General features: G+C 35.6%; 2 protein-coding genes and 1 long non-coding RNA gene across 7 annotated transcripts; 1 reads left to right on the top strand and 2 right to left on the bottom strand.

The window, feature by feature from the left end:
- Positions 1-10,197: 10,197 nt before the first annotated feature.
- On the bottom strand, positions 10,198-10,534 carry LOC120083382 (uncharacterized). The gene is made up of 2 exons (XR_005483413.2): positions 10,505-10,534; positions 10,198-10,404 (listed from the first exon to the last, which is right to left on the bottom strand). It is a non-coding gene; the product is annotated as an uncharacterized LOC120083382 (long non-coding RNA).
- A 31,503-nt stretch (positions 10,535-42,037) lies between these two features.
- DEG5 (DEGP protease 5) lies at positions 42,038-45,685 on the top strand. The gene is made up of 8 exons (XM_039038048.2): positions 42,038-42,424; positions 42,532-42,666; positions 42,780-42,842; positions 42,950-43,039; positions 44,045-44,167; positions 44,503-44,590; positions 45,126-45,200; positions 45,458-45,685. Exons 1-8 carry the CDS (start codon positions 42,206-42,208, stop codon positions 45,562-45,564), a joined length of 900 nt encoding a protein of 299 aa, XP_038893976.2. The 5' UTR covers positions 42,038-42,205; the 3' UTR covers positions 45,565-45,685.
- A 1,679-nt stretch (positions 45,686-47,364) lies between these two features.
- Positions 47,365-49,433, bottom strand: LOC120082644 (Small nuclear ribonucleoprotein family protein). 5 transcript variants are annotated; one of them, XM_039037897.2, is made up of 4 exons: positions 49,295-49,433; positions 49,016-49,125; positions 48,857-48,916; positions 47,365-47,853 (listed from the first exon to the last, which is right to left on the bottom strand). In XM_039037897.2, exon 4 carries the CDS (start codon positions 47,829-47,831, stop codon positions 47,493-47,495), a length of 339 nt encoding a protein of 112 aa, XP_038893825.2. In that variant the 5' UTR covers positions 47,832-47,853; positions 48,857-48,916; positions 49,016-49,125; positions 49,295-49,433; the 3' UTR covers positions 47,365-47,492. The 5 variants fall into 5 exon arrangements, with proteins under 5 accessions (XP_038893825.2, XP_038893826.2, XP_038893824.2 ...); XM_039037898.2 differs by having other exon boundaries at positions 49,054-49,125; XM_039037896.2 differs by lacking the exon at positions 49,016-49,125 and having other exon boundaries at positions 49,295-49,403.
- Positions 49,434-72,089: the final 22,656 nt, after the last annotated feature.

The following is a 72,089-nucleotide window of genomic DNA, read 5'->3' as shown; positions in this document are numbered from 1 at the left end:
AGGAACTTCTATCAAAACAGATCCTCTGGAGCGATACTAGCGAGATCCTCTAGAGCGATGCCAGCAAGATCCTCTAGAGCGAGATCAAGCATTTCCTGTGAAATTCTTAGCGATACTCACCTCAATTCCTAGCGAGATTTCCCCCTAGAGTGAGATCCTCCTTACAAAATCAGCGAGATTTCCTTTATAAGTGAGGTCCTCATGCCCAAATCTTGCTATAATTCTCCACGAGGAACTTCTTGCTTGTTCTTCACAAGCAACTGTCTACTTATGCACCAATTCCCTATTATAACTTCAAAAATTCATAACTCAAAATCCAAAGCTCTTTTCAAGAAACTTCCTTCTACAAACTTGTTTAGATTTGAGTTAATTCCTTACTTTAAATTTCAGCCCCAAATTCCTTATAGTTTGGCTTGAAACTTCCAAACTTCACCTCAGGCCCTGATTAATCCATGGTTCTGCCTCTTTTGCAAATTCTCCACTTTTGTTCTTCTCCTCTTGCAATCTTTCTCCAATAGGGTAACCTTGAAAACTAAATTCTCTCAGCTTTCAAATGGCACCAAATTCACTAAATTTGCTTTTGTCAATTGCCGAAACCATGCTTTTGAAGTTTCACTTCCCTTTTAATCTTTCTGCGCTTCCTGAGTTCAAAGAGTAGATTGCCACGTCGCCCCACACTTAGTGCCTCCAGCCAGACTAATGATTGAGTTTCTTCATTTAATATATTTACTTCTCTTCCTTCATAATCCTTATAAACAATATGAATTTCTACTTAATAAATATGTAATATAACATCCCTTTAGCTAAACATGCTTATCTAGGGAACCTAAGTTCATGGTTTACAATCATCTCCCCCTTGAAAGAAATTTCGTCCTCGAAATTTACCTGATATGTCATTTGAAAAGTTGAGGGTATCTCTTCCTCATTTTCTCTTCGAGTTCCCAGGTTGCTTCCTCGATCCTATGATTACGCCAAAACACCTTCACCAAAGGAATCGTCTTATTTTTTAGTACATGATCTTTCCTGTCCAAAATCTCAATGGCCTCTTCCTCATAAAATAAATCTTCTCTGAGTTGTACCGGTTGTGTTGCTAGTACATGCATAGGATCAGGCATGTATTTCCTTAGCATCGACACATGAAACACGTCGTGTATACGAGCTAGCTCCATCGGCAACTGCAACCTGTAAGCTGCTGGACTAACTCGTTCCACAATTTCATATGGTCTGATGTATCATGGATTTAACTTCCCTTTTCTCCCAAACCAAAGAATTTCTTTCCATGGGGATAGCCGGAGAAATACCCGTTCCCCGACTTCAAATTGTAGTTCTCTTCTTCGTTTATCGGCGTAGCTCTTCTATCTATCGCGAGTCGCCTTAAGATTATCCCTGATAAGTTTCACATTCTCTGTTGTTTGTTGAACTAATTCTTGACCCAGTAATTGTCGTTCTCTGACTTTGTTCCAACATACTGGAGTCCTACAAGGTTGGCCGTAAATGCTTCGTAGGGAGCCATTCCGAAACTATAATGGTAGCTATTGTTGTAGGCAAATTCAATCAACGATAAGTGTGTATCCCAACTTCCTTTGAATTGTAGTACACAAGCTCTTAACATATCTTCTAGTGTTTGTATAGTTTTTTCCGACTGTCCATCTGTTTCAGATGAAAAGTCGTACTGAAATGCAATTTAGTGCCCATAGCTTTCTTTAAACTAGGCCAAAATTTTGAAGTGAACCTCGAGTACCGATTCGACACTATCAACACTGGGGCTCCATATTGACTGATTATCCTATCCACATAAATCTTAGCTAGACGGTCTAGTGTAAAAGTAGCTTTTACTGATATGAACTTGGTCGTCTTAGTTAGTCTATCAACTATTACCCAAATGCCATCAAATCCTGAGGGTGTCTTAGGCAAACCAAATAGAAAGTCCATTGTCACATGCTCCCACTTCCACTCAGGCACTGGAAGTGGATTGAGTAATCCTGCTGGTCTTTGTCTCTCAGGTTTTACTTGTTGACAGACTATACATCAGTCCACATATTCTGCTATGTCTCTCTTCATCCCAGGCCACCAGTAAGATTTCTTCAAAGTCCTATACATCTTGGTGCTACCTAGATGCATGGCATAAGCGAAACTATGTGCTTCCTCTAGAATGGCTTGTTTAAGCTGTAGCTTGTTAGGCACACACATTCTCCCCTCCTTTTCTAGTACACTATCTGTTCCCAGTTGAAAGTCAACCCTGATGCCCTAGCTATCCTTCCTCCTGACGGTTCCAATGATAGGTGGTTCTAGAATTCCTGAACTCCTGCAATAGCATTCCTCTAATTGAACCTATAATGGCCTTGGGTCCTGAGGATTTCCTACTTAGTGCATCTGCCACAACATTAGCCTTACTAAGGTGGTACTCGATGGAATAGTCGTAATCTTTAATCAATTCAATCCATCTTTGTTGTCTTAGATTCAATTCCTTTTGATCAAAGATATATTTTAAGCTTTTGTGATCTGTAAATATCCTGCATCGCTCTCCAAATAGGTAATGTCTCCACAACTTCAGAGCCAAAACAACTGCTGCCAACTCCAGATCATGCGTGGGATAAATGCCCTTGTGTTTCTTAAGTTGACAAGAGGCATATGCAATCACCTTCTCATCCTGCATCAACACACATCCCAATCCTTGTCGGGATGCGTCGCAATAAATCTCAAATTCCTTACCTAGAATAAGTAAGGTAAGCACTGGTGCTAATACTAATTTCCGTTTTAGCTCCTGGAAACTATGTTCACATTCCAACAACTATTCAAACCTCACGCCTTTCTTGGTCAAGTTCGTCAATGGAAGGGCTATCTTAGAGAAACCCTCTACAGACCTCCGATAATAACCTGCCAACCCTAGGAAACTGCGTATTTCTGAAATGGTTGTGGGTCGTTCCCAATTAACTATTGCTTTCGTCTTCTGGGTATCTATACTAATGCCCTCTGCTGAAACAACATGCCCAAGAAATACTACCCGATCTAACCAAAATTCGCATTTATTGAATTTAGCATACAACTGCCTATCTCACAATGTCTGCAATACTATCCTCAAATGGGTAATATGATCCTCCCTATTACTAGAATACACCAGTATATCATCAATGAATACTATCACGAACTAGTCCAAGTAGGGATGAAATATCCTGTTCATGAGATCCATGAATACCGCAGGGGCATTTGTCAATCCGAAAGGCTTCACCAAGAATTCATAATGTCCATATCTCGTTCTAAATACGGTTTTAGGAATATCGGTTTCTCTCACTTTCAGTTGATGATAACCCAATCTCAGGTCTATCTTCGAAAACACTATGGCTCCTCTTAGCTGATCAAACAAATCATCAATGCATGGTAACGGATATTTATTCTTAATCGTTACCTTATTTAGCTGCCTATAGTCGATACACAATCTAAGTGTACCGTCTTTCTTCCTCACAAACAATACCGGAGCTCCCCAAGGCGATACACTAGGTCGAATGTATCCCTTGTCAATTAACTCTTGCAGTTGAACCTTTAATTCTTTCAACTCAGTCGGCGCCATTCTATACAGTGCCTACGATATGGGAGTTGTTCTTGGAACTAAATCAATAGTAAACTCCACCTCCCTGTTGGGTGGTAATCCCGATAGTTCTTCAGGAAATACATCCCGAAATTCATTTACCACTGGGACATCTTCTGGGTTCAGCTCTTTCCCTTGAGCAACCATCACATGAGCCAGATAGGCTTTATATCCCTTGCTCAATAGCTTCCAAGCTTTCACTGTCGATATCAAATTCCCCGCGACTAATCGTTTGCTTCTTGTCAGCATTGCATCTTGGCCATTTGATTTTCTGAGCACTACCTCCTTCTTGTAACAGTCTACTAAAGCATGATACTTACTTAGAAAATCCATCCCCAAGATAGCATCAAACTCCAACAGTTCTAAAGGAAGTAAATCAGCATAGAAGTTCTGACCATTGATCAGTATCTCACATGATTATAGCATCTATCTACTACTATCACATCTCCCAAAAGGGTAGAGATAAATAACTCTTCAGGCATAGGTTCAACCAACCTATCTATACTAGGTGCATACATGCTAGATATAAATGAATGTGTGGCACCAGGATCAAATAAAACATAAGCAGACTGCCCACATAACATTACCGGTCACAACATCTAGAGACTTCGCTGCCTCCTAGTGTGTAACGGCATATACTTGCCCCTGCTATTGGGGTCGACCTACGACATTCTTCTGCTTGGCACCACTTAACCCTTCGCCCTAATTTTCAACACTCTTTGGTTGGTTAACTGTCTGGGAGGTCGGCTGTTGTGTTGTTGGAATGTCCGTGTTCATCTGGGGACAGTCCCTCTTGAAATGCCCTATTTGTCCGCACTGGAAACATGCACCTCTGACACTATAGCATGCCCCAAAATGCCTCTTGCCACAACTAGGCCATTTCAGTCTTCTGTCTGTGCTGGCTACCGACTCACCAGCTCGTGGCATCTCTGATCGGCTAACTGCACCGGCCGAGGGTCTCGTTTTCCTTTTCTTGGATCCCTGCCAACTGGTTCCCCTGAAATAGCTTCCACTAGTCTGGGTTGCCACTGGAGATCGAAATCCTCTGTCTCTAAGCCCTACTATGGCCTCACTGCCTCTTGGCAACTGTTCAACATCTGCCAAACTCCGCTCTACTCGTATTGGTGTTTCTACTAACTGGTTAAAATCTAGCCAATTAGCCGTAGACGTCACCGGAGTTCTGATTTCCTCTCTCAAACCTTGTTCAAATTTCTTACATCCATCTCTTTCCTCAGCAATAATCGATAGGGCATACTGTGATAACTCTGTAAATTTCTGCTCATATTCTGCCACTGACATCGTTCCCTATGTTAATCTGAGGAACTCATCCCTTTTTACATCCTGAAACGAGCTGGGGTAATACTTATCTTCAAAGGCCTTCCTGAACTCAGGCCATAACATCACATCTGTACTGGCTCGTCTGGTGGATATCACTTTCCACCATTTCTCTGCTCTTTTCTGTAGTAGAAAGGTGGCTAATCCCACTTTCCTATCGTCTGAACAACTCATAACATTGAAACATTTTTCAACTACATCTAGCCACAACTCAGCTTCAGTTGGATCTGTTGCACCTTCAAATGTCACAACCCCTAGGGCTTTAAACCTCTCAATACCATATTTCTTTTCTGGGTCGGATCGTGCAGAGCCCACACTGGCTGTTAACCTCTGCACTATCCTGTCAAAAACTGCATCTTCTAGCTGCGAATCTTCCCTTGCTTGGGGAGTACTAGACTCTCCCTCAGACATTGTTTCTTGACCCACTGGATCATTCACCTTTTTTTTGCCACTCGGTGGGTTCTCCCCAACCTCTGAGCCCTATTGGTAGAGCCAATGTTCCTGCCACCTGTCTGCTTACTCGGTTTGCCATGTTGCCTCGACATTTCACCTAATATAATGTACACATGTTAGGGGCTCATACTTAGGGACTTAAACTTATGCATAAACTTCCCTCTCATTCCCAAAACCATATGCTCTGATACCAATTTGTCACACCCCCTCCCAGATTACACTTTTATTCTGGAAGAAGATATGACCGTGATAGTTACTAGCCCTACTGCCAGCACTCACCTCCCAAGCTTTCTGATCTAAATACCACCTATTCATCTCATTAGTAATATATGCAAACAGCTAACCTCCCATAAAGTTCTACAAAGATTACATAAATACATGCATACAGCCAAGACATAACTTTTATAGAAAATATATATATATATATATATATATATATATTCACAAGTGGCCCAAACATTCCTACAGAAGCCCTAGTCCCTCACAAAATATGTGTACATAAATAGATCATCAACCTAAGTCTTTTAATAAGCCGAGTCTTTCGGTGGCAAGCAGCAGCATGATCAACTTTGAGGAAACTGAGCACTACCTGAAAAGGGAAAACACAGAAATTCTGTGAGCTAAAAGCTTAGTGAGTGACTATAGAATCGTAAAGCAGCAAGCGTATCATCACTATAAACATGTAAATATACCAATGAGTAAACTCAAGAAATTGTCTCTATATGGGGCTATAAACCACTCTCAGACATCATTAAACATTATTATTCCCTAGTTGAGAACGAGCCTAAACACTCTAGCTCCCAAACATTTATTACCGACCAAGAGACCCATACTTCGGTCTCTCATTCATAACTGCCTACGTGCACGTGGCCACACTAAGTACCATCATATTTTAGGTACTTCTGCTCAGATACCTTCTCAAATTTGTCCTTCAGTATCGAGCTACTATGATACCTTCTCAAATGTCCTTCGGTATCAAATTGGCCAGGTACCTTCTCAAATGTCCTTCGTTACCTAATTGGTTAGATACCTTCTCAATGTCCTTTGGTATCAAATGTGTATTTTGTAACATCAAATTAAGTTCCATTGCCTAGTATTTACACAAGAGTTGTTCCATTGCCACTCATTTACATAAAAACTCATTCTCTCATAGCCTTCCTCTAGGAAGCATATATCAAAATCAGAAACATAGCTTTTGTAATGCTTACACGACATACCTTGGCCTGTGTTACACACATACAAGTCGAGAAACATGCATTAAGTTATTCTCCAATCATTTGTTACTTGAGAAAGTATAAATACATCATCAATGTCACTGTGCTCTACTTGATCATAAATGCATGAGTATTGGAAACCTTAAGTTTACTTAGTCACTCACCGTTCGTTAGGTTCTTATTAGTTTATACGCTTCTCCTAGCTCTTCTTGGCCTAAAAGGATATAATTTCCGATTAAACTACATAGAATTCCTAGTAAAATACCTCAAATAATTCATTTATTAAAGGAACTTCCATCAATACATACAGCTTTACTAGTGAGATCCCCCTGAGCGAGGTCAGCAAGATCCCCCTGAGCGATGCTAGCGAGATCTTTTAGAGCGATGCTAGCAAGATCCGCTAGAGCGACGCTAGCGAGATCCTCTAGAGCGATACCAACTAGATCCTCTAGAGCGATACCAGTGAGATCCTCTAGAGTGATACCAGCGAGATCCTTTAGAGCGAGATCACACTTTTCATGTGAAATTTTTAACGATACTCACCTCAATTCCTAGCGAGATTTCCCCCTAGAGCGAGATCTTTCTTAAAAAATCAGCGATATTTCCTTTATAAGCGAGATCCTCATGCCCAAATCTCGCTATAATTCTCCACGAGGAATTGTTTGCTTGTTCTTCACAAGCAGCTGTCTGCTTATGCACCAATTCCCTGTTATAACTTCAAAAATTCATAACTCAAAATCCAAAGCTGTTTTCAAGAAACTTCCTTCTACAAACTTGTTTAGATTTGAGTTAACTTCCTTACTTTAAATTTCAGCCCGAATTCCTTATAGTTTTGCTTGAAACTTCCAAACTTCACCTCGGGCCCTGATGAATCCATGGTTCTGCCTCTTCTGCAAATTCTCCACTTTTGTTCTTCTCCTCTTGCAATCTTTCTCAAGTAGGGCAACCTTGAAAACTAGATTCTCCCAGCTTTCAAATGGCACCAAATTCGCTAAATTTTCTCTTGTTAATTGCCGAAACCATGCTTTTGAAGTTTCACTTCTCTTTTAATCTTTCTGCCGCTTCCTGAGTTCAAAGAGTAGATTGCCACGTCACCCCACATTTAGTGCCTCCATCCAGACTAATGATTCAGTTTCTTCATTTAATTTATTTCCTTCCCTTCTTTCATAATCCCTATAAACAACATGAATTTCTACTTAATAAATATGTAATAAATATCCCTTTGGCTAAACATGTTTATCTAGGGAACCTAAGTTCGGGGTTTACAAAAATGGAGAGAAAAAATGTATATACAGTAATAATAATAGGCCTCGTAAGGGGAATTCACTCCCATCCCCCACCCCATCCCTACCATTTGAAGGTGAGGATTCTCTGTCGAGTAAATGGGGTCCCCCCGGCTACCCATTCCCCGTTTCCTCACTGGGATTCCTCTGATAATTTCCCGCGAGGATTCCCCTGTTCATTTCTAATAACTTGTAGAATTACAAATTATTTTACCTCTTTTATCTAAAATAATTAGGAAAAAACATGAAAATTGCGACAGCTTGGAAAGAAATTCATGAAAATAATAATATCATGCGATCACATGCGTACAAAGTCTCACAATCCATGAAATATGTGAAAATCATGCTCTTTGGATGTAGGAAATCTATATATGCGATCACCACAAAGGAAGCTCTAACGCCAACATTGGAATCACATAGTTGAAAATATAGCCTCATGCGATAGATGACATGACACATGAGCAGTGGAGGTCAAATCAGAGATCAAGTTGGTAGCTGACAAGAAAGCTTCTCGGCAAAGCGATTCTAATGGGGTGGGGGAGGGGGGTCCCCCATCCCTGGCCTCGTAGGGGGAATTCATTCTCATCCTTGCCCCCGTCCCTACCATTTGAAGGTGAGGGTTCCCCATGAGTAAATAGGATCCCCGTGACTACCCATTCCCCATTTCCCATGGGGATTCCTCTGATAATTTCCCACAAGGATTCCCTTGTTCATTCCTAATAACTTGTAGAATTACAAATTCTTTTACCTCTTTTATCTAAAACAATTAGGAAAAGCCTTAAAAAATGCGACATCTTGGAAAGAAATATATGAAAATAATAATATCATGCAATCACATGCGTACAAAGTCTCACAATCCATGAAAGATGTGAAAATCGTGCTCTTTCGATGCAAGAATCCATATATGCGATCACCGCAAGTGAAGCCCTAATGCCAACATTCGAATCGCATAGTTGAAAATATAGCCTCATGCGATAGATGACATGATGCATGGACGATGGAGGTCAAATTAGAAATCGAGTTGGTAGCTGACAAGAAAGCTTCACGGCAGAGCCAATGAACTTCTAACACAGAGCAGACGACGTGTTAGGGTATGAAATTTAATGCATCCTATCAGCACAATCATTAGTGCAAGAGGAAAAAGGTCTTGCTTGACGCCTATAAATACTCCATGAAGATTTCCATGTAAGATAGATATATGGCCAAAACATTGAATAAAACTTTGCAAAAATTCTCACTTAAAAAACACTTCCTTTCAAGCCATCGTGAAATCTTGAGTGAAAGCTCAAGATTTCTTCTGGAGAACCAAGGAGAGACTTCACCTTCACCACAATCTTTATGAAGCAATCGTCCACAGCGCCGGAGGAGCAATGAATTGTATACCATGTCTTGACTCTCTATCTCTATCTCTTTTCTTCTACCGTTGTTATTTATATTGTATAAAATGTTGAAAGACTCCTTTTTATCAATATGAATGCATCTACAATTTATCTTTTATCCATCTCTCAATCTTTTACCATGAGCAACTAATTTCTTTATGGGTTGAGAAACATTGCAACTAACATAAATTAAATAAAGCTTATTCGTGCGTTCAACTTGTTTCATGTATGCTTTATAAACTATTTGAATAAGTCGAAAGATTGTTCTAAATATAATGATTCTATGTTTGAAAAAGCAAAGGATTTAGACCGCATAAAACAAGAAAGATTATCTTTAGAAACAAAGAGACATGTTTTGCATCAAATACTCATCGCATGCATCCTAGAAATAGAATATGATAGCTAAATACATTGAGAAGTGTAGGTTACAATTTTCGAGTGATTTGTTTAAATGCATGATTTATGCAGTTACTTAGGAATTGTTAGTGAATACTTTTCTCAACCCTATCTTTAATCATTTGAAATCTATATCTCTTCCCATAGATTGTTTCTCTTATGATTGTGATACCCATCACATCCATCACCATTTATTTTAGTAATAGAATAGAAACAAACTCATTGCATATTTAATAAATAGTTTGTGTCAAGATTGAAACAATTATAGTAAACGCATCAATAGAACGCAATCCCTGAGTTCGACCCTGGTCTCACCAGGATTCTAGTTGAATTTATGCTTGGGTCTAACTATGTAAAACAATGCGTCTATAAGATAGTACAAAGCGCTTAAATCATCGCATAGATAAAATGCATCAAAAAACATCAATTCCTGGCGGGAATTCCCCTATTAACATTTTTTTTTAATTCGAGTCACTTTATTTAAAATTGCACTAATCCAAAAAAATAAATAATAAATAATAGACTAATCTATGAAATAAACACAATTTAGAAGCTCACAAATCCATTAATTAAGTTTACGACTTATATTAAATAAAGTCCGAATAAAAGTTGGAAGTCAATTGAAGTCAAATGTCTTATATAATTACAAATACAACAGCCACAATCATAAATTGCTCGTCTTTCTTTCTTCACTGATGACCTTACATTTAAATTTTTCTCCTTTCTCGACATCATTCCATCATCAGTTGTGAGTATTCCTATATTTAAAATATAATTAACAAATAATGTCACAAAAAATAACTAGACAACAAGCTTTAAAAAGTATAATAAAAAATTAATGTTAATCCTTGAGCATACCTCAAACCCTGCTTGAACGGACATGAACAATATTATTTATTATTAACTAGACCCGACCCTTGCGAGTTTTTCTACCAACTCTATTTATTATTAAAAAGAATAATAAGAATAATACGAATAAATTGAAAATATCTAAGCAAATAGAACCCAAAATCCTTTAATGGAAAGCCTAAATTACAACCTAGAGCCAATTGAAGATTACTTAAAATCATCTCAGATTTAGAAAAAATATAAGAATAAAACTAAATAAATAAGAGAAACTTGGAATCTTCGAAAAAATTGAAATAAATAAATAATACTAAATTAGAGTTTGAAAAAGGAGTAATATTTTTAAAAAGAAGGAATAAGATCCACCATTTATTTAAAAAATAATATAGAAAAGAAGTGGGGCCCACATTCTTTAAGAACAACTTTCCCTTCTTCTCCACATTTTTCCTTTCTTTTTCCTCTTCTTCTTCAGTCTCATCCTCTTCTTTATTCTTATTTGCAGGTGAATTTCAGTCGTTCGCCTAAAGTTGTTACCAGACTACACACTTTGCGATTATCGCAGATCTGCTCAGAGGGAGTTGCGTCGGAAGTTCGGAGTTGTGAGTCTGTGGGTATCGTGCCAGCCACCGGAGGGTGGGGAGCTCGTCAGAACACTTCTTTTATTTTTCTCTGATCTTCTATACTTTTCACTCTACTCTCACTCAGTCTCTCAATTTGTTTCTTTCCTTCTCTTTGTGTCTTCAATCTTTTTTTTTTCGTCCCTTTTACCACTCTATAAGTTCACAATTTATAGCAGAAGCCATACTTGAAGTTGAGATTTTTAAGCAGATTCAAAGGAAGATAGTGAACAGAGGAAGAAGGTTGAAGAAAAGGAGAGGGTTGAGGAGGGGGAAGAATAACGTTGGAGAGAAAAAGAAAAAGAAAAAAGAAAAATAATAAAAATAAAAATAAAAATAAGTAAATAAATAAAATAACAAAATAACAAAAATAGAAACAGAAAATAGAGAGAAAAATAAGAAAAATAAACTAATAATAATAAGAAGATAAACAAAACAAATAAAATAACGAAAAAAAGATAAATAAAAAACTAATAATAATAAGATAAATAAAGCGAGTAAAATAACAAAAACAAGATAAAACGAAATTAATAAAAAAATAAAAAATAGAAAATAAAATAAAAATAAACTAATAAGAATAAAAATAAAAATGATAAATAAAGATTGTTTACACAAAAATGGTGGGCGTTAGTTGCTAACGGTCTTAGCACATAAAGATTGTTTGTAAAGTCAACCGGAGACCTCTCACTGCTACAACCGAGACGATGTGCCCAGTTCCAACCCGCATTGTCATCTCACCAGTATCTAGTTGCTATCAGGAACTAATTCTCTAAAATAAAGAACAAACATGGTTAGTGGCCCTAGAGTCTATAATTCAGGTAGAATCATCATTCTCCACTAAGTAGTTTCCAATACCAGTAAATCATATTTACCTTACTTGGCCTTCTTTCCTGCCATGTATTTGGGGGCAGTTCTTCTTCCAATGCCTATCTTGGTTGCAATAGAAACAAATTTCCTTTGCAGTCTTGATCGATTTTCTGCCCCTTTGAGCGGTAACTATAGGGTTAGCTTTCCCCTTTCTATCCTTCTTCTTCTTTCACTTTTTGGTGTTGGAGGAAGAAGGTACAGACTTAGTCTCAGAGGTCGAACCTCTATGGAACTTCTTAGAAGATGAAGCAACATTTGCTTCACCCTTCTATTCCTTACTTTTCATCAAGGATTGGAAGGTTTGTAGCTCATTGAGCAGAGTGGTCAGGTTATAGTCAATAATGTTCAAAACAATATTGCTACGGAAGTGTAGGAAACTTTCAAGTAAAGATTCCAAAATGAAGCTAACCTGACTGGCTTCATCGATGTTTGACCAATTCATCTCCACCACGTTGAAGTGGACCATCATATTGAGAACATGTTCTCGAACAGATGCCCCTTCTTGCATATGGGCATTTAAGATGTGTTTTAGAGCATCATGCCTGAGCTGTGCAGATGGTTGTCCGAACATTCCCCTCAGGGACTCCATGATCTCATGAGCTGTGAGTATGGGCTCATGCTTCTTAGCCAAGACTTCGTTAAGACTTGCTAAGATATACGCTTGGGCCTTATCGTTTTCCTGTGTCCAATGCTCATAAGCTTCCCAAACGTTTCGAGGAGCATTGAGAGTAGGAATGGGAGGACAATCCTCCATTAGGACAAAATGAAGATCATCGATGATCAATATTATGTTGATTGTGTTTTTCCAACTAGTATAATTCTCTCCCGTTAATTTATCCGCGGTGAACAAGTTTAAAGTAGCGGTAGCCATATTAAAGTAATTGCTGAAAAAGAACAAACTATTTACATTTAGTCTACTTGCATTAAACCACTTAAAAAAACCAATCAGATTTTTAGCAAAATAGTCTAGTGTACCCTAAGTTACATCTATTTTGCAATGATGTTTCAGTGAGGCAGAACAAAAGTCATCGTAGGGTGATCAAGTGCCCCTTCACTGAAATGAGACATTCTCAACCATTAGATAGAAACAACACCTTGTCACTGTAACTAATAGTCACCACTGTTTAGTCTAGAATTTGTTAACACGCTTAACAATTCTTGTAAGTGTAACCCCACATTTTAAGTTTTAGAGTTTCGCCCCAATGAGCCAACCGTAGGGAATAATCGAATTGGGACATGAAACTAAAGCAACCCTATCTATTTTTGGAGATTGAATAAAGCATCATGCAATACTGTCATCCTTTAAGGGGACATCCACAATGCCACAAAGCAATTCATGAAACTTTATTTAACCTAATGAAAGAAACCGATGGATGTGCTGTCACATGTTCCGCTCCCACTTACTATAAACACTCTCTCCATTCACCTTGTTATTGACCTACCCAAATGCCACCCGTAGAGGGACACCCATCAAGGTCGAGAGTAGATCTCACGGTGTGAATTTATAGGGAGAAACGTGTAGAGGATAAATGAAATATCATATACCCCATTTTCCTCCCACTGAGTGTTCTACCTAAGGTTAATTAACTTAGAAAAAAATCTAGGTACTGATTGTATCTAAGTGAACGTTTAATTTTCTCAAAGACAACACTTGTCTTTGATGATTAAACAATTTTGATTGAAGTCTCATTAAACTCTTTAATAGACGTTAATCAAAACTTGCATGCATGTAACAAATCTATCTAATTCACCTTTTCAGATAGGTTCCCAAGTAGGGGTGTGGCGTTTCTATCAACTTAAGTACCCCAACCTAGACATAACCCGCCTTTGACAAAAGGTCCCTTATAGATATATTTGTTACATATTTAATCTTTTATTAAGAATCAATAAAAGATTAAACTAAGATTTCTAATCTCATTAGAAATATGATCTTAGGTCTATCTCAATCATGTTTTAAAACAATTTTAAAAACGATTATAACTTAAGGCTTGCATGCAACTCTTAATTATTGATTTTAATTCTAATTTCATTTAGTTATAAATATTATAAGTACATGAAATAATTAAAACATTCATTGCATGCTTGATATACTTTAGTTAATCATAACATTTATAATTTAACCTAAGGTAATGTCATGCTTCATACAATCTCCATTCATTACTAACATATATAACAATTATATAACTAGGTAATGAATCATACTATAGCATACTTTCCATACATTCATTCAACCATATATTATAACAATTATAATATAAATAATGCATGGATATGCTATAAATGCATGCATACATATACTATAACATTTATATTATATGATACATGAGCATGCTATATAATTTAAATCATACATATACATATGTTATTTCCTTATATTATAAAATGATGCATGAATATAAATGCATAACCTATGGTGAGTTTTACAATTATATGACATACAATATGACATATAATTAAAAACATACATCATATGTATATTTAATACTAACAGTTAATGGACCAAGATAGGATGCCTAAAAGAAACTTAAAGACTAATTATTGCAAGAGTCAATTGAAGGAACTCTAATCAAAGAGTACCTCTGAGCGGAAGCAAGATCGTTCCAAACTCATTGTGACAGAATTACCGCATTCACAATCAAACAAACTAGTTAAGCATTAACAACAAATTACATGCATGCTTTGAAACTTAAACAACAAAGAGAACAAAATACATACCAGTTGAAGAACCCTTCTTCACGAAAATCTTACTCTCATCCAACGGACTGCACCTCACGCTCTCGTTGAGATTGTCGACAAATCACGGTCGTCTACCCACGAACGGCCTACTCATGAACATGGCAGTAGGGAAGACACCACCACTTGGAACCCTCAGTATATTCTTGAAGTGAGAATCTAGGAGGTGTGGGCTCTGTTGGATTTGGTAGAGGGAAGGAGGAGAGATGATCGTTTACCACGACCAAGCAAGTGGGAGAAATCGGGTGTCTATCGTATAGACGATGCTTGATCGTATAGGTAGAGGTACACAATTGTGTAGTAAAAGGGGCGAGATAATCGTTTAGTGAACACTCAGGCGTGCGATCGTTTAGAAAATTCTAGACGATCATTTAGTAAATCCTATGCGATCGTTTAATAAATCGTGTGTGTGTATATGATTTTTTAAAAACTTTGAGCTGTCGTGTATGCTCTAGGTTTGCTATGCGATAAGCAATATACATAATTCTGTGAGCGAATGTCTTATCCTTTGCAAAATGAAAACAATTTTCATTTTATCATTCAGTTATACGATCGTGTAGCAAAAAGCTACACGATCTTGTAGAACTACTTTTTTACTAAACGAAGCAGAGCTCTGAATTTTTTCTGAGAAGCTCCCTAGGAACAACACGAGCAACTTAAAACAATGAATATAGGCTCTATAGCATAATTATGCCCAAAACAGGGGCCTTTACAAACCAAATTTGTAAATGAATAAAGCCTTAAAACTAAGTATCCTATCCCGAAAACATCCATCAACAAAACCACGTTCATCACTCGCATGAGTTATGAACAGAATGCAGAAGAAGTAAAAACCCACCATTACTGTAAAAATTGATTCAATAAGAAATGGAATTTGGGATAAGTAAACCAGCAAACCTAGCTCTGATACCAATTGAAGGGAACCTTGAGCGTAAGTGGATTATTCGAAACACCATTCTTTAAAGAAATTAATTTTTACAGAAAAGAAATGACAAGATATGCATTTACATAAATTACATGATGCTAAGTTAAAAGAAAACTTAGTGTTTCATAAACCCTTACCTTTGAAGACTTTCTTCAAGTATCCCTCGATCAAGATCCGAACACTACCATGATGGCTTCTTCAGTATTCTCAGGCAGAGAACCCAAGAGTGGAGGGTTCTGGCTATTTTGGAATGAGGGAATTTTTTAGTAGAGAGGAGGAAGAGTTGAGATTGTTCACAAAAAACTTACAGAACAACTTCTGTCTTTCTCACAGTGTGTCTAACCAAGGAGACTCTTTCCTCTCTTTTCAAAAGCCAAAATACAGCAACCATTTAAATTAAAATAATAAATAATATATATATAGAAAAGAGAGGGAGGTAGTTGTAACTCCCTCCCTCATTTAAATTAAAATAATAAATAATATATATATGATTACTAACTTATCATATAATATATATATTAAAATCATATGTTAAATCAAATATAACATACAATCTATAATTTTAATATTACTCCCTTCCTCATTTAAATTCAAATAACAAATAATATATATATATATATATATATATATATATATATATATATATATATGATAACTAATTTATCATATAATACATATATTAAATTATATGTTATATCAAATATAACATATAATCTATGGTTTTAATATTGTATCATATACAATATATCCTATAGACTCTTTTCTTTTTCATGTGGTATTTAATATAAATCACATTTATATTAAATTTAACAATTATGAATCCAATTCATATAATTAATATTTGAATCATATTTAAATATTTATTTTCTCTCACTAAAGCAATAAATGTATCAAATACATAATAATAATTATATCACATATAATTAAAATAACTTAATTATATCATATATAATTAAATCCCCAAATTAATTTGAACAAATCAAATTAATCCAAAAACTAATTTTCATTTAATCCTATTGAGCTACCAAGGGGACCCTATGGACCTGTAACTTGAAGCTCCAACAGTACATGAATAATTAATCAAACTCTTTAATTAAAATATTCAACATCTGTTAATTGTCGGGCACTTCACTAAAGACCGACAGCTGCGCTCTTCGCACTACAGATTTATCTCTGTGTCCATTGGAAATAACCAATCAACAGTACGATGACCCTTCACAAATTGCTCGTAAGTACAGCTGGGCCAAAATTACCATTTTGCATCTGTAGTTACATCTAACTCCTTAAGTACCACTGATCCCTTTAATGAACAATAGATCATAGTCCAACTATGACTAAACCCATCTCGGACCAGGAGAGGGTGTAGTGCCATATTGTTCAAGTCCAAGAATCAGCCCTTAAAGGGAAAATTTATCTATTTACCTCGACCTCGGGGAAGGAGTAAATTTCTTCTTGTGTAGTTGTGTTCCCAGCTCCTCAATCAGACGAATCCCCAAAATGGTAAACGATATGGCCACTCTCACCCATACAAATCAAAGGACCGTCCTCATAGATAGGAGTTTACAACTCGTTCAGGATTCAGGTCATATTACCTATGGTCATCCTAGTGAAATGTAAGCCTCTATTATGAATGCCGTTATATAATGAGACTAAACATTTTGTGGTCCTGTTTATTACACGAGTATATCAGCATGCAGCGGAAGTAATAAGGATCAATAAACATTCGAATTTTTTAATTTTGGTTGTAACTAAAGCATGCTCATACAATAATAAGAGGGTTTCAAGCAATACCTTTGTAGAACCTTTAGAATCTCGATTCTCATCTGCAAAACTTCTCCAAATCTTGTTGTGAACCACCTCAAGATCTTCCCCACTATTCTCTTGGAGATTTAGATTGAGTTATGGGACTCAAGATTAGCTTGAATGAAGAGAACTTGGAGAAGAACTCACTGCAACAACCCACTTGAAAAAGACACTTCTTCAACTCGATTTTTTCAGCAAAAACTCAATTGATGTATGCCTCAATTTCACTCCTATCTTCTCTATTTATTGAAGGACTCTCATGCAAAGAAGATGGTTGCATGAGATACAGCTCATGCTTAGAATATTGAAGTTTGAGTCAAGTGGGCTTTGAGAGAGCAAATTGAAGGTGATAATGGAAAAACCCATAATTCCATTTTGTGTTTTTCAATTTCAATTTTGATTTCAAAATTGAAAATATTATTAATTTTACAAAATTAATTTTCTAATAAAATTAATAATAAATAATTAATTAAATAATTTAATTAATTCTAATTAATTTAATATCAAATATTAAATTAATTTTACACAAATTCCATCTTCATGGATTAATTAATTCTCCGATTTCATTTAATTCTAATTTGAACATTTCAAATTAACTTATCACGCTACTCTAAAGCTAAAACATTTACAGGCTAGTAGGGAACCTCGCGGACCTTCAAATCATGGGCTCCAATGACCCAAGAATAATTGACTAAACCCATTACACTGAATTAAACCCCATTCGTTAACTAATGGGTCATTCCACTAAAGCCCATAGTTGTACTCCCCTTATTGTAGATATATTATGTCCACTCGATATAACCATGATTAGTAAGTTAACCCTTCACAAGTTGTTAGTAATAACGGTTGGGTGTCTGTTTTACCCCCGAGATTACCTCTTGTTCCTTAAGTCCCACTGATCCTCTAACGAATAATTGATTTGTGATCCGATCAACAAATTGAGTCCCTCTCGGGCCAGTGAGAAGGTGAGGCCCCTTATTCAAGACCTGAGTCAGCACTTAAGAGAACAACCTCTCTACTATCTCTAGAAGTGGGTAGGAGTGAATTTCATCTTGCACCCTATGTCCCCAGCTATCTACTCGGTCTTACCCCTGAAATGGAGGTTTATTGAGTCGGATTTGTTGAGCCAACCTTCACCTATGCAAATCTAAGGATAATCCCGAATAAACAGGAGTTCATAGTTAGTTCAGGATTAAAGTCAAGTTATCTAGGTTATCGCTTTGAAATAGTCAGTCTTATACAGTAAACAACGTTATAAAGTAAGAGTGACTGATTTCGTGGTCCAACCTTGTACAAATCCATTGCATAGGACGCCCTCACTTTTCATGTCATAACATGTACAAATTAGGATCACATCGTTTGTAGCACTTTACAACTCTTTGTAACAACTACAAAATGGGTTGCATCCAATAGTGTTACCAGAATAAGGCACCCAATCTCATTCATATACTATAGATCATTTTGACTATTTACTCGAACTTGATCAACTTTTATGTCTCCACATAAAGTTTAAGTACTCATGTAATAGTCATGGGTCTTTTAGTTTATTCGATTTCTAAAACAAAATAAGCAATATATATATTCAATAACAACTTATTGAATTTTTAGAATAAGTTAATTGTTTACAAACCACGAGTTTTAGGATATAAAACCTAACAAACTCCCACTTGGACTATAACTCCAGTGGTAACTTATATATCAAAATATATATAACTGAGTTTCTGAGTTTTATAGAGAAATACAATAAACTAGGGCATCTCGTACCCATGGTTTACCATTTGGCATCCTATACTCGATATTTCTCCCACTTGTCCTAGGTTATTAACCTGGCATTCCTAATCTTACTAGGTAATTTTCAAACACTTTAGCCAAGAGAATCATTGTAAACATGTTAGTGTACAATAGACTTCTTATTAAACTATATGGGGAATGCATCTTATTCTCAATAATGACCAGGAAGTCATGCTTTTCTCCCACTACATCGAGGTACTCTCAACTATTTGAGTAAGACGCATTTGACCTGTCTAAACAACTCTTGTTTATAGTGTTAATTCGATAGCCCTTTATTGATTTATGCAAGTTTTATGAAAACAAATAATACAAGGTCATCTGGAACAACACTCCAATGATGTTAAGAAACCAATCTAAGGCAATTAGAAATTTTGTCACTAAATTTCATGTTCTACCAAATAGACTTAGAAATCTTAAACTTTCTATACTTTGATCCAATGAAGTATTTCAGTTTTATTTTACTTAACAAGTTTTGTACACTCTGAATTTTTCAAGTGTTCTAAACTTATCATTTAAATTAGATAACTACTTGCCTTTAAATATTTCTAGCCGTTTTAAATATCTGAATATTTGCAAATGGCTTTTAACTAGGTTGGTTCTTAACAGAAGTTGTTGTGAGATAGGAAAAATGTAATTTTCGAAAATGAACATTTCATTTACAACAAAAATATATACATTTTGTTCGTTACATGATAACAAAAGTAGATAAGATTATCATCAAACAATAACATCTCCCACTGGTTAAGTTGAGCAAGCGGTCTTCAAGAACTAGTTTACCTGTTTTTCTTTCTCTGCTCTCTTCTCAGCAAGGTACTGAGGGCAGTTCCTCTTCTAGTGCCCTTCGTCGTTACAATGGAAACACTTTCTTTTATCTGCAGCATTGTTCTTGCCTTTCTTCCCAGCAGGTTTCTTTGTCTCTTTCCCTTTGGTCTTCTTAACAGGAATATTCTTACTTTGTGAAGAGGAAGAAACATCAAGCTTTTTCGAGGATGTTCCTCTTTTCCCAGCGGTAGTAAGTTTACTTCTGATTCCTGACCTTTAAATCTCACTATTTTCTGGTAAGTCTGTAGCTCATTTAACAGAGTAGTCAAGTTATATTCAATTTTATTCATCAACGCGTTCGTACAGAACTGTAGAAAACTTTTCGGAAGAGATTCTAGAATAAAACCGACTTGAGTTCTCTCATCGACGACAGTACCATTTACTTTCGCCACATTAAAGTGGACCATCATGTCCAGGACATGTTCACAAACAGAGGCCTCCTCTTTCATTCGACAATTGTAAACGTACTTTATAGCATCATGCCTGAGGGAGAAGGACGGTTATCTGAACATCCCTTGTAAAGATTTCATAATCTCTTTGCCACTATCTATATCCTCGTGTTTCTTTGCCAAGACATCAGATATGCTGGCAAGGATATAAGTGCGAGCTCATTCGCCTTGATCCATCTATTTTACGCATCCCGAACAATTCAATTTATGTTAGAGCTTGGAACGGGAGGAAAATCCTCTGTTAAGAAGAACCGTAAATCATCTATCACCAGTATAGTATTCATATTTGATTTCTAGGTTGCATAATTATCCCCTATTAGTTTATCAGACACCAACAATTGTACTAGAGAACTTGTCATTTTGAAAAATATAAACAAATTTTATAAGTGAATTTCTTTTAAATCCAATCAAGTTTTAGCAAAGTAATAATATACCCAAGATTATTTTTGTAACGATAATACAGGAAGACATTCTTGGCTAAACACTATCTCGAGAATAACTCATATTCCGATAGTCATTTAGCTACCGTTTTTGGTCAGAGATTACTAACTCTTTAGTAATTTTGTAAGTGTAACCCTCTGTTTTTAGACCTAAAAGTTTGATCCCAACGATGCTCCTAAAGTTGGAAAGTCAAAGCTGAAACCGACTTTAGAAATCCTATCCATTTCTAGAGTTTGAGTTGTTCCGAATCCTATGTTAAAACCCTACGTGGGGATAGTCGCCGTTAAGTGACTAGTTAGACCGTCTTAAAGACGACAAGCAGGCGCAACATAGGAATCTCACGATTGAAACCAATAAAAGAGACCGTAGGATATGTTGACACATATCCTTCATCTACTTCCAATCTTTTTAAATGAACTACTTCCCTCATTCACTTTGGTCTTGATCTATGACGAACACTTTCCGAATGGAGGTCACTTCCAGGGTGACATGAAGTGTTGCACAGCTCTCACAGTGGGAATTATATAGGAACGTGAGAATTGAAATCAATATATCATATATTTGATTTTCCAATGAACAGTTTCCCCTCATTCACTATGATCAATTCACGTAAACATTTTCCGTATGGAGGTCACTCCTAGGGTGACACGAAGTGCCGCATGAACCTTTTGGTGTGAACATCTTGAGAACGTGAAAATTTTAAAATCGAGACATCATATTTGATTTTAAAGTGAACAACTTCCCCCATTCACCAAAATCTCAATTCACGTAAACACTTTCCAAATGGAGGTCACTTCCAAGGTGACACAAAGTGCCACATGAACTTTTTATTGTGAACTCTTAGGGACGTGAGAGCTAGAAATAATCATATCATATATGTTAATTAATCTCCCGCTGAAGTGTTCTAACATATCATATATCTTATTTGATTTTCACTAAAGTTTTCGAATAGTATATCGTATATGTTATTAAACTCCCACTGAAGTGTTCTAACGATTAAACAGGGTATGCATTTTTTAGGCTTGTTTCGACTAATTAAACAACCTAAGTCTAGGTGTTTATCCAAGTATAACTTTTATAATTAGATTTTAACTTACGATGTCTAGGTGATAAACCAGTTTTAAAACCTCACATCGCTCACGTATTGCTCATAAAACTGGTTAACAGCGCTTAATAATTTAGCCATAATCCCCAGGTAGGAGGTGTTCCGTAGACTGTCAACTTAAATACATCCAACCTTCGATAGAATTATATACCAGTTGAGCTTGTAACCTGAGTTTTATAAGTTTAACGACCTATTTTAACTATTAAAATGAGTGTTTAACCCTAGTAAGCACGCAACTATTCTTTGTTATGGATTTTATAACAATTATATTAAATAAAAGAAACCCTAATAGGCATGCTATATATTATAACAATTCATAACATACTTTCAATGCATGTAACATGCTTCCTATGATGGGATTTTAAATCTACATGGCATACTATATGCACATACAAGATTTATTTAATTATAACATACATCACATACAAAAATAATTAAACACATACTGATACGATTTTAGTTTTGGTATAAACAAGCAAAAAAAGACCTAAGAATTACTTAAACAGCAAGAAACAACTTCAAACCGCTTTCGGACCGCTCGAACTACTTCAACCGAACCCAAACAACTTGAACTGAATGTGAACCACTTGAACTGGACAAGCAAAACACCCTTTTTAAGCTAAACCGGATCAAGTTTGAAGAAAATCGGTCAAATTGATCTATCCTCAATGGTCCTTACTCAGTCATCAAGTCAAACTTGTCAAGAAATCGGTTCAAAGATCTCGCTCAAACTTGATCTCTCGCTCCTAGCTTGAAATCTCGCTTGATCTTGATTCAAAATCTCTCTCAACTCGATCTCTCACTCGAAAATTCCATTAAAACCTTGCTCAAAACAAAATCTCTCTTGAAACTTGATCAAATCTCACTGCTTGTATATGATCTCACTGGAAATGTGAGTAGCGTTGCTACGATCAAGAGCAACGTCACAACGCTACCTGATATACATCTCGTTGTCGTTGGATTTGATCAGATATCTCGCTTGACCTTCAAAGGAAAATCTCGCTTTCACTAGAAATTTTTTAGCAGTGTTGCAACCCTCATGGGCAGCGTTACAACGCTGCCTGGGCAAAAGCTCACAATCTTAAACGGCAGCTCGGCCTTCTTCACTTGTTTCTTCAATTACATATTAATTTCAACTCAAATGACTCCAAATAAACTATAGACTTTTAAGCACACATATAAGCTCATCAAACAAGAGCCAACTACAAATTTAATCAAGGAATCAAAAAAAAATTAAATGCCAAAACTCAGAAAACCATATCAGTTCACCATTTTCATATATCTCATGAAAAAACACCCACCAAGCCAAGATTAAACTAAATTGAATGCTTAAATGATGCTCTGATACCAATTGTAGGAGCATATTAGCATGCAGCAGAAGCAACAAGGATCAATATGAAGGAACTCTTATCAAAGAGAACCCATGAGCGGAAGCAAGATCTTTTCAAGCCCATTGTGATAGAATTAAAGTCTTCACAAACATACATAATGGTTATGCATCTTCTAACAAACTACAACATGCTTTCATAATTAAATACATAAGGAATGAGAGACATACCTTTGAAGAACTCATCTTCTACTGATCTCTTGAAGAACTTGAACAATAATCTCTCGTTCTCGCCCAGATTGCCTACCCAATCGTCTAGCAGTCACAAACAATCTTTTCCACGAACAAGTAACCTCTTAGACACCATCACTCAACAACCTTAATATTCTCGGAGTGAGAATCCAGGAGGTGTGGGCTCTGTTGGATTTGGTAGAGGGATGGAGGAAGGCAACAATCAAACCAAATGGCAAAGCAAGTGGGAGAAGAAACTGCCTATTGCATAGACTTTGTGTGCATGATCGTTTAGTAAATCTCACTAGGTACACGATTGATAACGGGCAGAAATGCACGTTATTACAGTGCAAAGTCATAAAATAATGCAAGATTGCGATGGTAAAAATATATAATATTGCATCCAAAAGCATTAAGTTCACAACATTACGATCACATACGTCCATCGCATTAAAATAGCTAACTTATGTATTTTTGTGCAGAAAATGCATTGGCGCAAGGCAGAAATGTGATCCAAAGAAATTAACATCCGAGCGCATTGAGAGATTTCGACCGCAAGGCTATGCGATCATTTGTGCTCATGAAAATCTGCTCAAGAAGGTGGCTTCATAGAGCCGACACATCAAAGTGGGTGCATCTGGGTGAAAGCTTAATAAATCACGATGGGCCAGAAAGCTGATGACGGTCGATTCCGAATTAAATTGAAAAGTCGTTAACGACCTACAATAGTAAGTACACTCAACTTTTCGGTGATAATTATTCGACGCATCAGACAAAGAATTAATGTCATCCCATCAGTGCAATCATAAGAGAGAATAAGCTTTTCACCCTGAAGCTCTATAAATACCGAAGGCCATCTTCACTGAAGGAGTTCACTCAGTTTACAGAATTCACCATATAGAAAGAAGTTAGCCTTGTTCATAGTTTTTCTTTTACTTAGAAGACAGAAGCGAGTAAAGGGCGTTTACGCCGAGAGATCGTCCTGGTAAGCTTAGAAGAGTGCTGGGAGCGTTGAAATAAGAGTGAGGGCCAACTCTTATGGAAGCAAGAACATCTTTTGGAAAAAATAGAGATAACACAGTGTAAAAGCCTTGGGAAGCAAGAGATTGCTACCAAGCTCTCTACCCTTATTTTCCATTGTCATTTTGTACTATGAACCTATTTATAAAAATGGAAATTGCATCTTTATATCTGTTCACTCTCTGTACATTACGCATGAGTAGTTAAATCTGTTGAATAGGTTGGGAAGCACTTAGCTAGCATAACCTGAGATCTTTATTCTATGCGATTATCTTGTATTATGTTATGCATCATTTGTCCATTAGAGATACTTAGGAGGGTAGTCTAAGGATAGAATCTAGGCTTGAAAAAGTCAGATTAGAGTCTAGGCTCGGAGAATCAGATTAGAACTGCATAATCAAGAGATAGAAGCTTAGGAATAAGTTCTGTTTGCTATTAATGCATCACAGATAGGATATGATTATATGTGGTCGCCTTGTCCTTGTGTGCAAGCTCTATAGACATTATCACATTCATCGCATGCGTCCTAGAATTAGGAGCTACCGTATTTGCATTGGAAAATGAACTACTATCGCATGAGTGTAGCATGATCGCATAGCTTGAACGCATTCTCAGGAAATGCTAGCTAAAGACCTTCTCAACCCGTTCCTCCACATACTCAGTGTATCTGTTGCATAATTACTCTTTCCTCAAATCCATCACATACTTTTTATACCTTAAACAACAAACCAACCAACACCTTGATTTATTTGTTACCGCAAAGTGATCTAAAATTACCTTGCATACTGTTTTCCTTAGTCCCTGTGTTCGACCCTGGGCTTACCAAGCAACTCAGTAGGATTTATACTTGGGTCTTACTGAGAAAACTTGCATGCACAACGCATTTTCCACCATCGCATGCCTTACCATTATTTCATCACATAAAATAACGCATCAACGATCATTTAGAAAAAAAAAAAAGGTTGATTGTTTACGATCGATTAGTGAATCTCGCTTGGCACGCGATTACTTAGTAAATAGCTTTGCACGATCTCTAGTAAAAAGCACTATTACACGATCGTTTAGAAAATTACTTGAAAGCTATCGTGTAGTCTCTCGTGAGCTAAATGATAAGCCATGCACTTAATGAAGCGATTCCTTACAAAATGAAAACATTTTTCATTTTATCCTTCAGTTATGAACATTTAACATAACCTCCAACTTCCACGCACGGTTAAAGGAGAAACCATCCACAATTATCATATAATTGTTTTAATTATAAATAAATATAATAACTAAATTATCATATTATATTTATAACCTATAGTTTTAATATCACATCATATGTAACATTTAAACCATAGTCATTTTCTCCTTTATTCAATATAAATCATATTTATATCAAAATCCTCTAAATAATGTATCTTATACATCATATCAATTATATCACATATAATTGAACTAGTAATCATATCATATATAATCAAACTCCCTCTTGTCAATTTGAACACTTCAAACTGACCCAAAAACTGATTCTCAACTTGAATCCATTGAGCTACTAAAAGGACCTTATGGACCTGTAGCTTAAAGCTCCAACGATACATGAATAGCTGACTAAACTCTTTAATCACGAGATCAACCATCCGTTAACTGATGGGCACTCCACTAAAGACCGACAGTTGCACACTTCTCACTACAGATATATTTCTGTGTCCATCGGATATAACCAATCAACAATACGATAACTCTTCACATATGCTCGTAAGTACAGCTGAGCCAATTTACTATGTTGGCCTTATAGTTACATCTAACTCCTTAAGTACCACTGATTTCTCTAATGAACAATACATCATAGTCCTACTATAAGTAGACACCTCTCGAGCCATGAGAAGGTATGTGGCGCCACATCATTCCAGGCCCGGTATCAGCCTTTAAGGGAGAAATCTATCTACATACCCCTACTTCGGGGAAGGAGTGAATTCCATCTTGTGTAACTGAGTTCCCAGCTCCTCAATCAGACGAATCCTTGAAGTGGTAGGTTTGAGTTGGCAATCTGACCACTCGCACCCATGCAAATCAAAGGACCGCACCCATAGGCAGGAGTTCCCAACTCACTCAGGATTAAGGTCATGTTACCTATAGTCATCCTAATGAAATGAAAGTCTCTATCATGAACGGTTTATATAAGGAGACTAAACATTTTGTGTTCTGGTTTATACAAACTCCTTTGTATAGGACACCCCTACTTGTATGTCTCCACATGAATGATAAGGATCAGATGATCTGTAGTACTTTACAACACTTGTAACATCTACAAAGCGGGTCGTATCCGTAGTGTCACAAGGATAAGGTTTCCCTTCTTTATCCATATGCAACAGACCATTTAGGTTATCACTTAAGGCATGATCCACTTGTATGTCTCCACATACATGCTTAAGTTACAACGACAACCAGGGATTTTAGTTTATTGGTTTGTGGTAAATGAAAATAAAATATCTCATATTTCGTAGACAACAATGAAGAAAATATCTCATATTATTACATCACAAGCGTTTGTTCATACAGGTGTTTATAAACTATAGGACCCTACGAGAGTTTAGGACATCAACCCCAACAATCTCCCACTTGTCCTAAAGTGAGTGGGCGTACAAAATAAAAACATGTACAATACAATAAACTAGGGCACTAAGGCCCAGTACAAAAATCTCCCATTTTCCCTAGTCTAGCCACAGGCAGTCCCGTAGACCCATGTTCTGAAGGTGACCCTAAAAAACTGTAGCCGTGAGAGCCTTCGTAAACAGGTCAGCAACGTTGTGCTCCAAAGCGATCTTCATGATTATCACATCCCCTAGATGCACTATCTCGCGGATGAGATGATACTTCTGCTTTATATATTTGTCTTGCTTGTGACTCCTAGGCTCTATGGAGTTCGCCACAGCACAACTATTATCACAATAAAGGGTGATGGGCCTAGACATGTCTGGAATAACTTCCAGATCAGTTAGGAAGTTCCTGAGCCAAACGACCTCCTTAGCAGCTTCACAAGCCACTACATACTCGGCTTCCATCGTGGAGTCAACGATGCACCCCTGCTTACTGCTTTGCCATACTACAGCTCCTCCGTTAAGAGTGAACACTGAGCCTAAAGTGGATTTTCGAGAATCCTTATCAGTCTGAAAGTCAGAGTCCGTGTATCCATTAAGGATCAAATCCTTAGATCCATATACGAGCATGTAGTCCATCATTCTCCGAAGATACTTGAGGATGTTCTTGACGATGGTCCAGTGACCCTGTCCTGGATTAGATTGATATCTACTGACTATCCCAACAGCATAGTAGATGTCCGGTTTAGTACACAACATCGCATACATCAAACTACCAACGGAAGATGCATAGGGGACCCATCTCATCTCCTCAACCTCTTGAGATGTCTTAGGACACTGTTCCTTAGACAATGTAACTTCATACTGAAAAGGCAGTAGGCCCCTTTTGAAGTTCTGCATCAAGTACTTGAGCAACATCTTGTCAATGTACGATGCTTGAGACAACACTAGCACTTTGTTCTTTCGATCCTGAAAGATCTGAATACCAAGAACAAACTGAGTCTCTCCCGTTTCATTTGGAATTAGGTCGCTAGCCAGTTCTTAACCGAAGTCAGTAAACCTACATCATTTTCAATGAGTACGATACCATCTACATACAACACTAGAAAAACTACTGAACTGTTGACGATTTTCTTGTAGACACAAGGCTCATCAACATTTTGGTCAAAGTCGTAAGATTTGATCAAAACCTAATGTTCCAAGATCGAGATGCCTGTTTCAGACCATAAATGGACCGATTCAGTTTGGAATGTTTTTGCTCTTGACCTTGCGCTATGAATCCTTCGGGCTGCACCATATAAATGGTCTCCTCAAGATTATCATTCAGAAAGACAGTCTTGACATCCATTTGCCATATCTCATAGTTATAATATGAGGCAATGGATGGAAGGATGCGGATAGATTTCAACATGGCAACAGGTGAGAAAGTCTCCTCATAGTCGACTCCCTTCACTTGGGTATAACCTTTTACCACAAGTCTAGCCTTGAAGGTTTGCACCTTCCGATCAGCACTCCATTTCCTCTTGTAGATTCATTTACAACCTATAGGTTTTACCCCATCAGGTTGATCTACAAGATCCCATACTGAGTTGAAGTACATAGACTCCATCTCGAGATCTATGGCTTTGACCCATTTATCCCGGTCAACATCCTCCATTTTCTTCTGATAAGACAACAGATCCTCAACCTCGCCATTGGCTACCATAGTCAGGATTTCAGTGAAACCCACATAGCGAACAGGTGGGTTCGCAACCCTTTCACTACGTCGAGGTTCCCTTAACTCTTGAGGTGGATCGAACCTACCAGATGAACTTCCATCAATGACTCTTGTTGACGAAGCAGGCCTTCAATAACTCTTATTGAAGCTTCAGTAGTTTCATTGAAAAGTTCACGCAACACAATTTTACTACGTGGACTGTGCTCCCTCATATGATCCTCCTCCAGGAAGGCAGCATTTGTCAACACAAATACCTTGTTTTTCCTTAGGATCATAAAAGTAACCCCCTCATGTACCTTTGGGGTAGCCTACAAATAGGCACAGCCTCGAACGTGGTTCCAATTTCTTTGGATTGACCTCAAGCACATATGTTGGGCAACCTCATATGCGGAAGTGATGCAAACTAGCTTTACGTCCGTTCCACAACTCTAAAGGTGCTCTGGCAACACTCTTGGAAGGAACACAATTGAGGATATAAGCTGTAGTTTCCACTGCAAAATCCCAAAATGAGTTCGGTAAGGAAACATACTCATCATCGATTGAACCATGTCCAAAAAGGTTATGTTTCTCCTCTCCGATACACTGTTCTTCTGAGGTGTACCAGGTGCTGAGAGTTGGGAAACGATTCCATGTTCTATCATATAGTTCTAGAACTCAGAATCCAAAAACTCTTCACCCCGATCTGATCGAAGTGTTTTAATCCATTTATCCAATGAGTTTTCAACTTCAGCCTTGAACTCTTTACACTTTTCAAAGGATTTTGACTTTTGTTGCATCAAATAAACATACCCGTACCTAGAGTAATCATCAGTAAAAGTGATGAAATACTCATAGCCTCCCCTGGCTCACACATTCATTAAACCACAAAGGTCTGAATGCATTAACTTTAGAGGCTCTTTGGCTCGATAACCTTTTTCAATAAAAGGTCTTTTAGTCATCTTGCCTTCAAGGCATGACTCGCATACAGGTAAAGAATTTTCTTCTAACTCTTTTAGAAGTCCATTCTTCACCAACCTCTCAATCCTATTAAGATTGATGTACCCTAATTGAAGGTGCCAAAGTTGGGTATTTTCCTTAGGGGGGAACTTAAATCATTTATTTTGAGTTACGGCAGTTTTAAACATCTTTATGTTATGGAGGAAATTTGTTACTAACGATCTTAGCACATACAAATTATTTTCCAGTTTTATTGAACAAATCTCAACACCATCTTTCAGAATAAACACTTTATTCACCGAAAAGTGAAGAGTATATTTACATTTCAATCAGACACTTTATAGAAATTAAGTTCCGTTTTAACTCGGGAACAACATAGACATCATTTAAACTGATAAATTTATTCTGTAAAGTCAACTGGAGTCCTCCCACTGCCGTAGCTTAAACGATGTGCCCGATGCCTACTCGCATTATCATCTCTCCAGCCTCAAGCTGTCGCCAGGATCTAATCCCCTGAAAAGAAGAACAAACATGATTAGTGGCCTCAAAATTAATAAACCAGTCATAATCATCATTCTCCACTAAACAAGTTTCCAAAACTAGTAAATCATGTTTACCTTGTTTTGCCTTGGCCTTAGCCTTCTTCTTCTCCTTCAACTAGTGAGAACAATTCCGCTTCCAGTGCCCGTCCTGGTTGTAATGGAAACACTTTCCTTTGTCAACCGATGTCGATCGCCTTCCCCGCTGAGCGACAGGTTGCAGGTTAGCAGGTGTCTTCCCCTTCTCCTTACCACCCTTCTTCTTCTTCCACTTGGAAGTGTTAGAAGTAGAAGTTGCAGACTTAGTTTCAAAGGTCAAATACCGATGGAACCTTTTTTTAAGATGAAGTAACATTTACCTCAACTACCTTCTTTTCCTTACTTTTTAGCAAGGATTGGAATGTTTGCAACTCGTTGAGGAGAGTTGTAGGAGTATAGTCAACTTTGTTCAATATGGCATTACTGACAAAGTGCAAGAAGCTATCCGATAGAATTAGGAAGTCAATTTTACTCGACAACCAAAACCCCGTGGATGCGTTATGTGATGCATGTTCCTAAGATATGCGTTGATAGTCATGCGTTGATGGTCATGTGTTGGAATGATATTGCGTTAATGAATGTATGCAATGACCATGCATCCTGCCACAAGTTTTCTTACGCTGGAACCAAGTATAATTCCAATGCAAGTTTCTCAGGTAATCCGAGGTCGAACATAGGGATTTGTAGCTATATGTTTGCGGTGATGTGCATGTGGTGGTTTAAATAAAAGAATGGAGGGGATGTCACTAAGTTAATCCTACTCCTACTCCTACCTAACAAACAACACAATGAGAATATGCATGAAAGGTAGAGATACGACAAACCTTGACATGAAATAAATGTATGGGAAAATAGATAAAATGCAGAGATGTTTTCATTGCAACCCTTAAGAGTGACCGCAAGGGTAACCTTAGTCAACGCAAGCCAATGCGATCATGCAACACACATACAATAGTAAACCACCTATCAGTGCGAATGCTACGGCTTTTATTGCTAGAACGCATGCGATATATGCGATAAGTCTATAGGACATACACATAAGCCTCTATTCTCATTTATGCGATGACAGAGTGACACACACATAAATAAGGCGACCACATATTATCATACCTATTCCTAGGGTGCATGCGATGCAGTGTTGACAAACAGAGCTTATCTCTAAGTCCCTATCTCTTGCTTATGTCGATCTAACCTAGCTCTCTCGAGTCTAGATTCTAACCTAGCTCTCTCGAGTCATTAGGTTCTTTCTTTAGACTCTCTCTCGAGTAGCTCTAAAGGGGTGTTGGGCACAACATAAAACAAGACAAACGCATGAACTTGGTTGACACAAGATTACTCCTATCTCTAGTGAACAATGCATGCATTGCTTAATGCGTCCAACCACTTACCCTCTCGGGCAGTTAATTGTTGCTGACTTTACTCATAGACAAGCAATGCGTTAGCCTATAGACAGGCATTGCAGCAACTTCATACTAAGCAAATAAGATTACTCACACACTCGTACAATACACACCTCTCGGTGGGTTGCTACATGCTTCATATCCCTAATTCACATGACTAAGTATGTGATACCCAAGCAATCCCACTAATTGTTGCAATGAAAGTAAAGATGCTAAGCAAAGAAGATGGAGATGGAGTCGAAGGAACAGAGAAATGCATTGAAAAAAAATTGTATTAATTCCTTAATTCCAAAATGTCATACAATACAATATGAGAAAAGAAAGGAAAAGGAAATGACCAGCTGGAAGCAAAGATTTGCTCCCAACAGATATGCGACAAGGCTGCCGGTGGTGCCATAGATGGGCGGAGGAGTTAACTCTCTCGAGATTTAGCTCCGGTTGTCACTCAAAATGGATGAAGGAGGTGAAGAACTCTCAGCCATCTTCTCACGCGTTTGCCTGGATCGCAAGGATCCGCCCTAGGCAAACCTCAGGCGAAAACCTTGGATTCCTTTATTTCTGTTCATCGGCTTCTATTTATAGAGCTTGGATCACCGACAACATTAATTGGACTGCTATAAATCTGACGTTCGACGCGTTCTTCCTTTCTGAACCTCTACCACTAATGGCGTGGTAGGTGAAATGTCAACATCATCCTTTGGATTTTCTCGAGGTAGATGCGTTGATGCGTTCATTCCACCAACCTTACATTGTCCCATTAGAATGTGTTGTTGCGTAGCCGCAATCATTCAATGGCCACATTCACTTAATACCGCAACTCTACACAATGACCGCAATCGCTTCACGAGTGCAACTCCCATGCGATGGACGCATATGGTTGATTACCGCAACATCCATGCATTGATCGATGCGTTTGCCTTTGCGATGGAGTGTTTCTCTACATGCGGTCGTCTATGCGGCAGTCCAATTTCCGTGTTTGCATTCATTTCCTGTATTAGCTACAAAAATAGAACATTAAACGCATAATTAATGCAAAATAACGGGTTAGTTGAGATCCATCATGTTGATCAACGCAAACTCTTTTTCTCGTGAATTCCTATCATGATCGACGTAATTTCTGCCTAACAACCTTCATAATTCTAAGTAAAAGGCCTAAGATGACATGCATTTCTACACATCATCAGTACCCTCCTCCATTTTGGAGTTGAAGATGCATTTCAGAGCTTCGTACTTGAGCTGTCCAGACGGTTGTCCGAGCCTTCCCCACAAGGACTCCATGATTTCACATGCTGAGACCATAGGCTCATGCTTCTTAGCTAAAACACCATTTAGACTGGCCAATATGTAAGCTCAGGCCTTCTCATTCACCCGTGTCCATCTCTCATAAGCCTCCCAAACATTTCGAGTGGTTTTCTGAGTCAGAATAGAAGGAAACTCCTCCGTAAGGACGAACCTTAGGTCATCGATGATTAATATTGTAGTTATCGTGTGTTTCCAACTAGCGTAATTCTCGCCAATCAGTTTATCAGCACTTAAAAGAGCTAATGTGGCTGTAGCCATTTTTACGTTGTTGAAAAAATCAACAAACTTAATAAGTCTATGCATTACCACTTTTAACACCAATTTTAGTTTTAGCAAAATAGTTTCCATGTACCCTAAGTGAAAAGACATCTATTTCGCAATTGTGCTCTAGTGAGGCAAGACAAGTCACTGGTAGAGTGATCAAGTGCTTCTTCACTGGGATGAGACATTCTCAACCATTAGACAGAAACAACTCTTATAACTAACTCTAACATTCACCGTTTTTCGATCCAGAACTGTTAATCCTTAACAATTCTGCGTAAGTATAACCCCTCATTTTCGACGCTAGAATCCTACCCAAATGTGCCCATCGTAGAGAAAAAGAAGATTAGAACAAGAGACTAAAGCGACCTTATCCTATATAGGAGACCAGATAGAGAGTCGTGCAAAACTGCAATCCTATAGGGGTACACTCCCAAGGTGCCTCGAGGCGATGCATAGAAACGTTATCCAACCTAATGAGAGAGACTATGGGATATGTTGTCACACGTCTCGCTCCCACTTTGAACATTCTCTCCATTTACCTTGGTATTAACCTACCCAAACACCATCCTTTAGGGGGACACTCCTGGGGTGCCTCGAGGCTGAGGATAGATCTCACGCTATGAACATATAGGGAGAAACGTGAAGAGTTTTAAGTGAAGTATCATATACCTCAAGTAGTACCTCCCACTAAATTTTCTACCTAGGGGTTCATTAACTTAGACAACCCGACTACTGATTTTATCTAAGTGTGAGTTTAGTTTGCTAAAAAACAACTATTGTCTTTGATAATTAAACAAGTTCAAGTCAAGTCCCATTAAACTCTTTAACAGACTATCCTCAATTTGCATGCATGCATCAAATCTATCTAATTCATCTTTCTAGGTAGGTTCCCAGGTAGGGGTGTTCCCTTTCCGTCAGCTTAAGTATCCCAACCTAAACAGAACCCGCCTTAGACAAAAGGTCCCTTATAGATAGATTTGCTACATATTTAATCTTTTATTAATCAATTTAATCCTATTAAACTGATTAAAAGATTAAACCTGAGGTTTCTAATCTCATTAGAACCATGATCTTAGGTCTATCTCCATCAAATTTTAGAACTCTTTTAAAACATGATTCAAGCCTAAGTTCGCATGCATGTCTTTCTTATTGATTTTAGTTTTAATTTCCATTTTAACTTTTATAAAAGAAATAGCCAAAACCATTCCCATTGCTAAGAAAAACCAGGTATTTATAAATTTTACAAATTTAACCTATGTGTCATGCTTCATGCAATGTCCATTCATTACTATATATAACTCTTATATACTTGGTAATGAAATAAGCATACTTGCTTCCATACACCCTTATACTATAACACTTATAATATAAAGATGATGCATGAATATGCTTAATGCATGCATAAATATAACTCTTATATTATATGATGCAGGAGTATACTCTTAAGTAATCTAATGATGCAAACTACTATATTGTAACTCTTATAATATAGAGATGATGCATGACCAATCCATAACCTATGGTGGGATTTCAACTATATGGCATACTATATGACATATAATAAAACATACATCTTATGTACATTCACAAAATTAATGGACCGGGATGATTAGCCTAAAAAACCATAAATTAAATTCTATCTATTACATAAAACCATCGAGCAAACTGGTTCACAAGTGAATCGGGTCTTGAACCACCCGGGTGAAGTCTTCTTGCTGATTGTTTAGTAAAAAAGGTCGAGTAGCCACGATCGTGTAGCAATGATCAAATACCTTTGACTATGCGATGAAGCATGAAGGCCACTCAATCGTTTATCGCACTAATTAAATGCAAGACTAAACGATCGTATAAACGACTATGATGTTGTGAAGCATGATCGTCTAGATGATCGAAGAATAAGCAATAAGTAACCTTTACTCTGCGATCTTGTAGTTAGTGACTAAGCGATGAAGCTTGCTGACCTACATGATCGTTTATGCACACGCGTCTACCTTGTAATGAATATCCCATACTCAACGATCGTTTACCCCGTCGTTTACACGATCTGACCGATGCTTGGTCGTCTTCTTCCTCGAAGTAATGTGCATCTCCACGCCTCGAAGCCTCATTACGAGCGAATCAAACTGATTCAAACAGTTTGAATTACAGACTCAATAACAAGTTAATATGCCCCAAAACATAGAGGCCTTTATAAAGAACTTTGAAATGTAAAATAATTCAACAACCAGAGGCAATCATCCCAGAAACTCCATTAATCCACATCCGCAAACTTATTTAATACTTAAACAGAATGTAGACATACTTAACACCCACCAAGAATGTAAATGTAATCCTATACAGTAATGGATTTGGAAAATTAGAACCTGGCCCTGATACTAATTGAAGGAACTCTTATTAAAGAGAACCCATGAGCGGAAGCAAGATCTTTCCAAGCCCATTGTGACAGAATTAAAGTCATTCACAAACATACAGAATAGTTATGCATCTTCTAACAAACTACATCATGCTTCCATAACTAAATACAAAAGGAACGAGATACATACCTTTGAAGAACTCTTCTTCTACTGATCTCTCACTCTCGCGAAGAACTTGGTTTGCAATCTCTCACTCTCACCCAGATCGCCTACCCAATCGTCTAGTAGTCAAAAACATGTAACCTCTTAGACACCACCATTCGACAACCTTGTTATTCTCGGAGTGAGAATCCAGAAGGTGTGGGCTCTGTTGGATTTGGTAGAGGGATGGAGGAAGGCAACGATCGAACCAAACGACCAAGCAAGTGGGAGAAGGAACTGTCTATCGCATAGACTTTGTTGCTTGATCGTTTAGTAAATATCACTAAGTACACGATCGTTTAGAAAAACAGGCTTGATCGTTTACACGATCAATTAGTGAATCTCGCTTGGCATGTGATCGCTTAGTAAATCGCTCTGCACGATCGTTAGTAAAAGGCGCTAGTACACAATCATTTAGAAAATCACTTGAAGGCTATCGTGTAGTCTCTCGTGAGCTAAATGATAAGTCATGCACTTAATGAAGCGATTACTTACAAAATGAAAACATTTTTTATTTTATCCTTCAGTTATTAAAACTAAACATAACCTCCCACTTTCACGCACGGTTAAAGGAGAAACCACCCACAATTATCATATAATTGTTTTAATTATAAATAAATATAATAACTAACTTATCATATTATATTTATAACTTATAGTTTTAATATCACATCATATGTAACATTTAAACCATGGTTCTTTTCTCCTTTATTCAATATAAATCATATTTATATCAAAATCCTCCAAATAATATATCTTATACATCATATCAATTATATCACATACAATTGAACCAGTTTAATCATATCATATATAATCAAACTCCCTCTTATCAATTTGAACACTTCAAACTGACCCAAAAATTGATTCTCAACTTGAATCCACTGAGTTGTAAAGGGGACCTTATGGACCTGTATCTTGAAGCTTCAACGGTATGTGAATAGCTGACTAAACTCTTTAATCACGACATCCACCATCCATTAACTGCTGGACACTCCACTAAAGACCGACAGTTGCACTTTTCTCATTATAGATATATTTCTATGTCCATCGGATATAATCAATCAACAGTACGATAACCCTTCACATATCGCTCTAAGTACAGTTGGGCCAATTTACCGTTTTACCCCTGTAGTTACATTTAACTCCTTAAGTACCACTGATTTCTCTAATGAACAATACATCATAGTCCTACTATGAGTGTACACCTTTTGGGCTATGAGAAGGTGTGTGGTGCCATATCGTTCAAGCCCCAGAATCGGCCCTTAAGGGAGAAATTTATCTGCATACCCTTGCTCCGGGGAAGGAGAGAATTCCATCTTGTGTAGCTGAGTTTCCAACTCCCCAATCAAACGAATCCGAAAAGTGGTAGGTTTCAGTCGGTAATCTGGTCACTCGCACCCATGAAAATCAAAGGACCACCCTCATAGGTAGGAGTTCCTAACTCACTCAGGATTAAAATCGTGTTATCTATGATCATCCTAGTTAAATGAAAGTCTCTGTCATGAACAGCTTATATAACGAGACTAAACACTTTGTGGTCCTGTCTTATACAAACTCCTTTGTATAGGACACCCCTGCTCGCATGTCTCCACATGAATGATCAAGATCAGACCATCTGTAGCACTTTACAACACTTGTAACATCTACAAAGTGAGTCGTATCCATAATGTCATTAGGATGAGGTTTCCCTCTTTTATCCATATACTACAAACCGTTTAGGTTATTACTTAAGGCATGATCGACTTGTATGTCTTCACATACATGCTTAAGTCACAATGACAACCAGGAATCTTAATTTATTGGTTTGTGGTAAATGCAAATAAAATATCTCATATTTCATAAACAATAGTGGAGAAAATATCTCAAATTATTACATTACAAGTGTTTATTCATACAGGTGTTTACAAACTACAGAACCTTACAAGAGTTTAGGGCATCAACCCCAACACAATAAATATTCTAATTCATTAATTTTGGTTGTAACTAAAGCATGTTCATACAATAATAAGAGGGTTTCAAGCAATACCTCTATAGAACCTTTAGAATCTCGATTCTCAGCTGCAAAACTTCTACAAATCTTGTTGTGAACCACCTCAAGATCTTCCCCACTATTCTTTTGGAGTTTTAGATTGAATTGTGGGACTCAAGATAAGCTTGAATGAAGAGAACTTGGAGAAGAACTCATTGCAATAACCCACTTGAAGAACAACTTTTTGAACTTGAATTTTTCAGCAAAACTCAATTGATGCATGCCTCAATTTCACATCTTCTCTATTTATCGTAGGGCTCTCATACAAAGAAGATGGCTGCATGAGATGCAGCTCATGCTTGGAATATTGAAGCTTGAGTCAAGTGGGTTTTAAGAGAGCAAATTGAAGGTGATAATGGAAAAACCCATAATTCCATTTTGTGTTTTTCAATTTCAATTTTGATTTCTAAAATCAATTTGATTCCAAAATTGAAAATATTATTAATTTTACAAAATTAATTTCAAAAATTAATTTTCTAATAAAATTAATAATAAATAATTAATTAAACAATTTAATTAATTCTAATTAATTTAATATCAAATATTAAATTAATTTTACACAAATTCCACCTTCATGAATTAATTAATTCTCCAATTCCATTTAATTCTAATTTGAACGTTTCAAATTAACTTATCATGCTACTCTAAAGCTAATCCATTTACGAGCTAGTAGGGGGACCTCACGGATCTACAGATCATGGGCTCCAATGATCCGAGATTAATTGGATAAACTCATTACATCGAATTAACCCTCATTAATTAATTGATGGGTTACTCTAGTAAAGGTCATAGTTGCACTCCCCACACTGTAGATATATTATGTCTACTCGATATAACTATGATTAGTAAGTTAACCCTTCACAGGTTGTTCATAATAACAGTTGCATCAAATATCTATTTTACCCCCGAGATTACTTCTTACTCCTTAAGTCCCACTGATCCTCTAATGAACAATTGATTTTTTATCCGATCAACAAATTGAGTCCCTCTCGAGCCAGTAAGAGGGTGGGGCCCCTTGTTCAAGACTCAGAATCAACACTTAAGGGAACAACCTCTCTACTATCCCTAAAAGTGGGTAGGAGCGAATATCATCTTACACCTTATGTCCCCAACTATCTACTCGGTCTTACCCTTGAAATGGAGGTTTACACCATGCAAATCTAAGGATAATCCCGAATAAATAGGAGTTCATAGTTAGCTCAGGATTAAGGTCAAGTTACCTAGGTCATCACTTTGAAATAGTTAGTCTTATACAGTAAACAACGTTATAAAGTAAGAGTGACTTATTTCGTGGTCCGATCTTGTACAAATCCATTGCATAGGACGCTCCCACTTCTCATGTCATAACATGTACGAATTAGGATCATATTGTTTGTAGCACTTTACAACTCTTTGTAACAACTACAAAGTGGGCCGCTTCTAATAGTGTTATCAGAATAAAGCACCCAACCTCATTCATATACTATAGATCATTTTAACTATTTACTCGAACCTAATCTACTTTTATGTCTTCACATAAAATTCAAATACTCATGTAATAGTCATAGGTCTTTTAGTTTATTGGATTTCTAAAACGAAATAAGCAATACATATATTCAATAACAACTTATTGAATTTTTAGAATAAATTTTATTGTTTACAAACCACGAGTTTTAGGACATAAAACCCAACATCTTATACAAACCCCCTTGTATAGAATATCCTCGCTCACATGTCTATACATGAATGATTAGGAATAGATCATTTGTAGCACTTTACAACAATTCTAACACTTACAAGATGGGTCATACTCGTAGTGTCACCAGGATAAGGTACCCACCCTTATCCGTCTACTACAAACCATTTAGGTTATCACTTAAACATGATCCACCCGTATGTCTCTACATACATGTTTAAGCTACAAAATAACCTTGGATGTTAATTTATTGGTTTGTGGTTAATGCAACTAAAATATTGAATAAAATATCATATATTTTATTAAATAGACAATGAGTTTGTTCAATAACATTTACAAACTATAGGACCCTACGAGATTTAGGGCATTAACCCCAACATTATCTAGGCTAATTTATATAAAGTACTTTAAAACTTTGTATTTTTTGTTAAAAATATCCTTGAAATTTTAAGAGTTTCAAAATATCCTTAAACCTTTAAAAAGAGTTTAAAAAAAAAAAAATACTCCTACCATTAGGGGTGGTTGAGCCAAGGTGTTGGAAAGTGTAAAATTATTAACTCTATTCCTTGTTTGGCCTCATGAATTTATAAGTCCCACTATTTCAAAGCATCAACTTATGTCTTACACGACTCCTTACACTATTATGGGGTTGTTTACGGCACTGACTTGAGATAGGGTGTTTGGAGTTCATATATTTGTGGAATGTATACGTATGTGTTTAAGATGCATAATTATTTGGTCTGAGTTCATGTCTATGTTTCAGATGCAGAGTTAAGTTTATATGTCTGAGGTATTTAGTATAGTTTTTTGAACTCTATATAACCTGTTTTTATGATTACAATTTTTGTTTTAAAACTTTTCTATTCAATAATTCTACCCATCTTTGTAGGAATAAAATATGAATTGCAATTTTTTTAAAAAGCTTTTCTTTCTTTCTTTCTTTCTTTCTTTCTTGGGTAATGAACAACAATTAATCTATTATATTTCTTACAAAAGTATGGTTAAATAAAATGAGAAACCAAAGAAAAATCATAACTTTCGATTTCTAATTTTTCTACATGGATTTCATTATCATTTCTTCTTTTTCTTCGTCTTCTTCCTGTTATTGCTCTGTATTTTTATTCTATCATGATTTTTTTTTTAATTGAACCTCTCCCATCATCTTAACAACCAATGAAATGTCACCCATATGTATACAACAATTTCACTTTCAATTCCTCCAAATTTGGAGGATCATCAAAGAACAAATCTTCATTTTTCACTAATTCTTGTAAAAAATGTTCGAGAAAAAAATCTTCATTTATGGTTTTTTTTTTTTTTTTTTGTTATATGTTACATACTTTTCAAGTACATATATACTTTTTGTCTAAATATTCTTAACACTCATTTGATATATGAATTCAATTAAACAATAATATATTTTACAAATTTTTACGTATAAATATTACACTTATTGTAGACAAAATACTATTATTTATATAATCAACAACCCTACAATATACGTTAACAATCACCAATCTTATAATAGTCAGAAGTGGTTGTCAAAGTTGATTTTCATTGGAGTTCGTAATCGGAGGTGGATATTGGAGCCTGAAGTTGGTCACACTAAGGTGGTGTTCTAGTTGGTTGTCAGAGTTTGTCGTCGGAGGTGGTTTTTGGAGCCCGGAATTGGTTGCGCAAAGGTAGTCGTTGAAGTTGACCATCAAAGATGGTTTTTGTCGGAGTTTGTAGTCGGAGATAGTTGTTAGAGCCTGAAGTTGGTCACATAAATGTGGTATTAGAGTTGGTAGCCGGAGTTTGTCATTAGAAGTGGTTGTCGAAACTCCGAGTTGGTTATCGGAGTTTCTCACTCAAAGGTGGCCATCGAAGGTGATTTTCGTTGAAGTTTGTAGTCGGAGATGGTTGTCAGAGCCTACAAAGGTGGTTGTCAGAGTTAGTTATTGGAGATTGTTATTGGAGGTGGTTGCCAAAGTCTAAAATTAATCGTAGGAGTTAAATCATCAGAGTTGTCATCGAAGGTGGTTGTCGAAGCACAGAATTAGTTGTTGAAGTTGGTCGCTCAAAGGTTATCGGCACCCCAAGTTGGTTGTCGAAGTTGTCATCGAAGGTGGTTGTCGGAGCCCAAAGTTAGTTCTCAGAGTGTGATAGGAATATTCGCCTAAGTGGCCGATGGGTGGAAAACTATTAAAAACATTGAAAGAAAGGAGAGTTGGGTGAGTTGGTAAAGTATACCAACTAACTCTATCAATATTTAAAGTTAGTAAGTCAAACATTGGATTGGTATATCAATTTAACTCAACTCATATTAGTGAGTCAAATACCTCCTATGTGTCGCTAAAGTTTATAACTCTCATGCTCCAAACATCCCTACCTAACTCAACTTCATTGGTTGATCTCAAAATAAAAAATAATTAAATAAATAAACTTTCCATTGGTCGTTTTTTTTCCCCTTCAAAAGTCCACAGAACAGTTATCTCAACCGCCGAGGAAGATAATCGGATTGCTAGCAGAAGATTGGTTGAAGAAACAAAGTGGAAATCCATGGCGTTGGGCTCTCTCGGAATTCGTCTTCTTCCAATTTCATCTCCTCCGAATTCCGCTGAAAATCCCTTACCCATCACTTCCCGAAGAGCCATTGTGTTTGCCCCTACTGCTTTAATGGCTTCCCTGCTCGCTTTCCCTGTTCCCACTTACGCCGCTCTTCCCCAACTGCAAGACGACATTCCACAAGAAGAAGATCGAATCGTTGCCCTTTTCCAGGTCCCTCTCTTTCTCTGCGACAATATAATGTCGATTTCTTCAGTTTCATTTCAATTTGGGTCTTGTTTTTATCTGTTTTCTTCTATTGGTTCTCGATTCCAATGTAGGAAACTTCGCCTTCCGTCGTTTACATTAAGGACCTTGAAGTAGCTAAAAACCCTCAAAACCCTTCTGGAGAAGATGAAAATGCCAAGGTCAAAGGGACTGGTTCCGGCTTTGTTTGGGATAAATTTGGCCATATCGTAAGCCCTTCTCTTCTTTGATTCTTACATTTCTTTTTTTTGCCAACTCCATAATCCCCTAGAGAACTTACCTATCTTTGTTCGTTAGCTGAAGCATTTCTTCTTGTGGACAGGTCACTAATTACCATGTCGTTTCTGCATTGGCTACTGATAATAGTGGATTACAGCGTTGTAAGGTTTTGATAGTTAATTACTGTGTTTTGGATTGTTGTGCATTTTTAGTGGATGTTATGCTTGCAGTCTCTAGCCATTATTTCTCAGATTTGGGTGGGTTCTTCTGTAGGTAAATTTAGTTGATGTAAAAGGAAATGGAATCTATAAAGAAGCAAAGATTGTTGGTTTTGATCCAGAGTATGATCTAGCTGTTCTTAAGGTATTGAATCAAGCTTGCTTGTATTTTTCCTTTTCTTTTCCCGCTAGTTTTCTTTATGCTTCTGGTTTGCTTCGTTATGTGAAAACTAGGTGCTGTCAATTCAGGGAATGACTTCACTCAGTTTTGACATTCATGCAATCCCATCTGAAATGGTGCCCATATATAAATTCTCTATTGATGTGCTAATTTAGCTCAAGAGTCGTGTATAGGGCATTCGTATCTTCATTCCCTTCAAAAGGTCTTTGAGAAGCATGGTTATGGATACTAGAATATATATATGACACTCACTCACTCATACACTGACACGTCCTTTTTTAAAAAATCAAAGACATAGACATGGAAAGAACACGTTTATTAACCTTTTTAAACGTCAACAAGTTTATTGTGTATTTATATACTTTAAAAATTGAGTTTAATGTATTTTGATCTAAAGCGTTTTTTTATTCGTCATATATTATTATGCGTCTATTTAGTACATTTAATAAGTGTTTAATATGTGTCGAAAAAATTATGAACCTATATTGACTTTGTACATCTACTGTCAAACACATATTTATTGTGCTGACAAGTGTTCGATATGTATCCAACAAGTGTCGGAGTGTCCAAATGTATAAGCTTCTTTTGTTCTCAAACAAGTAAAGATTATGTAAGATTTGCAAAAGATTACATACAATCTCAATCTTTATTTTGGCCAAGATTCTACCAAAAAAACAAAAAAAAATCAATTGTTTGGATGTATGATTAAAAAGAAGTTAAAATTTTTTATTTGAATCTTGGGTTCGATCTCGGCCGGAAAGGATCGAAAAAAACTATTCTAATGAGTTTTTCAAAAGGATGCTAATTGTAAAAGATGAAAACGTTTTAAGATTTTTGACCATTTGGTGACCTTCATCCCATTTCTATTCCAAATGTGGTGTGCAAATACGGCAGATTGGACAATCTATATTGTCAATCTCTTATGTCGTATCATGATTTGTGTGTTTGAATTTTCCATGTAACATCCAGGTGGAACTTGAAGGACATGAACTAAAGCCCATAGTCTTCAGTACCTCTCGAAATCTACGTGTCGGTCAGAGCTGCTATGCCATTGGCAACCCTTTTGGTTATGAGAAGACACTAACAGCAGGGGTAAGACATCAATAATGTTACTTCCTCCATTTAATTTAAGGAAACCCACTTTGAATTTTCTATTCAAAGGTAAAACTAAATTCCATAGTGAAATACTTCTCTCTAACAATAAACAAATACTTCTCTCTAACAATAAACATAATAATCATAGAAGGTGAGATATCTCTCATCTCAAACGCATTTATGCTTTTATTACCAAAGAACGTTGATGAAGTAAGAGTTTCTCTAAGTGTCACTATCAAGTTTCCTCCTGGTGTTCTTTACAAGTAACAGAGTTATATAGTAGATTGACTAAATAATTGAGAACCGTAAATCATTCAGGGTTTGGATAGCAGGTGATCAGCGGATTGGGTAGAGAAATTCCATCACCAAATGGAAGAGCCATCAGGGGAGCTATTCAGACAGATGCTGCTATTAGTGCAGGTTCATGTTTCAACTTACTGAAATAAGATTTTGCCCATTCAAACACTATTATCTTTTCATGCTGCCTCTATTTCCTCTTGTTAAAGTTATTCTACATCCATCACTCTCATTGCAAGTGTATGCCTTATTATTATTATTTTATTTTATTTTATTTTTTTGATTCCGTGAGTGTTCGGACCAGCTTACGCGCACTTCGACTAATCTCACGAGACAACCTGTCTAACCCTACAACATTTGAGTATCAAGGAAATTCGTAGTATATTAAATCTTAGGTAGATGACCGCCATAGATTGAACCCATGATCCCTTAACCCTTCAGTTTTTTTTTATGTTCCCACTACCACTAAACCAACCCATGATGGTTATTATTGATTCCACTGATCTTGATTCTTTATACTATTGAACAGTTAAAGTTCATGTATATATATACTGGCTTATCTTGATCTTTTCATTCCATCTCTGGTTCATTGCTGGCTGCCCAATTCATCCATTAATAACTATATCTTATTCTTAACTTACCCACATTAATTTTACAGGGAATTCAGGGGGCCCTTTGGTTGATTCATACGGTCATGTTATTGGAGTCAACACAGCAACTTTCACTCGCAAAGGTGAAGGATCTCAATTTCTTCATCTGCCTTAGTTTGTTAGAGGAAATATGATGCATAATATTCCCCACTTATACTTCAAATGTGGCTGATATCTTTGCCTTAGCTTACTAATTATCAAAGCTAACTCAACTTTTTATAGCCACTTGAAAGAACAGTCTTCACAATAGTAAAGAAAATAGAGAACAAGCAAATAATGGTATTTTTTGTGGTTATTGAGTTCAAAGTTGTGTTTATACATATTTGGTTATGCACTGCAGGAACTGGAATGTCTTCTGGTGTTAATTTTGCTATACCTATAGACACAGTTATCCGGACTGTGCCATACCTTATTGTATATGGAACACCTTACAGTGAGAGATTTTGAACAAAGTTTTACCATCTTAAGAGAACACAGTAGCCATTCATGCAGCTCCAACTCCTCTCCAAGACCATAGACCAAATTGTAAATGACACTTTGCTAATATAAATGAATTTTGCTTTCTCAAGTGTATTATCCTTGTGCATTTCAAGATCATGGTCTGGATCGTGAATAATTATTTGCTGTGTTATTCTTCCTTCTCTCTGTTGGGTAATTCTATTATTGAAGCTAATATTTATTAAATGCAATGGGAAGAGTTTGAATGATTGCTAGTTGGCTTAATAATGTCCTTGATAAGCTCTTAGCATCAATACATTTGAGTTCCAAGGCAAGTTTAAAAATGAAAATAAAATTTAAAAACCTACTTTCTTGAAGCATTTGAAATCTGGCTTAAAACTTCGAAAACATTTATAAAAAAACAGGTAAGGAAGCAAATATAGCCATATTGAGCAAAGATTAACAAAACCATTTGGTTAAATTGTAAACAATATTCTTAAGCTTTGCCCTTCTTAAAAAATATTCTGAAGCTTTCCCCTTTGTTTCCAAATTACCCAACCACTTTCAAAAGTTGTAACACTACGATTATCCTTGACCTTTCATTATAAACATTTTAAAATTACCATTGAAGAACGCAATGTTAGATTGACACACAATTTAGATTATTGTCACGCGATTCCAAATCCTAATTTTCTCTAGTCTTTATAAAATGTCAATAGTAATATTGTTACTTTTGGAAGAATAAGAGAGGGACGAGAGATACATTAGAAACAAGGGACAAAGCTCATATATATTTTTTATGATTTGATTAAATTATCTCTATATCTAACAGGCAAATGGAGTTCCAATTATTAGAGATGTATATGGATTGGGTTGGGTTGAAGGTATTTTTTTGGACCAACTCAAAAATTCGAGTTGATTTGATTGGCAATCTAAACAACCCAAATAAAGTTTCCAACCCAACCCAACCCTTAAAATTTGGATTTGATTGGATTGTCGGGTTATAACTTGTTTTTTTATTTTTAATAAAAAAATATTTAAATTTATATACTGCAGGACTAATAACTAAAATCTCATAAAATTAATATGCTAAATACCAAATATCTATGATATCTATTGTAAACTTTAAACAAGACAAATATCCTAACAATTTTAAAAGAAAAATATTAAGAATTCAAAAATTAATCAATACAAAGAAATCAAACTTTAAACAAAGAAGAATAATCTAGGTTGACCTAACCCAACTCGAATTATATACAAAGATGCAAATTAGACATTATTTTAATTGAAAATCAAGTCATCTATAAAAACAAGAAAAGAATAAATACTACACCTTTGGTAACTATTTCGTTTTGTTTTTTGTTTTTAAAAATTTAACTTATTTTATCCACATTTCTTATAATAATTTACATCTTTCTTAATTACAGTAGTTGAATTCTTAACCAAATTCCAAAAACAAAAACATATTTTTGAAAATTACTTTTTTTTAGTTCTCAAAATTTAACTTGGTTTTTTAAACCACGGGTGAAAAGTAGATAAAAAAAAAAAAGAAATTTTGGAGTAGAAATAGTATCCATAGACCTAATTTTCAAAAACAAAAAAACAAATAAAAAGAAAATGATTACCAGACGGTCCTAAAAAAAACTACCAATTTAAAAAACAATCTCTATCGAGCCTCAAGATTTCTTCGGCAATCTATTTAAAGGTTCTATCTTGCATTGCAATCTTCAACTTGATAAAGAAAGTGAGAATGTGCACTGATTATTCAGAGTCTATCAAGGGAAACAAAACGTATTTCCTAATCCCATGTTTCTACCAAAAACATCATATTGTTTTACTATTTTTCTGTAGTAATAGAAACAGTCATAAACATTCTCATCAAACAAGTATGCAGATTTTTTTTCATCCCCTCATAAACTCAGGTTTGATCTTATTTGCTAAACTGATAGCATTGCCAATTTTTCATCAATGGTACTATCTATATGACAAGATACACGGCAAGAGTTGGGTATAAGAATAAGACCAAGGCACCGTTGTTCCATTGGAGAAGGCGAGCTATGCCGAGTGCTACGATACTCTACTGCATCTTGGAGGATAATATTTCCTTGCTTGTCAATGCAGTAAAAGCTGCCCAAGAAAAACCTTCCATCTTTAATACCTATGAGCATTCGACGGAACAACAGCCTTCTCACCTTTCCTACACGATCTAAACTCTCTGGGTTAGACTCAACATTGCTCCCATCCTGAACCATGGATCCTTCTGATTCTTGTTCCATCTATGGTTACTTCAACTGATCCCTATAAGTGGAAATGTAGATGTAGTTGATGAGCAAGACCAATTATATTATCAGAATTGCAACTAAAGCCAGTGTAATCTGAGTGAAAAAGGGGGTTCCATTCCAATTATCGGAATGAGAAGGATTGAAGATTTTGTGAAAAGAGGAAAAGATCAAAGCTGTAAAAGTAATGAATGTTAAACACAAGAAACACAATTCACTCTAAAAAGAAGGGAGCATGCTCTATAGCATCAGCAAGGAATGAAAAACTAATGGAAGGAAAATATCAGGTCTTAATCACAATTCCATTATAACAAACATCGTCCTTAAGAGCTGAATACAATTACGCAGAGAACTGTATTCACCATAAGAACAATTCCCATATGAAGAACTACCACATATAAGGGCATATGCAAGCAACAAGTAATGGATAGCAATGATGATAACTCTACCAGAGATCATGATATAAGATACCTAACCCACTTTAATTATCTAGTTATCTCAACCAAGAAAAGCAACACTATAGAGTGAGCCTATGAATTGAACAAAGAGCTAAAAAGAATGTCTCTCACAATCACCATTAGAGATGATATTGAAGGAGGCCCAGTTGAAGGTACAGAGGGAGGAGGAAAGTGAAGGAATAAAGAGAACAACTACTCAATTGGACTAAAGCTATTGACATGACTAATTAACGCAAGTTGTGACCCTTTTGGGCACGACTGTTTCAACAAGGGTAGGGTAAAGCAAAAGCACATTTTCCTTTGAACTAAAGGAAATAGTTAAAATTAAAATGGTTATGGCAGCAGATTTCAAAGCAATTCTTGGTAAGGAATTAGAATCAACATTCACTAGCAACCTTCAATAATCAAAGTTATTAGAATCAATCCAAACAAATCTCACCTTTTCACTAGGCCTTCTTTTAGAATTTAGAGCACAGATTACATGCATCGAGAAGCCAGCAAGGTATGAAGTATGGAACATAGAAAAAAAAAACAAATCATAATAACTAATAACCGTAGACCCACCCATCCATGCAACCATCCTCGAAACTGGCCGACTGATTAGGGTTGTACTTGTTCAATAAGCTGTCAATTGATCATATTTCAAACGTTACAAGTCAAGATTATCACTAATTCCATTTACACAGTATTCTATCAATGTAAGCATCTACTAAAACTTAAAACCCTTAATCTCCAATTTATTATATCAAATGCCCTTCAACCATTGCCCACTCAGAGGCTGGTCTGATTCAGGTTCAATTTCTAACCCAGCATTCAGCCAATTCATGTTCGACCTAACAGAAACCCAGTAATCAGATGGCAGTGAGAAAAGAAACGATCAATTTTGAATCACCTCGAAAGCACGAAGGATCCACCGAAATGGAGTAAGTAGAATATTCAAAACATATTGCTTGGCTAATTAAAACAGAAAAAACAATAAAGATAAAAGCTCCAGAATCATACCCACAGCAGGAAAGGAGAAAGAAGATGGTGGTAGACGGCAGAACAGAGGCGAACTTGGCGGCCGATTCTGTTTCTGAGCTTCTCGTCGACGATGAAAGAGAGTGGAGTAACATCCCATAAATAAATAAATAAAAACTCAAATTCTTAGGAAAAAAAAATCAATTTTTCTTCTCATTTTTTTGTTATATCAATTAAAATAATTTGTATCAGTTTAAATTTTTTTACCTTCATAGATTTCGTTTGAAAAAATCGTGTTTGACACGTGTATCAATTAAACCTATAATTGAACAATTTAAATTATTTATTAATATTACTTTAAAATCGCCCATACATTTTCAAATGTTGAATTAACAAAATAAACTATTAGAATTAATGCATCTTAACCGAGAGTTTAAACTATATCGTCGGTATGGCAACCTAGAGGGGTGAGTAGGGTTTAATCAAATTAATTAAAACTTTTTTCCAAATGAGAACTCAATTAAATAAATTAACAAACTTTTTGCTAACGAGTAATTTAAACCATACATTCATACAAATAAATTCAACTCAAAATAATCAAGAAGTTAATAATAATACTTTAAAGCACCCAATTTGATTCTAATAACAAGATTGACGGTGAATGTAGAAATTTAAGAACTACCAACCAAAATATACAAATATGAACAATTAACTACAAAACAAGTATTGTAATTAATTTCATGTAATAAACTATAATAACACATTAATTACAAATTTAAAGTAGTATAGAGATAGAGAAATTAACATCGAAATTTTTTATAATGGTTCGGTCAAACTCAACGTGTATCCACTTTTCCAAGCACCTCTTGTGATTTTGAATAATACGAGTTCAAGAGGAAACTCAATCTTTTTCATAGATTAGGATCAAATCGTTACAACCCCTCTTTTTTGGGATCGAGAGTAACTTTTGCGAGATGTTTGGAAAAATTAAAGAACATACTTGAGAAAACTCTCTAAAAGAGTGAATTTACAAATTTTGAGCTCACAACAAATCAAGTCTCACAATACATAAACCTCTCTCAAGAATAAAATGAAAATAAGAAAATTGAAGCTTGGAGAGAGAGTAATAATGGTGGTTCATGTAATAAACTATAATAACACATTAATTTCAAAATTAAAGTAGTATAGAGATAGAGAAGTTAACACCGAAAATTTTTATAGTGGTTCAGTCAAATTTGACGTACATCCACTTTTCCAATCACCTCTTGAGATTTTGAATAACACGAGTTCAAGAGTAAACTCAATCTTTTTCATGGATTAGGATCGAACTGTTACAACCCCTCTTTTTTGGGATCATGAGCAACTCTTACAAGATGTTTGGAAAAATTAAAGAACACACCAACTCATTATGTATACAATTCTCTCTAAAAGAGTGGATTTACAAATTTTGAGCTCACAACAAATCAATCCTCATAATACATAGACCTTTTCCCAGAATAAAATGAAAATAAGAAAATTAAAGCTTGGAGAAAGAGTAAAATAGTGGCTTGATGAGGTATGAGGATTGAAAATTAATGAAAGTTGTTTTGATTTTGGGAAATTGTCCAAAATAACCCCATTTACTTTTCACATTTAAAAAATAACACGCTTTATCAATACTCGTTAGAATGGTTTTTCTCGGGCCTTCTCGAATGAGATAGGGCCTGAAATTGAATTTGAAATGTTATGAATTCAAATTATCCAGTTGTTTAAACGGATGAAAATACCTCTGCTTTAAAAAACCTTCAAATACACAGAAGCCATTCCAACTCCTCACCTCACCCGAGATATCCCTACTTTCACCTTGAAATTTTCCTTCTCCATGGTTATTTGCATCCTTAAGCTTCCTTATTATAAAGGTATTTCACTATTTCCTTTGTTTAGTCTATTGTTTCATCTTAAGTTAGAGTTTAGTTGGGGATTTAGAGTCTATCTGAAACATATGAGAAATCTAGGTTTGATATTATCTTTCTTTCAATATTTGGTCCTTTTTTGTGTATGTTGTCCATTATTGATGATTTTTTGGATACTTCATCCTATTTCGATTTAAATCTGTTTGAATCTTAGTGGAGATTCGATGAAGTGGGCCTGAGATTGTTTGAATGTGTCCCGAGATTGGGTGGACGATCATTGAGTTTTCGGCATTTTGTATATGATCTTGGGTAAATGTGCCTCAAGATCATTCTTGAGATCTTATACAGAATGGAAAAACCCTAATCTTGTGGCACGCCGGTGTAAATGGCTCGAGTTCTTTATAATTAACACACAACCTTGGGCGAGTTTTACACTGAGATTTAAGGCATATTCCAAATTTATGTGTATATTTTGTTGTTGTTTTGCCTATTTGATTTTTGAGTTCAATGTCAGGTTTGTGGTCTGTGTGACAGATGACATTGATTCCTAAGATCCATACTTCTGACTATTTTTCGGTAAATCTAACTTGTTGTTCTCATCTGGTAAAAACAGTCTCAAATATTAAGAATAAGTTAACAGCTAGACAGTTGTACATGTTTAGGTAAACTATTTTTGGTCATTTTTTGGATGTTAAGTTAGTTTTTAATGGGCTTTTGGGTCATTACATTCTTTTATCGGATGTACAAAAGGATAAGGAAGACGTCATTAGCTTTAAGTTACTAGGGAAGAAGGTTTCTTTTGAGCGGGAGGAATTTGATATAGTAACGGGTTTGAGATATAGGCCCAGATGTGTAGTTGAGTTTGATCAGGATAGAGCTCTTAGGCTTAGGAAGTTGTACTTGGGCGATAGGTCCAACATGAATGGGACTGAGTTGGACAAAGATTTTCCGGATTATAAGTTCGAGAGTGATGAGGATGCAGTGAAAAGGGCTATATTCTATTTCATCGAGTTGCTATGATGGGAAGGGAATGTAGACAACACATAGCCTAGACCATGTTGGGGTTGATTAATGCGTGGGAGGATTTTTGTAGCTATGACTGGGGTGACATGATGTTTACGAAAACTTTGAGTAGCTTACAAGGTACACTTAAAGTGAAAGTTGCAATGGACAAAAAAAAAAAAAAAAAGCTTGGGAACTATGAAGCACATATACAGATATGTCTACACGATACGGATACGATCGGATATGGCGATTCGTTAATTTCTAAAAAAATTAAGATACGGATACGTCTAAGAATGCGTCAATTTTTATATATTTTTTTTAATATATATATTTATAAAAAAATGAGGATACTGATACGTTGAAGATATATTTTCTTTTTTTTCAAAAAATCGATGATATAGATAAATTTAGCATACAAGTTAATAACAATAACACAAAATAGAATACAAACACTGAAATACAATACAAAAAAAGCAACATCTAAAATGTTGAAGTACAATAGTTAATAAAATGCGATAGAAAAGTGACTCATATTGCAAAGAAGAAGAAGAAGAAGATTAGATGGAGAAGTATGAAGATAAACGAAGAACTTCTTCATTGAATTGTTGAAGATATCTGAATGGTTTATATTTTGGTGAACTTTGTGGGGACTCAAATGTGAAGATGGAGATTAGATGATTCTAGTCTAGGGTATGGTCCATTATTTTTTTTCCTTTTAGTTTTTGTAACGACCCAGATTTGTACGCATACAGGAAATTAAATGTCAAATATTAAGCAGGACGAAATTTTATTTAAAGGGGTGAAAATTTAGAAGGAAAAAAAATGAATAATTGGAAATTGGAAATTTATTGGATTAATTGGAAATTTATTCATTATCCAAAAATAATGAATGAGGGAGCAGAATCATGGAGGATTAATTAGAAGTTGGACGCTAGCTAATTCAGGAGACAACGGGCAGTAGATAACTTTTTGTTTGGGCACTGCTCATTGGAAGAATTGGAGGTGAATTAATTGCCCATATACTCTTAAACTTTGAAAGAGTTAAAAAGAGGAAGTGGAATCCACAATCAGTAAAGGCAACCACGCGTGAAAACAAGCGAGATTAGAGAGAACATTGGAGAGAGCGAGATTCTTAGCGAGACAGTAGGAAAGAGCGGAAGCAGGAATGGGAGCAAGAGCAAAAGCGAAAGCAAGAGTAGGAGCAAGAGAGAGCGAGAGCGGGAGCGGGAGCGAGAGCGAGAGCGCGACGGAGACTAGCAAGAGCAAGAGCGCGACCAGCGAGAGCGAGAGCGAGAGCGGAAGTTACGAGAGCCAAACCAACGAGAAAGCTAAAGAGAGCAAGATTCTGAGAACAAAGAGAGCGAGATTTAGACAGAAGCGTGGATTATGCGTTGAATTTGGCCACGATCTTATAAATTATACATAGAAAAACCCTAAAATTGAATACAAACAAAGAATGATGACGTAAGGGCAAACGTTAGCCAAGAATTAGGTGTCTTATTGAGAGAAATCCTTAAACCCTAAGTAATTTTAAAGAAGCCACCTGTAGGATGATTTGTCACACCGAGAAGAGCTGAAAACTACTATAAATAGGACCCTTTGTTGAAGATTTAACCCATTCTCAAACAAATCTCAGTAACAAAGAATCGTGTGAAAGAGTAAGTGTGAGTGAGGAAGTTCTGTGAGGCTAAAAGAGAAAAGCTCGGGTAAGGTGCTGCCCAAATTTCCTTCTAGTTTAAAAAGGGAAAGCTCTACTGATCAAATCATAAAGAATAATAAGGAATAATTAGATCACAGTCAAAGTAAGTAGTTTATCTCACCCTCTCTTTAAGTGTTCTATGGTAGTGTACCTTTATTATGTTGCATGGTTATGTTAATTGTTATATTGCATTACATGTTTAGAACACGTTTCTCTACAAGGGACCCCATGCATTATGTTTGTTCACGATTATGTTAAAATCAAGTTTTAATTAGGTGTAAGTTATGCTTTCAATCTAATCTTACATTTATGTTAATGGTTGATGTTGGATGCGACTCTGGCCCTACTGACTGCATGACTCGCTAATCATCAGATGGGTTACTTTCCGCTTAAGTCCTCATCTTCCTATCAGGGCGGAGAAATTTATGGGCTGGCAAGGTATGTATGGTTGCACCCCTCTAGTCTAATCTTACGTTTATGTTAATGGTTGATGATGGATGCGACTCTGGCCCTACTGACTACATGACCCGCTAATCATCAGATGGGTTAGTTTCCGCTTAAGTCCGCATCTTCCTATCAGGGCAGAGAAATTTATAGGCTGGCAGGGTATGTATGGTTGCACCTCTCTAGTCCAATATTACGTTTATGCTAATGGTTGATGTTGGATGCGACTTTGGCCCTACTGACTGCATGACCCCTAATCATCAGATGGGTTAGTTATCACTTAAGTCCTCATCTTCCTATCAGGGCGGAGAGATTTATGTTGGCAGCATAACCGACCACCACATGTTATTATACGTTTCCGGTCCCGAGCATATGTTTTCATGACATGTTGCTTGTGATTGTGCATTTGGTCACTACCCTACGTGAGAACTACTTACTGGGTATATTATATACTCATCCTATATTTTTATAGACTTTGTAGGTAAGGATACAGCGCAGGTGGCAGAATTGGACGTCGCTCAAATGGCCAACCATCAAACTCACTATCATAGGCATATGCATTTTGTACCCCCACACAAATGTTTTATGGGTCCTGGTGTTTTGATAAATAAACTTTTTATATAGCTTTTCTATCTAATTAATAAAAATTTAGATATGTTCTTTGAAATTTTCACCAAAACTCATTTCATGATAGAAAAGTCTAAGTATGCATGTCGTAGCGGTCGGATCATAATATGTAAGGATCCAGTCGTTACAGTTTTAGACTCGAGTAATGAGCTTTTTAAATAGGTTGTCTAGTTTTAGATTAGGAAAGATTATATGAGTTGCTTGTCTTTTTTCTTTAAAAAAAAGAATGTGTAGAAATAGATACGTCAAATCGCGTGTTATACACGTATCTGGAAAGTATCTGGAAGTATCGGTATCTAATACATGTATGATACAAATTCTTTGCCTCATATGAAGTATCTGTACTACATAGCTTAGGAATAGTAAGTCGCCTGAGTTATATAGCTTATACAGGTTTCTATTTGCATTCCAGGTTCATTAATTTCATTTAATCATAATTGTTATTGGTACTTTAACTTTATCATGCACTTATTGGTGATGTTTGTTTTTTGAATTGGTAGGTTTGGGCATACGAGACAGTTTCGTTCCTTGGCAGACGGGTTGCGAATAGGATTTCCACTAATGCAATATTGTGCATCATGCGAGGGAGTTGCACGTGTTCATTTGAAGCAAAGGTGATTCAGACACAGGTTTTTGGGTCTTAAGTGGTAAGTTATGCTTCATTAAGTTCTATATGATACTATGGTGTTTAGGGTTTAGGGTTCTGTTTTTTTTTTTTTCCTTATTGTTTACATTCAAGTTCATATAAATGACATCGTTTAGATTGATGAGAAGGAGGCCTACTTCGATCGTACGTTGGACCTTCCAATAGCAAATGGGTATGTAAATCCGCCCCTCCTCTGCCAGAGAATGTTATTTGTGGTTTAGTTGAAGATGGGGGTCAAGAACAAGTTGATACACTATGCAATATTAGTGGACATCTGATCGTACCTCATTCCCCCCTTAGTATACCCAAATCCACCTTGACAACCTGACCTCAGTAAGATATTTTTTAACACCATTGTAGGGAGCCAACTTGTTCCAATAGTATTAGAAGATAGACTTCCGACATGCCCTGGCTGCTAACATGAAGTTTGCACACGCATTATCATTGTTGAACTTCGTTTTCAGGTTCGAGATTCAAATGATGGATACAAAGTGCTCGGTATGCATTAGGAAAAATTGTAGCAATGGACTTCGCAATGATTTTGTGTCGATCGGATACAAACACTAGCCCATTAACCACACAACGATTGCTTACAACCTTCTCATGGACCATATCCACGAATCATCGTTTTCCTTATCCCCCAAATTGAAGGCAAGCGGGTATATTTTCTTGTTAGCTTCAATTGACACCACTACGAGAATAATACCCTTATATTTCTCTTTCATGTGTGCAACATCAACCACAATGACTAGCCTGATGCAATTTAGAAAACCTCTTATTGCAACCCCAAGTGCCATATACACGTACTTAAAATACCCATTAGGACCAGCCTCCAGCTCATATTGGGTACCAGGATTGGAAATCTTTAATGCTTCCCTATACCGTGATAACAAAAGGAATGACTTTCTAGGGGACCCTTTCGTTAAGGACAACGCAACTTCCCTGGCCCGCCATGCCCTCTCGTAACTAATGTCTACCCCTTACTCCTTGCAAAAATCTTGAATGATTTCCTTCGGTTTATAACCATGACTAACATCCTGGTATTTCGACTTAATCAGTTACACTATAACTTAACTCTTAGCTTGTTTATGATCTTGTTTTCTTAATATCTTCTAGCATGTGTGGGTGCTAACATATTTAATAATTTTGAACATTTTAAAGTCTTTCATTTTAATGGCTCTGACCTTCCATTGTCAAGTCGATTCTATGCATCTTAAAATATATAACTTCTTAGTAGATCTATCAACACAATACTAGAATTCTTCCAAATAGCAAAAAAAGACAGTTTCTTAGCTAAATCTTTTTTGCTTAAAAACATATTATCAACCTGGACATCTTCTATAGTAGACTCGGATGAGACGAAGATGATGTTTGCCATAATACGCTTCTGCTTGTTACGATTGACACAGGGTTCACCACTCGCTACTGATTTGTACACTGCTCACCATCAATCGTCAGATTACTATCACCAAACGGTCGTCTGTCAACCTTTGATTCTACATTCAACATTGATTCTACCTATGTGGTCATCAGGTTCTAGTCTTCATCAAGTCCACATGATCAAAATTAACAACTGCCTCAGATATATCTATATCCTTCACATTAACGTCGACATCAGAATCCACTGACATGTCCACTTCATATACAAACTCATCATTAATAGTAGTCTCAGATAGGTCCACATATTCCTTGTTGAACAACCTATCCATATCGTCTCCCAAATCTAACAGACATAAATTATTATTCAATGGACTTAATGATCGCACCTCATTAGAACCGATATTGTATTCAGGAATAAACCCAAGTTCATATGCAAAGGATGGAACAGTTTGGGCCATTTGAACTGGATATGATGGTATCGTACTCCTAGATTTATGGACTACTACTGGTAACTTCGATGCTAAAAGAGCGACTTGAGACACATTGTCACCAGTTAAGAAAACATGAAGATCTTATTGATTACTGATCACAAAGGCAGGTACATGTTGGGGTTGATGCCATAAATATCGTAGGCCCTATAGTTTGTAAACACTGTATGAACAAACTCTTATGTGATTAATAATATATGATATTTTTATTCACTTTGTCTATGAAATATGTGATAGTTTAGTCTCATTAACCACAAACCAATAAACTAACATCTAAGGTTATCGTTGTAACTTAAATATGTATGTGGAGACATACAGATGGATCATGTTTAAATGATAATCTAAATGGTCTATAGTATATGGATAAGGTTGGGTACCTTATCTTGGTGACTCTACGAGTATAACCCACTTTGTAGGTGTTACAATTATTGTAAAGTGCTACAAATGATCTGATCCTGATCATTCATGTATTAGACATGTGAACGGAGATATTCTATACAAAAAAGTTTGTATAAGACCGGACCACGAAATGTTTAGTCTCATTATATAACACCGTTCATAATAGAGATTTTCATTTCACCAAGATAACCATAGGTAACATGACCTTAATCCTGACTAAGTTGTGAAATTCTGCCTATGAAGGCGGTCCTTTGATTTGTATGGGTGAGAGTGGCCAGATTGCCGACTCAACAAGCCTACCATTTTGGGGATTTGTCTGATTTAGGAGTTGAGAACACAACTACACAAGATGGAATTCACTTCTTTTCTGGAGCAGGGGTAAGTAGATAAATTACTCCATTAAGGGTTAATTCCGGGTCTTGAACAACATGATGCCACACCCTCTTTTGGCCCGAGAGGAGTTTAGTCATAGTGAGACTATGATCTATTGTTCATTAGAAGGATCAATGGTACTTAAGGAGTTCGGGGTAACTATAAGGGCAAAACGGTAATTTGACCTAGCTATACTTACGAGCAATTTCTAAAGGGTCATCGTACTATTGATTGGTTATATCCAATGGACACAAAATATATCTGTAGTGCAAAGAGTGCTACAGGTCCAAAAGGTCCCCTTAGTAGCTTAAAAGGGTTTAGTTGATAATCAGTTTTTGGGTTAATTTGATTTGTTCAAATTAATAAGGTGGAATTTAATTATATATAAATTGATTCAATTATATACGATATAATTGTTATAATGTATTTGATACATTATAGTTTATTTGGAGGAAATAAATTTTTGAATGAGATTCAAATGTGATTCATAGTTGTTAAATTTAATATAAATATGATTTTATTAAATGCCATAAAATAGAGAAAATGAACTATACTTTATATTGTATATGATATAATATTAAACTATAGGATATGTGTTATATTTGATATAACATATAGTTTAATATAAATAAAATATGATAAGTTAGTTATCATATTTATTTATATTAATTTTATTGTTTTAGATAATAATTCCTAATTTCTCTCTAACCACCTTAGTGGGTGGTTAATTGGTTTTTTGTGGTAAATAGGATAAAAGAAAACAGTTTTCTTTTTCTTCCTCAAGACAACCGTACATGAGTAGCATACTCATTATACGATTGAAGAACAGAAACATTTTATGTTCTCAAACCTCTTCCTCCTCCAAATTCAAACAAACCCTCCAAACTAAAATAGTCAAAGCCTACCACTCCTAGACTCTCACCCTGAGTATACCGAAGGCTCCCTATAGTAGTGTCTATTTTGGTTCGTGAAGTTTTTGAAGAAAGTTTTTAAGGGTTGTTGTGTTCAAGTTCGTGACCGTTTGAGGGATTTACAAGAAGAAAAGTTCTTCAAAGGTAGTATCTCTTGAACTTTATTTCTTTATAAAAGACATGTAATTTTTTTATGAATAAATATCTTGTAGGTTTACTGTAAACTTATTTTTCAATAAAAATGGAATTTAGACGATCCGCTTCCGCTCAATGATCTCTGTAAAATGAGTTCCTTCAATTGGTATCAAAGCCAGGTTATAGTTCTGATTCCAAATTCCATTTCTGTATTGAAATCATTTACAATTGGTGGGTTTTAATTTTTGCATTGCATTTATATGATGAATCTTTGTGGATGGTTGTTGATGGATGTTTCAAGATAGTAATCTCTATTTATGGCTTTCTATTTACTTTTTCAAAGTTAATTTGTAAGGCCCCCTGCGTTTTTGGGTAATAAGCTTGCTATCAAGTCTGTATTCATTTAGTTTTGAGTCGCTCATGAAGCTTCAGAAGAAGGGTTGCAGTGCGTTTTGATGGAGAAGACAAAGCGATGTTGGCCGCATCATGTAGCTAAAGCTAAACGATCATTTAGATTTTATTACTAGAGTTTTCTACACGATCATGTAGCATCTGCTAAATAATCGCATAGCTAATGCTACACGATCGTTAGAGTTTGCTATACGATCATGTTGCGTTGGCTGCATAATCGCATAGGCGCTCGATGGGTAAACGATCGCATCGTATATGGAACTCGACGCAAAGCTTGCATGCTAAACGATCGTGTAGACTGTCATGCACATCGCATAGTTAGTAGCCACATGATTGCATAGTATACGATACTCGATGCCCACTACACGATCGTGTAGACTATCATGCTCATCGCATAGACTTTAGCTACACGATAGCATGGTATGTGATACTCGATGCACGTTGCACAATCACGTAGACTTACATGCTCATTGCATTGTCAAAAGCTATGTGATTGCATATAAATAGTCATCTATACTCGACACCCCATTACTCGACGATCAAGAGTTTACTACACGATCAAGCTGCAAGGGTTTTTGTTGGAGCAGTTTGTGGCGAGCGATTCAAGACCTGGTTCACTTATTCTAAATTGGTGACTCACTTTTGTAATAATTTAGCCATTTATTTTCGATTTTTGAGATTATCTATTCGGTCCATCAACTTTAGTTAAATATACATATGATGTATGTTTATTTTATATGCCATAATGTATGTCATATAGTTTTAAAACCCATCATAGATTATGCATTTATTTTCATGCATCATTCTATATTATAAGTGTTATAAGATATTAGTATGCATGATTTAAATTACATAAAGCATGCTCATGCATCATATAATATAAGAGATAATATATGTATGCATGCATTATAGCATATCCATGCATCATTTATTTTATAAAGGTTATAATATAAGATTGAATGTTTGTATGGAATGTATGCTATAGATTAATTCATTACTTATTATATAAAAGTTATATATTAGTAATGAATGAATATTGCACGAAGCATGATGGTGACGTGAAATTAGCCGCCAAAAACTTGATGGCTAAAATCATGTGGGACGCAATATGCGATGCATGCCTTAAGGTATGCATTGATACTCATGCGTTGGAATGAAAATATGCGTTACTCTTATATGCGATGACCATGCGTTCCTGTCACAAATTTTATTGCGTTCACGCCAAGTATCGCAAGTTTCTCGGGTGATCCGAGGGCAAACTTAGGGACTTGTAACTAAATGTATGCGGTGATATGTTTGCGGTGGATAAATAAAAGATTGTTGGAGGGTATAAGCTAATAACTACTCCTACTCCTACTCCTAACTAACAGACAAAGCATTAGAAGTATGAATGAGAGGTAGAGACACAACAACGGTTGATGCATAGTAAAACACATGGAAAATAGATAAAATGTGAGGATGTCTTGATCACAACCCTAAGCTTGACTACAAGGGCAACCTTAGCCAACACAAGCTATGCGATCATGCTACACACACTTGAGCCTAATTATAGGACGCACGCGATGTATATGCGACATGTCAAGAGGCCTTATTTCTAAGTCTCTATTCCTGCTCATGTGCTTCCACACATAAACAAGATGACCGCATACCACCGTATCCTACTTCTTGGACGCAAGCAATATCTTCTCCGTAGGGTGCATATGCTGTGTAATAGCAAACGGAGCTTATCTCTAAGTTCTCCATTCTTGCTTATGTGTTCCAATCCGCTCTCTCGAGTCTTAAATTTGGTTTTTAGACTACTCTCTCGAGTATGCCTAAATGATGAATGATGTACTCATAAGACAAGGTAACCGCATAAACTTGGCTAACATAAGATTATTCCTATCCCTAGTGAATACTTGCTTACATTGCTTAATGCGATCAACCACTTACCCTCCCGGGCAGTTAGTTGTTGCTGACTTTACTCATAGATAAGCGTTGTGTCCTCCTATAGACAGGCGTTGCTACAGCTTCATACTAAGCAAATAAGGTTTTCTCACAACACTCACGCAACGCACACCTCCCGATGGTTTGCTACATGCTTCATATTCCTATGTCGCACGATTAAGTATGCGATACTCTAAAAATCTCACTGAGTGATGCAATGAAGATTAAGGATGCTAAGTAAATGAAGAGGGAGATGGAATCGAAGGAAATATAGAAATGCATTGATCACAAAATGTATTAATTTCTTAAGCTAAAATGTAATACAATACAATATAAGAAGAGAAGAGAAATGGAAAAGGCTAGCTAAAAGCAATGTCTTGCTTCCAGAAGATGTGTGTCAAGACTGTCGGTGGTGCCATGAAAGGGCGGTGGAGTTGACTCTCTCGAGATCTAACTCCGGTGAGGGCTTCGGTCATCACTCGAAATGGATGAAGGAGATGAAGAACTCTCAAGCTTTCTTCTAACGCTTTGCTCTGGATCTCAAGGATGCACCCAAAGGTAGAAACTTGGATGATTTGAAATTATGCTCAGTGGCTTCTATTTATAGAGCTTGATCGCTGACAACATTAATGGACCTGCTCTGATTCTGACATTTGCAGCGTGATGGTCCTTTTCTGAATTCTCTGCTGCTAACGGCGTGGTAGGTGAAATGTCAACATCATCTTTTGATTTTCTCGAGATATGTGTTAATGTTTCCATTCCACCAACCTTGCGTTCATCCCATTATTATGGTCACAATCATGTAGCCGCAATGTTGCAATGGCCGCATTCGCTTGATTACCGCAACTTCTACACGATGACCGCAATCGCTTGACGATCGCAACTCCTATGCGATGGACACATGCGGTTGATTACCGTAACACCCATGTGTTGAACGCATGCGTTCGCTTTTGCAATGGAGAAATTCTTCACATGCGGTCGTCTTTGTGATAGGCTGGCTTCCGCGTATGCGTCCACTTCCTGCGTTAGCTACAAAAATAGACAATTAAACGCATAATAACACATAATAGTGGGTTAGCCGAGATTCCTAATGTTGAACGATGCAAACTCATTTTCTCATGAATTTCTAACATATTCGCTGCATATTCTACTTAACAACCCTTATAATTCTAAATAAAAGGCCTAAGATGACGTACATTTCTGCCGGTTATCACATGACACTACTTTAGGTTAATTTATAATTGTTACAAATAACTTTTGTATGTCTAGCTTGCAATTTTGGTTGGTTTTTATTTTTTCATTTCTTATAAGTGTTATAACAAAAGGAATTAGAATTAAAATCAATAATAAAGAGTTGCATGCAAACCTTAGGCTTTAATCATTTTTTAAAAGTGTTTTAAAATTTGATTGAGATGGACCTAAGATCACATTTCTAATGAGATTAGAAATCTAAGTTTAATCTTTTAAATCGGTTTAATAAGATTAAATTGATTCCTAATAAAAGATTAAATATGTAACAAATGTATCTATAAGGGACCTTTCGTCTAAGGCTAGTTCTGGCTAGGCTGGGATAATTAAGTCAATAGAAACATTGCACCCCTACCTTGGAACCTACTTGGAAAGGTGAATTAGATAGATTTGTTACATGCATGCAAATTTGATGAAAGTATTAAAGAGTTTAATAAGACTTGAATCAAAGTTGTTTAATCATAAAAAAGTGATGTTTTTTAGCAAATTAAACAATCACTTAGATAAATTCAGTAATCGAATTTTCTAAGTTAATGAACTCTAGGTAGAACACTCAAGTGGAGAAAAATGGGGTGTATGATACTTCACTTTAACCTCTACACATTTCTCCCTAAAATTTCACACTGTGAGATCTATCCTCGGCCTCGAGGCACCATGGGTGTCCCCCTATGGGTGGCATTTGAGTAAGTCAATACCAAGATGAATGAAGAGAGTGTTCATAGTAAGTGGTAGTGGGACGTGTGACAACATATCTCTTGGTCTCTCTCATTAGGTTGGATAAAGTTTCATGCATTGCCTTGTGGCATGTGGGTGTCCCCCTAAAGGATGAAAATTTGCATGGCTCTTTATTTGATCTCCAGAAATGGATAGGGTCGCTTTAGTCTCTTGTTCTAATAAGCTTTTCCCTAAGGTTGGCTCATTAGAACGGGACTCTAGAACCTAAAATGAAAGGTTACACTTATGAAAATACCATCCTTGAATTGTTTTATTTGGAGTCCAAGGAAGAAGCCAAGTTCTCCCATCATACTCATCTCAAATTCACTATGCATACACTTAGAAAATTCTACAAACAAAGATGGATTAGTAGAATAAAAAATAATATCATCCACATATATTTGTACTAAAAACATATCATTTTCTTTAGTCTTAATAAAAAGAGTGTATCAATTTTACCCATTTTAAATCCATTCTCAAGTAAGAAATTACTAAGTCTATCATACCAAGCTCTTGGAGCTTGTTTTAAGCCATAAAGAGCCTTTTTCAACTTATAGACATGATTAGGAAAATCAAAACTTTCAAACCCCAGAGGTTGTTCTACATAAAATTCCTCCATGATATAACCATTTAAAAATGCACTTTTCACATCCATTTGATACAAAATGAAATTCTTATAAAAGCAAAAGCAAGCAACATTCTAATAGCTTCTAATCTAGCAAAGGGTGCAAAAGTTTCTTCATAATCTATTCCTTCCTCTTGACAATAACCTTGAGCTACAAGTCTAGCTTTGTTTCTAATGATATTTCCATTTTCATCCATTTTATTTCTAAAGACCCATTTAGTTCTAATTATAGAAGCATGAGAGGGCCTAGGGACTAACTCCCAAACTTTATTCCTTTCAAATTGATTTAATCCTTCTTGCAAAGTTAAAATCTAAAATTCATCATTTTCGGCATCTTTAAAACTTTTTGGTTCAATTTGAGAAACAAAAGCAAGATTATTAAACATATTAAGAGAGGAACGAGTTTTCACACCTTGTTTGAGATCACCAAAAATTAATTCTTTGGGACGGGAAGGAGCATACCTCCACTCTTTAGGCATGGATGAAGAACCAACTTCGCTCTTTTCGATTAAGCTCACCTCTTGCTTACTTGAAACAATTTCCTTGCCTTTGTCACTAATAAGTAAATCTCCAAAAATTCCTTCTAAAACATCACTATAAATAGGCTCATTGGAAATAACATCGCAAGATTCATCAAATATTACATGCATAGATTCCCCAATTACCAAAGTTCTTTTATTGAAAACACTATAAGCTTTACTAGTAGAGGAATAGCCAAGGAAAATACCAACATCCGTCTTAGATTCAAAATTTTTAAGTTTTTCTTTGTTATTCAAAATAAAACATTTGCAACCAAAAACTTTGAAATACCCTATATTTGGAATTTTGTTATACCAAAGTTTATAAGGAGTTTTATCCAAAGAAGGTCTAATTAAAACTCTATTTAAAACATAACAAGAACGACTTCTGCCCAAAAGTATGTAGGTAAACCATACTCATGCAACATTGATCTAGCAAATTCTTGCAAAGTACGATTTTTCCTTTCAACTATACCATTTTGTTGAGGAGTTCTTGGAGTGGAGAAATTATGAGAAAAACTATTTTCTTCACAAAAAGTTTCAAAAGCATTGCTATCAAATTCTCCTCTATGATCACTCCTAATTTTTTAAATCAAAAAACCTTTTTCATTTTGAACTCTTTTTGCAAAACTAGAAAAGCTTTTCAAAGCATCATCCTTATGTTTTAGCATCACCCAAGTAAATCTTGAAAAATCATTAACTATCACAAAGGCATAATAGTTCCCTCCAAAACTAGCAATTCTACAAGGGTCAAATAAGTCCATGTGTAATAGCTGAAGAGGTCTAGTTGTAGAGATTACATTTTTAGATTTGAAAGAGGACTTAGTTTACTTACCCATTTGACAAGCATCACAAACTTTGTCTTTTTCAAATTTAAATTTGGGAAGACGTCTAACCAAAGAATTCTTGGAAATATTTGAAATTAAGTGCATGCTAGCATGTCCTAGTCTTCTATGCCATAACCAAGAATCATTATGCAAAACCGATAAACATTTATCATTAATAGGACAATCATTCAAATCAATAGTATAAACATTTTCATCTCTATTTCCAGCAAATATAACTTTTCTATCACTAGCATTTTCAATAATGCAATTCTTTTTATCAAACACAACTCAAAGCCTTTATCACATAATTGACTAATACTAAGTAAATCATGCTTCAAACCATCAACCAAAAATACATTTTCAATTAAAATAGAAGATTACCTATTTTACCTTTACCAATTATTTTACCTTTCTTGTTGTCACCAAAGGTTATAAGACCTCCATCCTTTTTGGAGAGAGAGACAAACTTGGATGGGTCTCCCGTCATGTGCCTCGAGAAACCACTATCTAAGTACCACTTCTTTTTCTTAGAGGCTTTCAAACAAACCTACAAACACAAATGTTCAAGTTTAATTCTTTGGTACCCACACTTATTTGGGTCCTAGATGGTTAGCAATGACAAACTTGGGAATCCATTTTTGCATAGACATTTAAGACATTGGATTTAGACAAGTAACAAGAATAAGTTGTATGTCCAAACTTTCCACATGAGAAACAAACAACATTATGCAAAGATTTATCTCTTACAACAAATTTATGCACTCTACTTTTCTTGGAGAAATTATTCCTTGGAGCATTGTGAAACTTTGCCCTTTGAGAAAAATTTCTTCTTGGAGAAGTAGTATGAGCATATTTCAATTTAAAACACTTAGGTCTAATATGGCCTTCAACACCACAATAATGACATATAGGCACAAAGTTAGATTTAATATGCTTAGACACAACCTTAGGCATATTATGAGATGCTTTAACAAAGATAGTTTTAGAACTTGAAGGAGTAGAATATTCATCAATATAGTCTAAACCTCTTTTATCATCAAAAGTCTTTCCTACTTCAATTATCTTGTCTAATCTTTGAGCACCTATTGTCAACTTTTTAATAGATTCTTTAGCCTTATCAAGTTCTTGCAAAGCACTAAATTCCTTTTCTTTGAGTAATTTAATCAAATTATCTTTTTCACAACTATCATGCTCAAGAAATTTAACTTTGTCAAGCAAGGCATTTTTCTCATCACAATCAAAAGCATGCTTGTCACAAGAGATATTCATTTCATCAATATGCATAGCATCATGCTCATTCTCTTTTAAACAAGCAATTTCTTCAAGTACAGACTTATTTTTACTAGATAAAACATTGTATTTCTTTTTAAGCACAACATACTTAGAACTAAGTTTTTTTAAATTATTTTGCATATTTTCAAAAGCTTCAAACAATTCATTATAAGAAAGAGGTTCTAGAGTTACCTCATCATTTTGTTCATCCTCTTTGTCACTATGAGCCATGAAGCAAAAATTGGCCACTTCTTCATTATCACTCCCACTTTCACTTTCATCGCTATCATCCCAAGTAGCTTTCATTGCTTTCTTCTTGGATTTCTTGGATGATTTGAGAAAAGGACAATCGGTTCTAATATGACCCGGCTTCTTGCATTCATGGCATATTACCTCATCCTTTTTGCTCTTTTCACCTTTTGACTCTTTTTGGTTAGAGAGATGCTTCTTGAATTGCTTCTTTCTCTTGATGAAGTTCTTATACTTACATGAAAGATAGGCAACATCATCTTCATCAAGGTCATCTTCATCTTGGGAGTCAACTTCTAAAGAGATGGTCTTTAAAGCTATACTCTTTTCTTTCTTTTTCTTTTCATCCTCCATGTTTTTCTTGATTTTTATCTCATGCGTCAACAACGAGCCCATGAGTTCATCAATGGAGAGAGATTTAAGATCCTTTGCCTCTTGAATGACGGTGACTTTAGGCTCCCATTGTTTAGGCAAAGACCACAATAGCTTCTTTATCTTCTTAAGATTTGAGTACTTTTTCCCAAGTCCTTCTAAAGCAATGACAATGTTAGTAAATCTAATAAACATATTGGAAATAGCTTCATTTTCATCAATTTTAAACATTTCATATTGATGAACTAACATGTCAATCTTTGTTTCTTTTACTTGACTAGTTCCTTCATGAGTAATTTCTAATTTATCCCATATCTCTTTAGCGGTTTTGCAAATAGACACTCTATTATACTCAACTTTATTCAAAGCACAAAATAAGCAATTAATAGCTTTGGCATTTAAAGAGCATGCTTTCTTTTCATTTATTGACCCTTCTTCCTTAGGTTTTATAGTGCTAACATCATCAACCTCTTTTGTTGGAATTTTAAAACCTTCCTCAACAATATCCCATAATCATAATCAATAGAAAGCAAGAAAAATCTCATTCTATTTTTCCAATAACTATAATTAGTACCATTAAAGAGAGGCTTTGTAATAGATTGGCTATCAGTAAAAAGGATAAAACCTAAAGTTGCCACAGCTCAAAAACAATTAAGTTTATCAAGAAATAAATATTTTAAGAAGAGCAACCCGCTCTGATACCAATTGTTGGATCGATATGGCAATCCTAGAGGGGGTGAATAGGGTTTAATTAAACTTTCTTTTTCTAAATTAACCCAATTAAATTAATTAATACACTTTTTATAAATAATAAGAAAAATTCAATTTATGCACCAAATAAGATGACAAAAAGTGTGATAATTTAATTCTATCAAATTTAAGCAAATAAATAAGAACAAACTAAAACATACAATAAATTGCTTAAATTAATTGCAAAAATAAAAAGAGAAGAGTTAGAGAAGAAGAACCGTAATTTTTATAGTGGTTCGGTCAAACTCGACCTACTCCACTCCCCAAGCGCCTCTTGGGAATATGAATAAAATCTTTACTACTCTTTCCATAGATTAGAGCCCAACCGTTACACCACCGCTCCTTTTACAGGTTCAAGAGAAAACCCGATCCTTTCCACGGTTTAGGATCAAACCGTTACAAATGTTGGAATTTTTTAAGAACACAATAGAACTCTCACTAGAGTGGATTTACAAGTTTAAGCACTCAACAAATTTATCCTCACAATACAATAACACTCTCAAGAATAAGATGAAAAGAAAAAAAAAATTGGGAGCTTAGAGAGAGCAACAATGGAAACTTTTGAGTTTTTGAGGATTATAAAATGTAGAATTTGTTCGTTCAAAATTTGGAGAGGAAGTGGTTTATATAGAGATGGAAAGGAAAAAAAAATTAGAAACCACAATTAATTTGGACCATTGGATTTTAGAAAAGAAAAATCAATGGTGGAGATTTTAAACTAAACTAGTCGTTAGATACAAACAAAATATAATATTAAATTCCTTTTCTTTTCAAATTTATTTTCTTTTTAAAATTAATCTTTAAAAAAAACATACAATGTGTCAAAAATAGCCATTAGACACAAACAGAAAATAATATTAAATTCATTTTCCTTTTAATTCATTTTCTTTTTAATTGATTCTTTTTAAAGTCAATCCAAAAATAAAAAAACATACCATGTGTAAAAAACTAGCCGTTAGACACAAAAATAATATTAAATTTATTTTCCTTTTAATTCATTTTCTTTTTAAATTGATTCTTTTTAAAGTCAATCAAAAAAAAAAAAACATATCATATGTAAAAAAACTAGCCGTTAGACACAAAAATAATATTAAATTTATTTTCCTTTTAATTCATTTTCTTTTTAAATTGATTCTTTTTAAAGTCATTTTTTTTTTAAACAATCCAAAAATCAAAAGTTCATCATATGTTAATCTCTTAATGATCCATCATTCAACCAATATGCTGACACATGTCTACATGCAAATGGTCTGGTTATGCCACGTCATCCACCATATTTTCTCTATAGATTTGTTTCGGTCATATCGTCTTCGTTTTAGCTCTGATTTGAGTGATTCAAGAGGTGTTGGAATCGTTGTTTCGAGCTCTACGCTATGGACATATTAAAACATTAAAAATTTTTGTAATTAAAAATTGAGTTTGTTATCATCAAAACATTGATTAATTAATTAATTAAAATTAATTAATTTGAGATTAAGAGCAAAAAAAACCAACAATTATGAGGGCCAGGGAAAAATCACTTTTGCCTCTAATATTTGGATTTGATATCATTTTTTGTCATGTAGTAATATTTTTAAGAAAAATGAAATTAAACTAAAATAAATAATAATGTTCAGAAATTATTATATAGAGAAAATATTACAAATTATAAAAAAAAATAAAAATGAAAACTTAGAAACATTAAAGATGAGATGAACTTCTATGTATGAGAATATGGAGTAGAGTTGGTAACAGGGCAAGGTGGGGTCGGGGAGACATTCCCCATCCCCATCCCTATGGGGGAACTTAATCCTCATCCCCCCTACTCCCGCAAACTGAAGGCACGGATCTCCGTTAGGGATTGCATCGCTGTAGGAATCAAACTGAAGGCACAGATCTCCGTTAGGGATTGCATCGCTGTAGGAATCCATGTCCGAAATTTATGAAAAACTTCATTTTAGGCGAAAATATTTTTTTAAAAATATATCATACTTACACTTATTGATCTCATAAATTTATTGTATACTAAACAAATTTTTCTTAAAACGTTAATGAGTCAATCTCATCCATTCAAATTTTGAATAAAAAAATAAAAAATTCATATAAATAAATTGTATTATATATATTAAAAAAGCTAAATAGGGTGGGCGCGGAGTCAGGAATGGGGCGAGATACTCTCCCCATTCTCGCCCCATCCCCAATCGGGACCTTTAGTTTAATCCACAATTTGATTCCTATCCCCGGTCAAACAAAGGATTTCTTGCCCCGCTCATCCTCGCAAGTTTTTTTGCCAAGCCTAATATAGAGAACCAACTCAAGTTATGAAACAAAGTGGATCACTTAAAAACACTTAGGTTTTTTGGACCGCAAGAATGAAATCAGGATAACTAGAAATCTGATTATGGTGGATTTTGGTATGAAATTTGGATGACTTGAAATCTAATTACAGTATTTGGAGTGCAAGGTTGGATTTGCTAGGTTTCTGATTAGTGTGTTCGGATTGCAGGGTTGGTTGGGTAATTGGGTTGGGCTTGTCTTTTTTTTTTTTTTAATTATTACTTTTACTCTTTTTGTATATATATATATATTTTACATCATTTCCTAAATTCATGATATTATATAAATCCTAATTTCATAAATTTTATATAATGCTCTAACATTTTAGATATAGTTATTTTCCCATCAACTCAAGTTTCATTTTAGATTTGATCTTGTTACTTATTTTGAAATAAGTTTTGGGTTGGATGAAATTAAATTTTGGCTTAATTTGACTTTCAAATGGAAGTTTGTAATGTAATACAGATAAATTAAATTTAAAGCAGATTAAATTAAGATATTTAAGTTATCAAATTTTTGGATTAGAGATTTTTTATTTAAGTCTCGAGTTCATAATTTTGAAAATTTAATGTAATTGTTTTAAAATTTTTGGAGCCAAAATTGAGTTCATTGAAGAAGATAGTTATTTTATTGTTATTTTTTTATATATATAAGATTTGGGGAAGATATTGATATATTTTAAATTTAAAAAGGAAAAAAGAAGTTTTACTTAGGTCAAAGTTAAAATTAGGTTAAACGAAATGGGTGTTTGAATTGATTTAAAAAAAAAAAAAAATTTTACGAAATATATTTTCATTTAAACACTTTTGATAAAAAAAAATAAAAAATAAAAACACTCATAGGTTTTACAACTTTTTGTCAAGAGTATTTTTATATATAAGTTTGGTTGGTTTGTTATATACTAAAATTATTTTTATTAATGTCAAATTACTATAAATTATGACTATGAATTAATAATTTTAAACAATGGTCTTCAGTGGTAATGACAGGAGGTTGGCGAAAAAGGTGGTAGTGGTTGTTGGAGTTGACCAAAGATATGGTCGTCGAAGGTAGCTATCGAAGGTGGTTGCTAGGGTTGGTTACGAAGTTGACTAAAGTTGCAGCAATGGAGACATGTGGGAAATGGGAAAGCTAGTATTGGAATGAGGCTGTAATTAAAAAAGGGTTAAGTTGGTGGTTAGATTATAATTAGTCATTACAACCCTGACCCCATTATAATAGAAACAATATATGGACTTGTAATTGGATTACAATCCAACCCATTCCAAACCCATCCAAAATCCTTCTCCTAAATAGCTATCGAAAATGGGTCCACCAGCTGGATGCCCCAGAAATTAGGCAAAAAATGTAAAATGACTAAGTTTTTGAAAAAAAAAATGTTGAATGACCCTTTCCTAACGTCAAATTCAGGTAAAATTACCAAAATATACTCGTGCATCCAGAAAAGCAGTCTCACCCTTGCTCTCGCTCTCGCACTCGCTCGTCTCGCTCTCTCTTCTTTTTTCCTCACAATCACTATGTTGCTCGTCTCGCTCTCGCTCATCTCATTCGTCTCACTCTCTCTTTTTTTCACTCACAAATCACTATGTCTGTCTCTCTCGCTCGTCTTGC

The sequence above is a fragment of the Benincasa hispida genome, chromosome 8 (genome assembly GCF_027475165.1).
Source record: "Benincasa hispida cultivar pf3 chromosome 8, pf3_genome.v1.1, whole genome shotgun sequence".
Classification (NCBI taxonomy): Eukaryota; Viridiplantae; Streptophyta; class Magnoliopsida; order Cucurbitales; family Cucurbitaceae; genus Benincasa; species Benincasa hispida.
This window is presented reverse-complemented; position numbering and strand designations above follow the sequence as displayed.

What these genes read in the sequence shown, in the direction of transcription:
- DEG5 (XM_039038048.2), top strand. Translation starts at nt 42,206, where the DNA reads ATGGCGTTGGGCTCTCTCGGAATTCGTCTTCTTCCAATTTCATCTCCT. An exon ending in GAATCGTTGCCCTTTTCCAG is followed by an intron (nt 42,425 to 42,531) that starts GTCCCTCTCTTT and finishes ATTCCAATGTAG; the next exon opens with GAAACTTCGCCTTCCGTCGT. An exon ending in AGAAGACACTAACAGCAGGG is followed by an intron (nt 44,168 to 44,502) that starts GTAAGACATCAA and finishes TTTGGATAGCAG; the next exon opens with GTGATCAGCGGATTGGGTAG.
- LOC120082644 (XM_039037897.2), bottom strand. Translation starts at nt 47,831, where the DNA reads ATGGAACAAGAATCAGAAGGATCCATGGTTCAGGATGGGAGCAATGTT.